At 40.8% G+C, this 72,089-nt stretch overlaps 1 protein-coding gene across 1 annotated transcript; it reads left to right on the top strand.

The window, feature by feature from the left end:
* The first annotated feature begins 26,337 nt into the window (after nt 1–26,337).
* Nucleotides 26,338–70,648, top strand: RP2 (RP2 activator of ARL3 GTPase). Its single transcript, XM_003917623.5, has 5 exons — nt 26,338–26,628; nt 42,079–42,744; nt 48,650–48,764; nt 66,162–66,247; nt 67,998–70,648. The coding sequence occupies exons 1-5, from the start codon at nt 26,527–26,529 to the stop codon at nt 68,079–68,081; spliced, it is 1,053 nt and encodes a 350-aa protein (XP_003917672.3). The 5' UTR covers nt 26,338–26,526; the 3' UTR covers nt 68,082–70,648.
* The last annotated feature ends 1,441 nt before the right edge of the window (nt 70,649–72,089 follow it).

The following is a 72,089-nucleotide window of genomic DNA, read 5'->3' as shown; positions in this document are numbered from 1 at the left end:
GTGAGACTTATTCACTACCACAAGAACAGTATGGGGGAAACTGCTCCCATGATTCAATTATCTCCCACCGGGCCCCTCCTACAACACATGGGAATTATGGTAGCTACAATTCAAGATGAGATTTGGGTGGGGACACAGCCAAAGCATATCAGCCTACTTTTGTGGGCTGTGGTCCAAATACACATTTAGTTTTCAAAGGCTTTGCAGTACTATTTTGGTCTGCTCATGTGTGTGCTACCCACAGGCCAATCTGAAACCTAAGTGATGTTCCAGACCATTGTTCAGTCCTGAAGCTTTTTGTTGTGTTATTTCTAGTCAGTTTCACAGATGAGTTGTTCAGGGGTCTGCCCAGGATTTCATACACAGATTTTAAAAATCACTTTCTTTAGCTCCCTTTTCTCAGTAATCCTCTTTCCACTTTCTAGTTGGGAGAGAGAGGAGTGCGGCTTTACTTGTGATGTTCACCTGGAATAAGGCAGGTATAATCAAAATGTTTCTCTCCTGCTGAGCCACCCTTTTCCTGATTTTTTGGACTTTTCTTGGGGCATTTTTTTTGGTCTGTGCTTACTGACATTTCTGGAATGTGGGCTTCTCCAGGGAGCAGGCTATTGTATATAGGAGACAAAACAAAACAAATAAACAGGAAAGTCACCACTAGATTGTTTCTTAATTCTCAAGGTTCCCAATGATTCCACTTTTTTTCCTTCACATTTCAGAGTCTTCTGATGTGTGCTTTATCAAATTTGTATAGGCTTTTTGTATGTTTGTTTTGTTTTCGTTTTTGTGTTTTGAGATAGGATCTCACTCTGTCACCCAGGCTGGAGTACAGTGGCACGATCTTGGCTCACTGCAAACTCCACCTCCTGGGCTCAAGAGATTCTCCTACCTCAGCCTCCTGAGTAGCTGGAACTACAGGCATGTGCCATCACGCCTGGCTATTTTTTGTATTTTTTTGTAGAGGTGGGGTTTTGCTATGTTGCCCAGGCTGCTCTCAAACTCCTGAGTTCAAGTGATCTGCCTGCCTCAGCCTCCCAAAGAGCTGAGATTACAGGTGTGAGATACTCCCATTCCAGTGATGGAATGTTCCACCCTATCACTCCCATCAATTTGAAAAAAACCCAGACAGCCAGTCTAGGTTTCTGGTTTTGGTCTTTCTTCATATTCCCCATGGCTCCCCCTTGAGAACTCTTTTTTTTTCTGTAGCTGTGTTCATCTCTATCTAGTCTCATCAAACGCTGTGACTTTAATTGCCATCATAAGTAGCTCTCAAATAATTATCTTCAACTATTATGACCATTCTCCCGAACCCCAGACTCACATATTCAACCACCTTAGTTGTCTAGTAGACACCTCAAACTAAACACTTACAGTACCAAATTCAACTTTTCTGTTCAAACTTGCTCCTTCTTTATTCTTACTCATCTCAGTAAATAGAAACCTTATTCTGCTAGGTGCTTAGATTATCTTTGATTCCTCTCTTTTTCTCATACCCCAATGTAATCCATCAGGACTTCTTGTTGGTACTACCTTCAAAATAAAACCGAAATCCAACCGCTTCTCATCATTTCCACGGCTACCTTCCTGGTTCAACCTAACATCAACTCTTACTTGAATTAGTGGAATAGCATGCTAACTGGTTGCCCTGCTTTCTTTCTTGCCTTCCCTATATGCTGGTCTTCGCATCAAAGCAAGTCTTTTACGTGCAAATCAGATCATGTCACACCTCTGCTAAAAAATTCCTGAGTCAAACTCAGAGTCCTTATCATTCTCCTCCCTGATCTGGTGCTGCTACTCCTCTGCCTTGATCTCCTACCAGTTTACTTTTTGCCCACTGTGCTCTATCCACACTGGCTTTTGTGCTGTTCTTAGACTATGCCAAACATTTCCTGCCTTTCAACCTTAATATTTGCTGTCTCTTCTTCCTGGAATGCACTTGTTCCAGATAGCCAGATAGCCTGGTCACTCATTGCCCTTAGGTTTCTGCTCAAATGACTCCTTATCAGAGAGGCCATCCCTGACCATTCCCTCTAAAATAGTACCCTTATCTGTCTCTCTTTCTTTGCCCTCATTTATTTTTCTCCTTAGCATTTGTCCCAGTTAGCTACTGTTGCCTAACAAGCCATCTCAAAACTTAGTGGTTTTAAACAACAACCATTTTACTCACAATTTTGTGGGACAGATGTTCAGGCATCTTGAGGCTGGGAGCGGTGGCTCACGCCTGTAATCCTAGCACTTTGGGAGGCTGAGGCAGCGGATCACCTGAGGTCAGGAGTTTGAGACCAGCCTGGCTAACATGGCAAAACCCTGTCTCTACTAAAAATACAAAAATTAGCCAGGAGTGGTGGCGGGCACTTGTAATCCCAGCCACTAGGGAGGCTATGGCGAGAGAATCACTTGAACCTGGGAGGTGGAGGTTGCAGTGAGCCAAGATCAGGCCACTGCACTCCAGCCTGGGCAACAGAGTAAGACTCTGTCTCAAAAAAAAAAAAAAAAAAGTTCAGGCATCCTGGGACCTCGATTGGGATGGATTTAATGGCTGAGAGTGAGCCTCACATGCATTGGGCCTCACTTTTGCTGTATCTAAGCTCCTCACGTCTCCTCCATAATGGACTCTCCATGTAGCTAGCTTGGAATTCCTCATTCCTCACAGAGAGGTGGTCTCAGAGTAGTTGGATATCTTACATGGTGGCTGGCTTCTCTCCTAGATGAAGTGGTAATTGCCAGGCTTTTACAGAGTTGGGCCCAGAACTGATATAGCAACACTTCTGCAACATGCTCTTGGTCAAGGAAAGAAACAAGGCCAGCCCATAGAAGAAGAGAGAAAATATATTCTACCACTTGGCAGAAGGAACAGCATGCATGTGCAGGAAGGGAAAGAACTGATGATAACCATGGCTATCTTTGGAGATTATTTATAATACCACAGAATTTACCACCTGACACTATTCATATTAGGTTGTTGTTGTTGTTGAGATAGAGTCTCTCTCTGTTGCCCAGGCTGGAGTGCAATGGCAGGATCTCAGCTCACTGCAACTTCCGTCTCCCAGGCTCAAGTGATCCTCACACCTCAGCCTCCCGAGTAGCGGAGACTACAGGTGCATGCCACCATGCCTGGCTAATTTTTGTATTTAGTGTAGAGATGGGGTTTTGCTCTGCTGCCCAGCCTGGTCTCAAACTCCTGAACTCAAGTGATCTACTGGTCTTGGCCTCCCAAAGTGCTGGGATTGCAGGGGTGAGCCACTGCAATATGAGGGCTTGGCCTATTATACCCCCAGTGCCCAGAACAATACTTGGCACGTAGTAGGTCACCAATTATTTTGTTAATAAATTCAAGAGGTAAACTTTGGTGATTCCTTACTAAACACACACACACACACACACACACACACACACACACACATACACACACCACCAAAAAACAACTGAATTACTGTTCCTACAATTGTTAAGCTCTGCTGACATCTGGTCCAACATTTTACTATGTATCTTTAATTACAATTTTATGGGTTGGGCATGATGGCTCACACCTGTAATTGCAGCACTTTGGGAGGCCAAGGCAGGGGGATTGCTTGAGCCCAGACCAGTATAGGCAACATAGGGAGATCCCATTTCTACAAAAATTGTTTTTTAAAAAATTAGCCAGGCATGATGGGCACACCTGTGGTCCCAGCTACTCAGGAGGCTGAGGTGGGAGGATTCCTTGAACCCAGGAAGTAGAGGCTTCAGTGAGCCATGATTGCGCCACTGCACTCCAGCTTGGGTAACAGAGTGAGACTCTGCCTCAAATAATAATAATAATAATCATCATCATCATCATCATCTTACAAACAAAGAGAAGTTTACAGATTTTACCTATGGTGAAAACATGCACCATAGAAGAATAGAGGTGAAGTCCTCAGGGGTTTGTGGACCTGGAAAGAGGCACACTTCTGTCTATACCAAAGCTTAAGGATATTATGTGGTTATTACATAAGCCTCCTCTTCAGAAAAGTCATATCCAGAGTTAAAGGGAAATTTTCTTGTTGCCAGTCACAGTCCCTACTCATTCTTAACCTTTCAAGTGGCCCCCAAATTTCTGAGGCACTTTATTGAAGGCAAGCAAAGAAGATATATGTAATAACCAGCAACGAAATCAGTCAGTTAATTGAGTACATGGAGGCAGAGGACTTTGTATCCACAAGTGAAGTGTACTGTAGGCCCCACCCACAGATCCTACTCAAGAGAGAGCCATTAGGCTTGTACCATTTCCCCAAGATGTCTTACTAGCCACACATGTCACTCTAAACTGAAAGTCTGGCCCAAAAGCAACAAATCCATAGACATGCATGCAATCTATGATTTCACCTGCAAAGAAGAGATTAGCTGAGTCACAATCCATGCTCAGGAATTTCATTGGGAAATACCAAAATAGTTGGATGATTGGTGTCTATGACGGGCCATGTGTAAGGAGAAATTATGAGAGAACAGAAAGTAGGAATAAAAGAAGCTATGAGGACGGGTACAGTGGCTCATGCCTACAATCCCAGCACTTTGGGAGGCCGAGGCAGGCGGATCACCTGAGGTCAGGAGTTCGAGATCGGCCTGGTCAACATGGTAACACCTGGTCTTTACTAAAAATACAAAAAAAAAAAAAAAATTAGCCAGGAGTGGTGGTGGGTGCCTGTAATCCCAGCCACTCAGGAGGCTGAGGCAGGAGAATTGCTTGAATCTAGGAAGCGGAGGTTGCAGTGAACTGAGATTGCACCATTGCACTCCAGACTGGGCGACAAGAGTGAAACTCCATCTCAAAAAAAAAAAAAAAAAAAAAAAAAAAAAAAGCTATGAGGTACTGAAAGATATAGAGTGAGAAGGTTAATGGTAGTCAGATAGAAACAAGCAGACATGTGGAGAGTAGCTCAAGCATAATAACAGTGGAGCACTAGGATGAAGAGCCACAAACACCTGCTGTCTCTCCTGTCATCTTAGATTCCTCCCACCCTAACCCCCAATAGAAGCCCAAGGCAAATGCTTCAATAATGTATTTGGAAGGAGCTTTCCCTATGCTCATAAACAATGCATGAAGGGACTTTTTTGTTATTGTGATTATAATATTTAATCCAATAATATTTTCTGCTTATTTTCTAACACTGATAAGAACCATAAAAGAAGAAAAAAAACTTATCCTCTTGGTAGAATTCCAGGGAATAGGAAATGAACGGTACTATTGTATTACACATTTAGAAGATGAGTCAAATTAGATCCCCTACACTTCAAATCAACAAAGAGAAATATGGGGTAAAAATTAAACTTAGATTATTTTGATTATAGACAATCATATTAAGTTTGCTCAATTCTTCTCTTTTTCTGACTCAAGGTGACAATACACCAACAAAACTACAAAGGGAGAAAATATGTTAAATACTTCTTTTCTAGATTCTATAAAGGGGGTTTTTCTGGTCACCCAGGAAAGGAATCTGGCTACTATCATAACTGCAATGCCAACTGAATGGAAGCCAAATAGAAACACTTTTGTACATAGAATATTGATTCACAGAAGAGCTGGCTCTAAACCAGGGTATGCTGACTTGGCTCCTTTTCCCTAAAATCTTCCTCCTTCTGCAGATACTTCAGAGAGGCTGGGACAGATTTGGCTATTAACAATCAATGACGGGCCGGGCATGGTAGCTCATGCCTGTAATCCCAGCACTTTGGGAGGCCAAGGTGGGCAGATTACTTGAGGTCAGGAGTTCAAGACCTGCCTGGCCAACATAGCAAAACCCCATCTCTGTTAAAAATACAAAAGTTAGCCAGGCATGGTGGTGGGAGCCTATAATCCCAGCTACTTGGGAGGCTGAGGCAGGAGAATCACTTGAACCTGGGAGGTAGTGGCTGCAGTGAGCTGAGATCATGCCACTGCACTCCAGCCTGCTGGGAGACAGAGTGAGACTCCATCTCAAAAAAAATAAAAATAAAAATAAATAAACGATGAGTCCTGGGGCTGGTCCACCCAAAACTTCTGAGTCTTGCCAGTCCAAATAATGACATATTCTGCCTTTTGCTGTTGTTCAAAATAAATCTACCAGGATTCAAAAGTTCAATAACATTTTTCAGACCTCAGTTTAGAAAACTGAGTAAGCCAAAAATCTCCATTTTACATCTACTAGAGAGTGCTTTAATAAGATGAAGCAGAAATAGCTAATTGACCAACATATAACAGAAGTTCAGGATTTTCTGAACTTAAAAAGGCAGAAGTGGAATAAGATAGTACTGTCAGTGAGTATAGACACACACACAAACCCCATCAATCCACTGTGAGAGAAAAGTATCTGGGTGGTTGAGGCAATAATCACAGGCCTCCCATTGCCCCTTCCCCTTCTGAGACTGTGGGCAAGAAGGTAGGAAGGTGGGGAAAAGGAGGTTTCGGAGGCAATATAGGCATGGGCTGCTCCCCTCTCCCTACTTCTATATACACTGGCCCTCAGGAGTGCATGTCGTTGGCTTGTACCTGTAGTATCATCATCTATTATTTTCCCTTGTTCATTAGTTTGCTAGGGCTGCCATAACAGAATACCATAGACTTGAGTGGCTTAAACAACGGAAATTTATTTTCTTATGGTTCCAGAGGCTGGAAAGTCCAAGATCAAGGTGCCAGCAGGTTTGGGTGCTTCTAAGCCCTCTCTCCTTGGCTTGAAGATGGCCACCTTCTCACTGCGTCCTCATGGTCTTTCCTTTGTGTGTATGCATGTCTGTGTGTTACCTTCATCTTCTTATAAGGACACTGGTCAGACTGGATCGGGGTCCACCCATGTGACCTCATTTTACCTCATTTTAAATGCCCTATCTCCAAATAACAGTCATATTCCAAGGCAGTTGGAGTTAGGACTTTCAAATATGAATGGGGGGGGGGCACAATTCAGCCTATATATACCAACTTGCAAGAGTGTTTATTTTATTTATTTTACTTCATTGTAATTATTTTTTAGAGACAGGATTGTACTTTGTCACCCAGTTTGGAGTGCAGTAGCATCATCACAGCTCACTGCCACCTCAAATTCCTGGGCTCAAGCAATCCTCCTACCTCAGTCTCCCAAGTAGCTGGGTCTACAGGCATGTGCTACCATGCCCAGCTAATTTTTCACTTTTGGTAGAGACAAGGTCTTGCTATGTTGCCCAGGCCGGTCTCAAAATCCAGGGCTTAAGTGATTCCCCCACCTCAGCCTCCCAAAGTGCTGGGACTACAAGCATGAGCCACTGCACCCAGCCAGTGTGTTGATTTTATGCAAGAGGATGTCAGAAGCTTCCTGTCACGCCTTCTTGACTTCATACCAGTAGCCGTCCAACATTATGGCAATGTTGGGAAAGTCATAACAGCTTTCCATTATTCTGAGGCAAGGATGTGAGAAACCTTTTTGTGGCTTGTCAAAGTTAGAACTCTCTTAATACTCCTTGGTGTGCAGCTCCCTGAGATGGATGGTTAGAGAACCTTGTCACTCTGGATCTGGGTGGCTCCAATTAAGATTTGCTGGACGGAAAGGATGTCAATGATCCCAAAAAGGAACTTACTGGGAGGAAAGGAGAAACTGGGATGGGAAACTCCAGCCCAGCACTAGGGGGTAAGGGTTGATAAGGCTGACACTAGAGGCCTCCCAAGACAAAGCCATCCTGGTGTGGTGTTCCAGGAGAGGGGAGCTGCTCAGCATGCGAATGTGAACCACAGAGCCATAACCTTTGAGGCTATGGGAGTGACATCATCTAGGTCTGTAGGGGGACCCATCTGAACATGAGCATCCTTGCTGAGAGGACAAATGTCCATATGACTGGCCAAGACCAGGCTTCAAACGCCGCTCTGAGGACTGTTGGAAACAAGAGCAGTAGGGACTTTACTCCACTTTCTAGTTCTTGCTGGAGGCAGCCTATGTAGTGGTTTAGAACAAGCTCAGAGCCATCTGCCAGGGATCAGAGCCCAGCTTACCCACTTACTATGTAACCTTGGGCAAGTTATTCTCTGGGTTTCAATTTCCTCATCTGCAAAACTGGGATAATAAGAGTCCCTCCTCATTGAGTGTTTAGGAGAACTAAATGATTTGATAACTTGGAATTGTGTTTGCCACATCAAGAGGTCAATAAATAGTAGTTTTTCTTATTATTCTTGTGCTTGGTTTCAAAATTGTCATTAGGGAGAGGGACAGAGTAAGATTGCAGAACAGATGGCTCCACCAATTGTCTCCCCCTCCTCCTGCCACAAGGAAACTAATTTAACAACTATGAACACACAGAAAAAGCACATTCATAAAAAACAAAAATCAGGTGAGCACTCACACTACTTGGTATTAACTTCATTTCATTGAAAGAGGCACTGAAGAAGGTAGGAGACAGTTTTGCACTGCCAATGCCACCCCTTCCCCATCCCCTGGCAGTGGCCATGCAGCATAAAGAGAGAATCTGTGTGCTTGGGAGAGAGAGACCACAGCAATTGCGAGACATTGCATTGAACTCAGTGGTACCCTATCACAGCAGATAGCCAAAACAGGCTGAAATCAGCTGACGCCCACTAACAGAAAGAATATTTAAACCAGCTCTAGCCAGAGGGGAAATGCCCATCCCAGCAGTTGGAACTTGAATTCTTTCAAGCCTCACCACTGTGGACTAGAGTACTCTGGGGCCCTAAATAAACTCGAAAGGCAGTCTAGGCCACAAGGACTGCAACTCCTAAGCAAGTCTTAGTGCTGAACTGGGCTCAGAGCCGGGGAGGGGTGGGGCCCACAACCTACTGAGACAATAGCCAGGGTGGCCAAGGGAGTGCTTGTGCCACCCCTGCTCCTACCCCAGGCTGCACAGCTCACAGCTCCAAAAGAGACCCCTTCCATCTGCTTGAGAAGAGGAGAGAGAAAAGAGGACTTTGTACTTTGTCGTGCGTCTTGGATACCAGTTCAGCCACAGTAGGATAGGGCACTGGTCAGGGTCACAAGGACCCCTTTCCAGGCCCTACCTCCCAGACAACATTTCTAGACACATCTTGGGCCAGAGGGGAACCTGCTGCCTTGAAGGAAGGACCCAGTCCTGGCAGGACCTGTCACCTGCTGACTAAAGAGCCCCTGGGCCCTGCATAATAAGCAGCAATGCCCAGGTTGTACACCATGAGCCTTGGGTGAGACTCTGAGACCTGCTGGTTTTAGGTGAGACTCAGTACATTCCCAGCTATGGTAGCTATAGGGAGAGACGCCTACTTGAGAAAAGTGGAGGGTAAAGGAAAGAGGACTTTGTCTTGCACCTTATGTACCATCTTGGCTACAGGGGGTAGAGCACAAAGTGGGCTCTTAGGGTCCCCAATTTCAGGCCTTGGCTCTTAGATGGCATTTCTGGACATGGCCTGGGCCAGAGGAGAGCCCACTACCCTGAAGGGTGAGTCCCAGTCCAGACAGCACTCACCAAGAGTTGACTGAAGAGCCCTTGGGCCTTAAGGAAGCATCAGTGTAGCTTGGCAGCACTCCCTCTGGGCTTGTGATGATGGTGGCCATGAGGTGAGCCTCCTCTGCCTGTGGAAAGGGGAGAAAAGAGTGGGAAGGACTTTGTCTTGCAGTTTGAGTGCCAGCTCAGCCACAGTACACTAAAACACCAGGTAGATTTCTAAGGTTTTTGACTCCAGTCCCTGGCTCCCAGATAGCACCTATGGACCCACCCAGGGCCTGGGGGAACTTACTGCCCAGAAGGAAAGGACACACGCCTGGCTGGCTTTGCCACCTGCTGATTGTAGAGCCTCAGGGCCTTGAGTGAACATAGATGGTAACCAGGTGGTGGTTACAGAGGGCCTTGGGCAAGATCCAGTGTTGTGCCAGCTTCAGGTCTGACCCAGAACAATCCCAGTGATGGTGGCCACAGGGGTGCTTGTGTCGCCCCACCCCCAGCTCCAAGCAGCTCAGAACAGAGAGAGAGAGAGAGAGACTCTATTTGTGAAAAGATAAAAGTCTCTGCCTGGAAATCCAGATAAATCTTCCAGATCTTATCTAAGAACATCAAGGGAGTACCTCTATGAGTCTGCAAGAACCACAGCATTTTTGGGCTGGGGGCATATCTCCTAATGCAGACACGGCTTAGATCACAACACCCAAGTCCTTTCAAATACCTGGACAGCCTTCCCAAGAAGGACAGGTAGAAACAAGCCCAGACTGCAAAGACTGTAATAAACACCTAATGTTTCAATGCCCAGATACAGACAAACATCCACAAACATCAGGACCATCCAGGAAAACATGACCTCACCAAATGAATGAAATAAGGAACCAGGGACCAATTCTAAGGAAACTCAGAGAATCAAGGTAACACAGAGTAGGAATTCAGAATTCTACCAGATAAGTTTAACAAAGATATTGAAATAATATAAAAGAATCAAGTAGAAATTCTGGAGCTGAAAAATGCAATTGGCATATTGAAGAATGCATCAGAGTCTTTTAATAGCAGAATTGATCAAACAGAAGAAAGAATTAGTGAACTTGAAGATAGGCAGTATGAAAATACACAGTCAGAGGAGACAAAAGAAAAAAGAATGAAAAACAAAGATTCACACCTACAAGATCTAGAAAATAGCCTCAAAAGGGCAAATCTAAGAGCTACTGGCCTTAAAGAGGAGGTAGAGAAAGAGATAGGGGTAGAGAATTTACCCAAAGGGATAATAACAGATAACATCCCAAACCTAGAGAAAGATATCAATATCCAAGTACAAGAAGGTTATAGAACACCAAGCAGATTTAACCCAAAGAAGACTACACCAAGGCATTTAATAATCAGACTCCCAAAGGTCAAGGATAAAGGACCATAAAGGCAACAGGAAAAAAGAAACAACATACAATGGAGCTCCAATACATCTGGAAGCAGACTTTTCAGTGGAAACCTTACAGGCCAGGAGAGAGTGACATGATATATTTAAAGTGCTGAGGGAAAAAAAACTTTTACTCTAGAGTAGTATATCTGGTGAAAATATTCTTCAAACATGAAGGAGAAATAAAAACTTTCCCAGACAAACAAAAGCTAAGGGATTTTTATCAATGTCAGACCTGTCCTACGAGAAAAGCTAAAGGGAGTGTTTTGATCAAGAACAAAAGGAGATTAGTGAGCAATAAGAGCTCATCTTAAGGTAAAAATCACTGGTAATATTTAATAGTAAGTACACAGAAAAACACTATAACACTGTAACTGTGGTATGTAAACTACTCTTATCCTAAGTAGAAAGACTAAATGATGAACCAATCAAAAATAATAACTACAATAACTTTTCAAGACATAGACAGTATAATAAGACATAAATAGAAACAACAAAAAGTTAAAAAATGAGGGGATGAAGTTGAACTGTAGAGTTTTTGTTAGTTTTCTTTTTGCTTATTTGTTTATGCAAACAGTGTTGCTGTTATCAGGTTAAAATCATGGGTTATAAGATAGTATTTACAACCCTCATGGTAACCTCAAACCAAAAAACATGCAATGAATACATAAAAAATAAAAAGCAGGAAACTGAATCATACCACCAAAGAAACTCACTTTCACTAAAAAGAAGAAAGGAAGGAAGGAAGGAAAGAGAAGGACACAAAACAGCTAGAAAACAAATAACAAAATGGCAGGAGTAAATCCTTACTTATCAATAATAACATTGAATGTAAAGGACAAAACTATCCAATCAAAGGACACAGAGTGGCTGAATGGATTAAAAAACAAGACCCAATGATCTGTTGCCTACAAGAAACATGCTTCACCTATAAAGACACACATAGACTAAAAATAAAGGAATGGGAAAATATACTCCATGCCAATGGAAACAAAAAAAGAGCAGGAGTTGCTGTACTTCTATCAGACAAAATACATATCAAGACAAAACTTATAAGAAGAGAAAAAGATCACTATATAATGATAAAGGGGCCAATTCAGCAAGAGGATATAACAATTTTAAATATATATGCATCCAACAAAAAATCGTTAGAATAAGACCTAGCATTTGCTAGCACAACAGGGTGACTATAGTAAAAAAATCATTTTTTTGTTTTTTGAGATGGAGTCGCTCTTGTTGCTCAGGCTGGAGTGCAATGGCGTGATCTCAGCTCACTGCAACCTCCACCTCCCAGGTTCAAGCAATTCTCCTGCATCAGCTTCCCAAGTAGCTGGGATTACAGGCACACACCACCACACCCGGCTAACTTTTGTGTTTTTAGTAGAGACAGGGTTTCACCATATTGGTCAGGCTGGTCTCGAGCTCCTGACTTCAGGTGATCCACCTGCCTCAGCCTCCCAAAGTGCTGGGATTACAGGCATGAGCCACTGCGCCTAGCCAGGAATAAACATTTTTAAAGCTCTTTCTACATATTGCCAATTTGCTTTCCTGAAAGGTGGTACCTACTTCCTCCCTGACTCTTGCCAACACTTTGTTAATTTTAGTGTTCACATTTTCATTACTAGTGCGATTACATATATTAAATATTTTAAGTATTTAATAGTTCTTTGCATTTCCATGATTGTCAATTGCTTGTTCATATCATTTGCCTATTTATTTGCTGCTCTTTTTAATCAAATCCCACCAATATAAAAACATTAAAGGACTGTGAGTGGAGGTAGGTTTGGGGGAAGAAAATAAGGGTGCTCTGGTTCTGAAAATTGGAGGACACACTCTGATTTGCCCCAGGAAAACTTTTCCACACTCTCTCTTCCCGCAAGTTCTTGGCCTTTCTACCCACCTGGAGAGCAGGGGAAATGTATGTCAAGCACAAGGCAAGTCTAGGCCTGACAGACTCTACCAGCAAAGAAACAACAAGCACTTTTTAGATTCAGACAGTTTATTACTTACAAAGACAGTGAAAGGAAGGGTAGCCAAGGGTGCCAGCTCCCCATGGCCTTGGAGCAGGGCAACACTAAAACAAAGGGCCAAATGACTACAACACAAGTGATATGACACCCTGTCACTGAGGGGCCCATTCCAGACTGCAGTGAAGTGATTTTATGACCTGCAGCTGTGCCCTAAGCGGGTGAGGCAGAAAGCTTCTTCATCAAAATCCAGAAGGCTATAAGAAACTATGTTGGTCAGGCACAGTGGCTCATGCCTGTAATCACAGCACTTTGGGAGGCCAAGGCAGGTGGATCACTTGAGGCCAGGAGTTCAAGACCAGCCTGGCCAACATGGCAAAACCCTGTCTCTAGTAAAAATTAAAAAATTCGCCAGGCATAGTGGCGGGTGCCTATGATCCCAGCTACTCAGGAGACTGAGGCACGAGAATCACTTGAACCCAGGAGGCAGAGGCTGCAGTGAGCCAAGATCTCACCACTGTGCTCCAGCCTGGGCGACAGAGTGAGACTCTGTCTCAAAAAACAACAACAAAAAAAAAAAAAAAAGAAAAAAACTCAAACAAAAAAAGAAACTACCTGATGACAGCCTTCCAGGCTGATATCTTCCAGGGAAGATAGGGAGGTAAGTGGGAAATGGCTTTGTTGTAGCTCCTCACAAGCCTCCCGTCTCCTAGTGTTCCAGAAAGATCACAAGGTGTTCTGCCAAGACTTTGATTCAGCTGTGTCCTACGTGGATACATGCAAGGTTATCAGAACACCGTGGTGGAGCCACTGCTGCATACGATGCGGGTAAAGAGTCTTGGAATTCTGTTATTTTATTTTGAGACAGGGTATCACTCTGTCACTCAGGCTGGAGTGCAGTGATGTGATCACTGCTCACTGCAGCCTCGACTTCCTGTGCTCAAGCAATCCTCCTACCTCAGCTTCCTGAGTAGCTGGGACCACAGGTGCACACCACCATGCCTGGCTAATTCATTTTTTTATTATTTGTAGAGACAAGGGCTCCCTATGTTGCCCAGACTGATCTTAAACTCCTGGGTTCAGGTGATCCTTTGGCCTCAGCCTCCCAAAGTGCTGGGATTACAGGCGTGAACCACTGTGCCCAGCCTGGAATTCTGTTTGGACCTTTTTTCAATTTAGGGAGTTTTGAGAAAACTTCATTTCTTTCTTTCATTTTTTCTTTTTCTTGAGACAGGGTCTCTCTCTGTTGCCCATGCTGGAGTGCAGTGGCACGATCTTGGCTCACTGCAGTCTCTGCCTCCTGGGTTCAAGCCATTCTTCTACCTCAGCCTCCAGAATAGCTGGGATTACAGGTGTACACCACCATACCAGGCTAATCTCTGTTTTGTTTGTTCGTTAGTTTTGAGATGGAGTTTCGCTCTGTCACCCAGGCTGGAGTGCAATGGCTCTATCTTGGCTCACTGCAACCTCTGCCTCCCAGGCTCAAGCAATTCTCCTACCTCAGCCTTCTGAGTAGCTGGGATTACAGGCACCCACCACCATGCCCAGCTAATGTTTGTATTTTTAGTAGAGACGGGTTTTCACCATGTTGGCCAGCCAGATTTTGAACTCCTGACCTCAAGAGATGCACCCGCCTTGGACTCCCAAAGTGCTAGGATTACAGGTGTGAGCTACCATGCCCGGTCTGTACTTTATTTTTTATTAGAGACGGGGTTTCACCATGTTGGCCAGGCTGGTCTCAAAATCCTGAGCTCAGGTGATCTGCCTGCCTCGGCTTCCCAAAGTGCTGGAATTACAGGCGTGAATCCCCATGCCCGGCCTGATTTTTTTAATATGGTGAGAGATAAGGGTCTAGTTTCATTCTTCTGCATATGCATATCCAATTTTCCCAGCACCATTTATTGAAGAGGCTGTCCTTTCCCCAATGTATGTTTTTGACACCTTTGTCAAAGATGACTTGGCTGTAAATGCATAGATTTATCTCTGGGTTCTCTATTCTGTTCTATTGGTCTATGTGTCTGTTTTTATGCCAGTGCCATACTGTTTTGGTTTCTATAGCTTTGTAGGAAATTTGGATGTCAGGTAGTGTGATATCTCCAGCTTTGTTCTTTTTGCTTAATGTCACTTTGGTTATTTTGGATCTTTTGTGGCTTCGTACGAATTTGGGGATTTTTTTCCTATTTTTGTGAAAAATGTCATTGGTATTTTCATAGGGATTGCACTGAATCTGTAGATTGTTTTGGGTAGTACGATCATTTCACAAATTAATTCTTTCAATCCATGAATATGGGATGTTTTTCCATGTTTTGGTGTCCTCTTCAATTTCTTTCATCAGTGTTTTGTAGTTTTCATTGTATAGATCTTTCTCTGCTTTGGTTAAATTTATTCCTAGGCATTATTTTTTTGTAGCTATGGTAAATGAGATTGCTTTCTTAGCTCTTTTTCAAATAGTTCATTATTGGTGTATAAAAATGCTACTGATTTTGTATGTTGATTTCATATCCTGCAACTTTACTGAATTTGCTCCCTGGTTTTTTTTTTTTTTTTTTTTTTTTTTTTTTTGAGACAGGGTCTCGCTCTGTCACTCAGGCTGGAATGCAATGGCGCCATCTTCTCGGCTCACTGCAACCTCTGCATCCTGGGCTCAAATGATCCTCCTTCCTTACCCTCCCAAGTAGCTGGGACTACAGGTATGTGCCACCATGTCTGGCTAATTTTTGCATTTTTTTTTGTAGAGACACGGTTTTGCCATGTTGCCCAGGCTGGTCTTGAACTCCTGGACTCAAGTGATCCAGGCGTCTCAGCCTCCCAAAGTGCTGGGATTACAAGCATCAGCCACTGCACGTGACCTTGAATTTGTTCTAAGAATCAGTTCCAAGCTTTTTTTTTGGTGGAGTCTTTAGGTTTTTCTGTATATAAGATCATGTCATCTGCAAAGAGGAACAATATGATTTTCCTTTTTCCAATTTGAATTCCCTTTATTTCTTTCTCTTGCCAAACTTTTTAAGGGTTTGACCAAATTTGTGCCTCTGGTCATCTGAATGCCTGATTGTGTAGTTGTCTCTGCTTATTACTAACAAGTCAGTACAGGTTACATTAGGAATTATGTTTTATGTACATCTGGCCCCATTAGTTAATTTTTTGATGCTGCTCCTTGTGGAGCAGGGCTACCCCATAGGCAGTGTGCCCAGAGTAGTATTAATAGCTAATTTTTTATTGGTTTTCATGAGCTTGCACCTATTGGTTTCTCTGTTCCCATTGAGGTTTTTAATAAGTTGTGGCAGATTGGCAGCACTGCTAGGAGAATATGGTCTTCTTAGTCCTTTGTCTGTATAATGTGCTGTCATGTAGACATTTGAAGCCAATCGGTATATGAAAAACAGGTAGCCTTTGTGAATTTAGATCCTGACTCTTCAAGAGATAATATTCTGTATACCTCTGGACAGGTAATTTTATAACATAGTTTTTGAAATGTAAACTTGAGAGCCCTTTGCTTGTATGGGTCCTATACATACCCCAGGAAAGGCCCTGGAAATTTTACATTAGTAATCAGTGTTATTTTTCTTCAGAGGAGCCAATCCACATTGTATAGACTTTAGAGCCTACAAATCCTGAAATTCTCCCTGGCTTAGAGTGAATTATTATTTATTAGGTGCCATTCTGAGCATTGTAATAATTAGGGAATGTATGAAAGAAGTAATAAAGGCTAGGCATGGTGGCTCATGCCTGTAATCCCAGCACTTTTGGAGGCCGAGGCGGGTGGATCACCTGAGGTCAGGAGTTCGAGACCAGCCTGACCAACATGGAGAAACCCCATCTCTACTAAAAATACAAAATTAGCCAGGCGTGGTGGCGCATGCCTGTAATCCCAGTTACTCGGGAGGCTGAGGCAGGAGAATCGCTTGAACCTGGGAGGCGGAGGTTGCGGTGAGCTGAGATCAAGCCATTGTGCTCCAGCCTGGGCAACAAGAGTGAAACTCAGTCTAAAAAGAAAAAAAAGAAAAGAAAAGGAAGAAAGAAAGGAAAGAAAGGAAAGAAAGGAAGAAAGGAAGGAAGAAAGGAAGAAAGGAAGAAAGGAAGAAAGGGAAAAGGAAGAAAGGAAGAAAGGAAGAAAGAAAGAAAGAAAGAAAGAAAGAAAGAAAGAAAGAAAGAAAGAAAGAAAGAAAGAAAGGGAAGAAAAAGAAAGAAAGAAAAAGAAAGAAAGGGAAAGAAAGAGAGAGAGAAAGAGATAAAGAGATGTCTTCCCTCCTAATTCACTTTCTTATCCTGAATGTAAGAAATCTAAGAACATACTGTGCAGCTGGGTGTATGTGGTGGGGGAGGTGAGGAAGTGGAAATTATACCAAGCCTAGCAGAGCATCTCTGAAGGAAGATTTTATCTAGAATTACCCCTAACTTTTCTTCACTTTGTTCAAAACCAGGGGAGAGGAAGAGTGAAAAGTAGGAAAGAGATCCTACTCTTACAAATCCAGGGACTGTTGGGACTGCTTAGGTATTGGCCATCTATATGATATTAACCATTTTCTTCTGTAAGATTTAGGAAATGTTATTCTTTCACTGACACTTTTTTCTTGTGGCATCAGTTATCTTGCCCAAATCTTTTTTCACTACTTCAAAATTATTTTTAAAATATATAAATGTTGATGAGTAGCAATTATGTGAGTTGGGATCTTCTAAATGTCAGACTGACAGTCTGGCAAACATAAGAAGAGGAAACTAGGCTGGGCGTGGTGGCTCACGCCTGTAATCCCAGCACTTTGGGAGGCCGAGGCGGATTGATCACCTGAGGTCGGAAGTTGGAGACTAGCCTGGCCAACATGGCAAAACCCCATCACTACTAAAAAGACAAAAATTAGCCAGGCATGGTGGTGGGCGCCCACAATTCCAGCTACTCAGGAGGCTGAGGCAGGAGAATGGCTTGAACTCGGGAAGCAGAGGTTGTAGTGAGCTGAGATTGCACCACTGCACTCCAGTCTGGGTGACAGAGCCAGACTCCGTTAAAAAAGAAGGAGGAGGAGGAGGAGGAGGAGGAGGAGGAGGAGGAGGAGGAGGAGGAGGAGGAGGAAACTAGCGCTAGTGCCATATCTCTTATTTAGCTTGGATGAAATGGGAAGTAGTTCTAATAAAATCCCAAGGATGAAAACAGATTTTCTAACATACTCTAACTCTGTAGTTTTAATTTGCTCAGAGTTTGTCCCTTTCCTGAAAAGCATTAAAAGGAATGCTTAGAACATGGGAAAACTGGGCTGGGCACAGTGGCTCACATCTGTAATCCCAGCACTTTGGAAGGCCAAGGCAGGCAGATCACTTGAGATCAGGAGTTCGAGACCAGCCTGGCCAACGTGGTGAAACTCTGTCTCTACTAAAAATACAAAAGAAAATTAGCCAGGCGTCGTGGTGGGCGCCTGTAATCCTAGATATTCGGGAGGCTGAGGAGGAAGAATCGCTTGAACCCAGGAGGTGGAGGTTGCAGTGAGCTGAGATTGCACCACTGTACTCCAGCCTGGGCAAAAGAGTGAGACCCTATCTCAGAAAAAAAAAAGAAAGAAAGAGAGAGGGAGGGAGGGAGGGAGGAAGGAAGGAAGAGAGAGAGAGAGAGAAGGAGGAAAGAAAGGAAGGAGAGAAAGAAAGAAAGAAGGAAAGAAAGAAAGAGAGAAAGAAAGGAAGAAAAGAAAATGGGAATTCTGCTAGGACACGAAAAAAAAAGATATTTGTAAGTCCAGAAACTATCTTTTTTTTTTTTTTTTTTTTCTGAGATGGAGCCTCGTTCTGTCATCCGGTCTGGAGTGCTGTGATGCGATCTCAGCCCAGTGTAACCTCTGCCTCCTGGGTTCAAGCGATTCTCCTGCCTCAGCCTCCCGAGTAGTTGGAACTACAGGCACGTGCCACCATGCCCAGCTAATTTTTGTATTTTTAGTAGAGAAGAGGTTTCACCATGTTGGCCAGGATGGTGTCGATCTCTTGACCTCGTGAACCGCCTGCCTCGGCCTCCCAAAGTGCTGGGATTGCAGGCGTGAGCCACCGCATCCGGCTGAAACTATCTTTAAAAAATAGTCTCCATTGGGTAGGCCAGATGCGGTGGCTCATGCCTGTTATCCCAGCACTTTGGGAGGCCGAGGCAGGTGGATCTTGCTTGAGCTCAGGAGTTTGAGACCAACCTGGGCAACACGGTGAAAAACTGTCTCTACTAAAAATAAAAAATTAGCCGGGCGTGGTGACGCACGCCTGTAATACCACCTACTTGGGAGACTGAGGCACAAGAATTGCTTGAACCCAGGAATCAGAGGCTGCAGTGAACTGAGATGATTCCACTGCACTCCAGCCTGGGTGGGACTCTGTCTTACAAAAAAAAAAAAAAAAATCCAGGTGCGGTGGGTCACGTCTGTAATTCCAGCATTTTGGGATGCCGAAGCGGGCGGATCACGAGGTCAAGAGATCGAGACCATCCTGGCCAACATGGTGAAACCCCGTCTCTACTAAAAATACAGAAATTAGCTGGGCGTGATGGCGGGTGCCTGTAGTCTCAGCTACCAGGGAAACTGAGACAGAAGAATCACTTGAACCTGGGAGACAGAGATTGCAGTGAGGCGAGATCGGGCCACTGCACTCCAGCCTGGTGACAGTGAGGCTCTGTCTCAAAAAAAAAAAAAAAAAAAAAAGTCTCCATTGGAACTGCTTTGATGTAAAACGTTACTAGTTACTAGAATTTATAATTTTCTGCTGCTAAGACCATTTACTTCTGAGAATCCTTTCTTGACTCTTCTATCCTCCCCACCCCTGTTTGAGTTAGAAGTCTGTTTCCCCTGGTTTTCCTCTTTTGTACTAACTTCCAACTCTCTGTTATATCTTTACTATAAAATTGTACTGTGATCATTTACTTTCTGGACTATATTTTCCACTAAACTGACAGTTTGATGCTTTTTCATTTCATTACCTAGCACAGTGCCTAGCACACTGGGATATTCATGAACTTTTTAAATAAGAATGAATGATAGTGTTGTCAGACAGCCCAGTATGATATCACAGTTTATGAGTTGACATGTACACAAGAGGGTAGAGTCACTGATTAGTAATAGAAAGAAGAAGGAAAAAACACACAGAATTCAATAAATGTTACAGTCACGTACTCAGAAAGCTGACTAGGAAGTCAGATCATTGACAGACAAATATTTTTACTTTGCCTAAATTAAGACTTTTACCAACAACAGTGAATAAGATACCTCATGGTAAGAAAAAAATATATAGTCTTTATAAATGGATTATACACAATTTTCAATGCTTTTAAAAATAATTGGAACTGGTCAATAAGATAGTGAAAGAAAATTGATAAGAATTATTTAAAAGTTAAGTATGAGAGGATCACTTGAGACCAGGAGTTTGAGACCAACCTGGGCAACACAGGGAGACTCTGTCTCTAGAAAAAAAAAATATTAAAAATAATTAGCCCCGTTTCTAAAAAATTTAACGAATAATTAGCTGGGCATAGTGTTGCACACATGTAGTTTCAGTTACTTGGGAGGTTGAGTTGGGAAGATCGTTTGAGTCCAGGAGTTAAGAAAGTGCAGTGATCTCAAGACCCCATCTCCAAAAAAACACAAACAAACAAACAAAAAGTAAAGAAAAAAGATAAAGAGGGAGAAGAAATGTTGACTCAAAAACTTAAGAAAAGGGGGCCAAGAGTGGTGGATCACGCCTGTAATCCCAGCACTTTGAGAGGCTGAGACAGGATTGCTGAGCCCAGGAGTTTGAGACCACCCTGGGCAACATAGTGTGCCCCCTGTCTCCACGAAAAATTTGAAAAATTAGCCAGGTGTAGCCAGGCACTGTGGCTCATGCTGTAATCCCAGCACTTTGGGAGGCCAAGGTGGGTGGATTGCTTGAGTCCAGGAGTTCGAGACCAGCCTGGGCAATATGGCGAAACCCCATCTCTACAAAAAGTACAAAAATTAGTCTGGCGTGGTGGCACGTGCCTGTAGTCCCAACTACTTGGGAGGCTGAGGTTGGAGGATCATTTGAGTCCAGGAGACAGAGGTTGCAGCTAGCCAAGATTGTGCCACTGCACTCTAGCCTGGGCAACAAAGTGAGACCCTATCTCAAAAAAGAAAAAAAAATTAGCCAGGTGGGGTGGCAGGCACTTATGGTTTTAGCTACTCAGGAGGCTGAGATGGGAGGATCGCTTAAGCCCAGGAGGTCGAGGCTGCAGTAAGCCATGATTGCACCACTGCACTTTAGCCTGGGTGACAGAGTGAGACCCTGTTTAAAAAAAATAAAAATAAAAAATAAAAAACTTATGAAAAGGGGGAAAAAGTGATCTGCCTACATATTTTTTTAAACCTTCCAATCCTCTTCATCAGTATATGAATTGAACAGATTTGACTCTTGCCATGGAGACTAGCCACAGAGATGACACCTCAAAGATCTGCACCTTCCAATATCCATGTGCCTTGTTTTGTCTCCTCCGTTAGGGAGTCAGGGCCAGCCCTGTGTGACCAGTGGAATCCAGCGAAGTGATGTTGTATGGCTTCTGAGGCTACACCATAAGAAGCCTTACGGCTTCCGCGTTGGTCTCATGGAACACTCACTCTTGGAGCCCTGAGCATAATATATGGAGTTCAACTACCCTAAAGCCACCTTGCAGGAGAGACTGGGTGGAGAGCCTCTGAGATTTCATGTAGAATGATTCTTGACCAGCACCCCAGCCATTTGAGTCATCCCAGCTGAGGCTCCAGATGTACTATGGAACAGAACTGAGTTGTCCCCACCAAGCCCTGCCTAAAATGCAGGTTCATGAGTAAAAGAAACATTAAGTAATTGGTGCTTTAAGCGTTCACGTTTCAGGTGGTTTGTTATGCAGCAATAGACGACTGAAACAGTCCTCCTTCATTTGATGTGAAGTATTTCCTTAGGTGAGTGCAGAGTGAGCAATGGTATGTCAGGTCAACTCAAACATAGTGAATTTTCCAGCCATCATTGCTGGGGTAATTGACTTTATTCATGCTGTAGAGATACACTGCTTCAGGACTGTCTTTTTGTTGTTGTTGTCGTTTTTGAGATGGGGTCTCACTCTGTCACCCAGGCTGGAGTGCAGTGGCGCGATCTCGGCTCATTACATCCTCTGCCTCCCGGGTTCAAGCAATTCTCCCACCTCAGCCTCCCGAGTAGCTGGGATCACAGGGGTGTGCCACCACACCTGGCTAATTTTTGTAGTTTTAGTAGAGATGGGGTTTCACCATGTTGGCCAGGCTGGTCTCGAACTCCTGACCTCAGGTGATCCACCTGCCTTGGCCTCCCAAGGTGCTGGGATTACAGATGTGAGCCACCGCACCCGGCTTGGACTGTCTTCTGAGAAGTAACTGTATCACTTCTGTGGTCAAGACTCAGGGGACCCAGAGCCATCTCTGGAGCTTGTGGCCAGGTGTATACCCACAACTCAACATTTTAATATAGATGAATATATACATTAAGCTGAACATGAAGGGCAGCCTTCTATAGAAAAGAAATCACAAGAATATAAATAGCAGGAGGAGTACCGGCAGAAGAAGCAACCAACTTCTGCCTGAACTCTGCAGAGTTGGTGTTCCCTTTTCAGGACCTGCTTCCCACCCATATTTGTAACACCCGTGTTTGGAATTCATCCCTGCAGCTGCAGCAGTGGGACCAGGGGTGCACACCAACCTAGAGTCAATCTGTTATTGACTGGCCAGCGATGTATATGATTATCTCCCTTGAGAGTCTGAGACTGTAGAATGCCCTTATACAGAAAGGCCATGAGGAATCAGGGTGGGATAGCTGTCGTCAGCCATGTAAATGCTGATGAGTAAGTAGAGAGCTGGTTTGCAAAAATAAGTAGTGATGAGAATTTATGGGGGCAGGTGAAAAAGAGAGGGGACAGAAAAGAAAGAAAGAATAAGAGAGAGAGAAAAAAAGGATGAGATAGCACTAATACTAGCTCTGTTCATTAGCTTTCTAGTCCCCAGTTCTTAATATTTAATTTAATTTTCTTTTCGTAATTTTGTTTTTGGTCAAGAGTGATGGTAGGATGGGAATGAACAGAAAAGGGACTTAATCTTCACTTTTAAGGGTCCCTGAAAAGATCACTGTTGGATATAGGTTTTATTGTAGGTTTGAGTTTTTCTCATTAATGAATACTTCAAAACAGTGAGAGTTTCAGAGGTTGTTTCTCTAAAGTTAGTTTTGTTATATTGTTTGTTCATTAAGAGGAATAGCATCACTGTGAGACAGAGCTCCCATAGGCCTCAGAAGGCCAAGGCAGAGACTTCTTTATTTCAGATGAATTAGAGAGGAACAAACTTAAGGCAGGAGGAGGCACTGGAAAACACAGGCTCTGGGTTTTTCCAATCCCTGCTCAGCCACTCTCATCGTGACCACAGATTCATCCCTTCACCTCTCTGGATCTCTGCTTCCTCTGCTACACTACGTGGTGGTCATAGTTATATATTTATATCTGGTCACAGATATTTTATAATCATAGACCTTAGATTATAAATATAATCATAGATTATAAAATATCAAATGAGGGTCTTATCCAAAAACATATTCACATAAAACTTTCATCTCACTCTGAAGGAGAAAAAGTGTGCACTGGGTAAAGACTCTATTGCCTAAGATCTGACACTTAAATTTGCAGTAATTTCTAATACTTAATCACATGTACTTTTCTTCCCGATTGTGCAATAAAGGACGGGAAGTAAAAAGGGGAACATTCTTTATGTTTCAATTAAGTCGGACGGGCACAGTGGCTCAAACCTGTAATCCCAACACTTTGGGAGGCTGAGGTGGGTGGATCACCTAAGGTCAGGAGATTGAGACCAGCCTGACCAACAGGGTGAAACCCCATCTCTACTAAAAATACAAAAATTAGCCGGGTGTGGTTGCGTGTGCCTGTAGCCCCAGCTACTTGGGAGCCTGAGGCAGGAGACTTGCTTGCACCTGGGAGGTGGAGGTTGCAGTGAGCGGAGATCACGCCATTACACTCCAACCTGGGTGACAGAGCCAGACTCCATCTCAAAAAAAAAAAAAAAAAAAAAAAAAAAAAAAAGTCAAAGGCTCATTTAGGATACAAACTACATGTGAATAAGTATGGGAAATTTAAATGATAACCAAATTTGAACCTGAAGTGATAAGCATTTGATGTCCTACTGAGATGTCAAAATACTGTTTCTCAGAGAAACTGACTTACCTTTCTTTTCTATTACATAGGCAATGCATGTGTATTGCAGTAAAATTTGATCCAAGTATAGCAAATGTTAATATTTAGTGTATATATTTTTAAATATATTCTGACAAACCCTATGCTATTTGCTTAGAACAGATCTGATTGTTCATATGCAATGCTTATGTCCTCAATGAGGCTATAAACTCCATGAGGAGAACCCCTTTACTATAAATCCACATGTCTCCCACCCCCACAGTTCGGTCACTTTCTTTGGGAAGGGATGGGGGAAAGTTTATAAATGCTTCCTTCAGTAACACCCATGCATGCATTCATTCATTCATTTGACAAACTTTGTATTGAGCACCTAGTATGGACTTGGGCCAGGTGCAGGGGATTCAAAGGTACATCCCTCCCCCCAGTTTTCCTCACCCCTGTTTTTTTTGTTTGTTTGTTTTGTTTTGTTTTGTTTGAGATGGAGTCTTGCTCTGTAGCCCAGGCTGGAGTGCAGTGGCATGATCTCGGCTCCCTGCAACCTCCGCCTCCTGGGTTCAAGCTATTCTCCTGCCTCAGCCTTCCGAGTAGATGGGACTACAGGCGCCCGCCACCACGCCTGGCTAATTTTTGTATTTTTAGTAGAGATGGGGTTTCACCATATTGGCCAGGTTGGTTTCGAACTCTTGACCTTGTGATCCGCCTGCCTCGGCCTCCCAAAGTGCTGGGATTACAGGCGTGAGCCACCGTGCCCGGCCCCTAACCTGATTTTTTTTTTTTTTTTTTTTTTTTTTTGAGACAGAGTCTCCCTCTGTCACCCAGGCTGGAGTGCAGCGGCGCCATTTTGACTCACTGCAACCTCCACCTCTGGGTTCAAGCAATTCTCCTGCCTCAGTCTCCCGGAGTAGCTGGGACTACAGGCACGCACCACCATGCCCGGCTGATTTTTGTATTTTTGGTAGAGACGGGGTTTCACCAGATGGGGTTTCACCATGTTGGGCAGGATGGTCTCGGTCTCCTGACCTCGTGATCCTACCGCCTTGGCCTCCCAAAGTGCTGGGATTACAGCCGTGAGCCACCACGCCCGGCCCTACATCCCCTTTATGACACACCTTTTAGGCCAGGTGCGGTGGCTCACGCCTGTAATTCCAGCACTTTGGGAGGCCGAAGCGGGCGGATCACCTGAGATCAGAAGTTCAAGACCAGCCTGGACAACATGGTGAAACCCCGTCGCTACTAAAAATACAAAAATTAGCCAGGCGTGGTGGCGGGCGCCTGTAGTCTCATCTACTCGGAAGGCTGAGGCAGGAGAATCACTTGAACCAGGGAGGTGGAGGTTGCAGTGAGCCGAGATGGCGCCGCTACACTCCAGCCTGGGCGACAAGAGCAAAAACTCCGTTTAAAAAAAAAAAAAAAGACATACCTTTTTGATCTCAGGAAAGTCACAGTTCAAATAGGGAAACAATACACAATTAACTATTTTACTATGTACTTGTGCAATTTTAGAGTCATATGTGAAAGCCTTAAGAAAACACAGAAGAAGCCTGGGTGCGGTGGCTCCTGCCTGTAATCCCAGCACTTTGAGAGGCTGAGGCAGGATGATCGCTTGGGCCCAGGAGTTCAAGACCAGCCTGGGCGACATAGCAAGACCCCATTTCTACAAAAGTAAAAAAAAGAAACAAAAAAACAGGTGGGCATGGTGGTGCTTACTTACAGTTCTAGATACTCAGGAGGGAGGCTGAGGCAGGAGGATCGCTTGAGCCCAGGAAGACAAGGTTGCAAGGTTGCAGTGAGTTATGATTGTGCCACCGCAGCCTGAGTGACATAATGAGACCCTGTGAATGAAAGAAAGAAAGAAAGAAAGAAAGAAAGAAAGGGAAAGAAAGAAAGAGCGAGCGAGCACAGAAGAGGATTGTGAGGTTATGGGGTACAATTCTTGAGGGGGTGACCCTGGCCAGGCGATGAGAGGGCGGTAGGAAGGGTGATGAGGGGAGAAGAGGATTTAGTAATACAAATTTCAGGGTCTTCTTGTGTCAGCGGGAATTTCTGTTCCCTCACAACTTTCCTCACACGATAAATCTAATGTTCAACTGGAGACCTCTCCCGCGCCTTGAATTTGCAAATTTATGAATCAGAGGCAAAAAAACACGAATGCCGAGCTCGGCCTCCCACCAGCTAGAGAGCCCACGAAGTCCCAGGAGGGGCGGGGCCGAGGGTGGGCCGGGTAAGGCTGTGGGCGGGGTTGCCCGTGCTTGCGCCAGAGCCGGCCCGCCCCGCCGCTAGGGGCTGTCGCAGGAGCCAGGCGTGGATTGGTGTGTGAGTACGTAGGCCTCTCTTCATAGGCCGCGCAGGATTGCTCGAGAGACTTTGATTGGCTCAACAGGCGTTGAGCGTTAATTGGTTGCGCTGGGTCGTCAGGGCGACGAAAAAGGGGAAGGGGTGCTGGGCCTGGCGGGCAAACTAAGGCTGCGGACTCTTGGGCGGTTCCGCGGGGCGTAGTCCGGAGAGCTGCGGGGCCGGGGTGCCCAGGGTTCACGCCACACTCTAGGAGGTGCCTAAGCGAGTGAGCTGGCCAGCGAACTCCGCGGGCTGGGACCATGGGCTGCTTCTTCTCCAAGAGACGGAAGGCTGACAAGGAGTCGCGGCCCGAGAACGAGGAGGAGCGGCCAAAGCAGTACAGCTGGGATCAGCGCGAGAAGGTAATGAAAGTCATGTAGCCGCTGTCTCAGCCTCCCTGAGCCGCTCCGCCGGGGTCTCTTACGACCCGGGACCGCTGAGTGGGCCGACCCAACAGTTGCCGCACTGTCTTGAACGCGAATAGCTGAAGTCGGGGTGCACGACTTTTTTGGGGGAGCGGGGGCGTGAAGTACAGCGCTAGAGAGGGCGCCCAGAGGGCTGTGGAGCTCCGGAAGGAGCCTTAGGAGTTTGTTGTCCTGGTAGACAGACTCCCCCGGGAGCTTTCTCTGGCTCCGAACCCTGCCTTGCTCTGACTTCCTGTCGGAGATGATCGATTCGAGAGAGGGAAAGAACCGAGAACGCCCTGAATCTCAAATCACCTCGTTTCACCCACCGGCAGCGTCAAGCGGGGTTTTGTCCAGTCGTCGAGTTACGTGTATGGGACTGATTCTCATCTCTTCCGGGGCTTAATGTTCTGTGGCTGTTTTCTCTTTTGTCTGCCCTCCCCGGCAAATCTCTTTGGTGCCTCATGATATATTTCACTGCTGAATTTTCTCAATTACCAAGTGGACTGTTTAATGTACAGCTTTACTGTCCCTCCTCTTCCAGTTATCCGAAAGAAATAATGAATATCGCATCAGTCTTGGAATGTGTATTAAGACTGTAAGGTGAAAATAAGCGGCATAAAACGGGCAGTATTTTACTGCTGGTTTAAATGAATGAAAACTCCCTTATTTTTATTTTTGTATATAGCCAGAAACCAAAAAACTTTGAAAACCTCCATTAGTCTTACACAAAACACACTCGGTCATACATTTCATAATAGTTCCTCTTTCTACATAGTTCTCTATTTGTGCTTACTGAACTACTTTGATGGACTAATCAATTATTTCTCCCAAACAAAATGAGAGATTTTTCAAATGAGTATTATAAACAGTTAACTCCTTGCTTAAGGCAACATGTCTTTACCCAAGAATACTTTATAATAAGTGTATTAACGTTTTGGAATCACAGACCTTTCTGCGTGATTTCCAAACCCCAGCAGAACGTATTCAGGTAAGCGCTGGTCTCTAAGAGTCAGAGTTAAGAAATTGAAAGCTTTTTGCAGCTTTTCTTAGCCCCGTCTTTCTGCCCCTACTTCTCATACACACCCTTCTTGGGTCACATGGTACATTTATTCTCTCTTAGTCATACTCGATAGTAGCATTTTATAATGTAGGGGAAGAATGTACTATGCTTTCTATTTCACAAGAAGATTGCACCTGCCATTTAAAGTTATTTGATGGGCGATTTTTAAAAGATAACATTTTCCTCAGCCTTTGGATTTCTAACAATGTTCTCTTAGCTTGAACTGTCTGCCACAGAGAAGGTTGTGTATTTCATTTTTATTTTAGTTTTTTCTTTTGAACTCAGGCTAAATCTAAACTAAATAAAATGCCTTTATGTTTTATTTATAGTAGTCTTGGCTGCCTATGACTCATTGTTTCACAATAAATTGTTTTACAGTTAGCGTTTATTAACATAATATTCAGGTTAGTTGGGATTTCTCATGTTAATCCTTCTTTTAAATAAGTGTGTGTGTCTTGTGGTTTTTTTTTCTTCTTTTGCCCATTGGCTAAGTAAATGCATTGAGAAATACAATATTGGACACCAACGTCTAAGCTTTTTCCCCACAAATGAGTGTGTAGTAAACTTTCAATTATAGAAACTGTTTTGAGCTTACAGAGAACATTTTTTTTGAGAACACTACTAAGTTCTGTAGTTGCAGAGATGTAAGAGATGTTATTGGATATATAAAATAAGCTCATGCTTCTGAGTGTATAATAAAAGTTAAAATCTTGATCAACTCAGCCAATCAAAATGAGAATTTCTAACCAAATGAGCATTATATTCTGAAAAAAACAAAACAAAACAAAACAAAACCCTGTTTTAAAATCTTTTGGACTGTTAAAGAGAATTACCAGCTTACATTTTGAGACAATGCAGATACCACATTTCCCAACATAGCTTTATCTTTTTGCATTTTTTTTCTTTTGAAATTACTAAGAATTCTTTCTAAGGTGCCTCATTTATGATATCTTGTTAAATTTTATACAATTTAAAATATTTTTTTCTGGGCCAGGCATGGTGACTCATGCCTGTAATCCCAGGACTTTGGGAGGCCGAGGCTGGTGGCTCTCTTGAGCCCAGGAGTTCCAGACCAGCCTGGGCAATATGGCGAAACCTCATTCCTACTAAAAGTACAAAAATTAGTAGGGCATAGTGACACACACCTGTAGTCCCAGCTACTCAGGAGGCTGAGGTGGGAGGATCACCTGAGCCGGAGACTTAGGGGCTGCAGTGAGCCATGATCAGGCCACTGCCCTCCAGCCTGGGCAACAGAGTGAGACCCTGTTTCCAAAAATAAATAAATAAATAAAATATTTTTTTCCTAGTTCCTTGCCTCCCATGAGGTTAATTTGGGCTAGGGTGCAAATGTTCTGTATTAGTCCAATGATACATTTACTGAGCATGGCCTTGCTTGCTCCTAGAAGATTTCAGTTGTACCTTAAAAGGAACAGAATGCAAATACAGCCCAGAGAACATAAATGAGATATGATGCATGCATATTAATAGACATGGTTTATATTAAAAGTTAAGGCTTCTGGAATGTGGTTATGGATTATAGCATATACAGTTTTAAAGTTATATCAGACAATTACCATTCAACTTGTAAGACTTTTACATGTAAAAACAAAATGGGTTGCCTGAAAATTTTCCTTGCAACTTGGCAAAGGGTATTTACATTTTTCCTTAGGTTGTGTAATCATAGTATCTTTTTTAAATTTTTTCTTTTTGAGACAGAGTCTGGCTCTGTCATCGCCCGGGCTGGAATGCAGTGGCACGATCTCAGCTCACTGTAACCTCCGCCTCCTGGGTTCAAGCGATTCTCCAGCCTCAGCCTCCCAAGTAGCTGGAATTACGGGTGCACACCACCACACCTGGCTAATTTTTGTATATTTTTAGTAGAGACAGGGTTTCACCACGTTGGCCAGGCTAGTCTTGAACTCCTGATCTCAGGTGATCCGCCTGCCTCAGCCTCCCAAAGTACTGGGATTATAGGCGTGAGCCACCGCTCCCAGCCCAGAGTATCTTTATTGAAGGGCACCCCTTGGGTTTTGGGGTTTGAGTTGTGTAATTGGGTCAGTCTTAGGGGACTGAAGCTGGGAGAAATTGTCTCAATTAGAAGGAATGTCTGGGGACTAAGCATTGTCATAGCAACTGACATACTGTAGTCAACAGTGTAAGAAGCTCATTTTCTATTGCTGCTGACTTTGAAAAAGAAAAAAGTTTACAATTCTTACACTGATGTGATGAGAAATATTTTTGGATTGTAAGACTTGTGTTTAAATTATTTCAGAAGGGATGTTTTTATCCTTATCTGTATGCTGCCATCCATAGATAGGCAAATTATTCAGTATATATGTACTCAAACACCAAGTAAGACTCAAAATTATAAGATTTATCCCTGCCCTGCAAGAGTTTACTGACTTTCTGGAGTTAAAACAGGAAACATTTAAGTACACATGAGGTGAGGAAGAGTGATACGGAAAAGTAGTTTTCATCTTCCAGTTATTCATGCCCATACTCTTCCTCCTAGATAATAGAAATGAGGATTAACTCTCTAAACAATGATGGCTTAAGTATGAAAATTGCGATTTGAGTAAGGACAGCACATGTTGTGTCTGTTATGTTTCTCTCATACTCAACAGAAATAATACTAAACAAAAATCTTATATCAGAAATTCAAATATCTATTTTGTAACTTTGGGTAAAGCAGCCAACTTGTGTGCTTCAGGTTCCTCAGCTATATAGTAGGACAATGCTAAAGATTTCTCTACTGTTTAGTAAGGTAAAGGCCTGTCCTGAAGAAGAGATTTAGAGAGTAATGGTCACCTCTGAGGAAAGAACTTAAACCAGAGCTTGGGCATGACTGAACTGGTTTTAACATAAGGCAGATCATAATTCCCAGAGTTGGTCATGAGTGGAAGGGGTGGCTTTGTTGAGGACCTGATCTCCATGTTTGTCAAAACTGTTGGACAGTTAGGGTGGTAATCTGCTAGAAAGAAGTGTCTGCACTAAGTAGGAGGAGGCTAGATACTGTTTTTAGCCTTCTTTTAAGTATGAAAAGTATTCTAGTTACCCATTGCTGTGTACCAAACCACCCTAAAACTTAATGGTTTAAAATAATGGCAGATATTTTGTTCACAACTCTTTAATTTGCGTAAGGTTAAGCAGGGTTGACTCTGCTCAATGTGGCATCAACCGTGACAACTTTCAAGATGGCTTGACCACATAGCTGGCTGGCAAGTTGATGCTGGCTTTGGGCTGGGAGCTCAGCTGGGGGCTCTCCACGTATCCCTGGCTTCCTCACAGCGTGATGGCAGGGTTCCAAGGGCAAGCATCCTAAGAGAGACTGGCAGAAGCTGCATGGTTTTTTCTAACTAGCTTCTTAAGTGAATTCTTAAGTCACTTAATTTGACTTAATTTGGATGTGGCAGAAGTAATGCTGAGGCAGTCACAAATGCCCACCCAGTTCCAACAGGAGGTGACCTCTTAATGGGAGGAGTGTCAAAGAATTTGCCAGTAGGTCTTAAATCCTCTACATAAAAGTTGTTTAAAGGATATAACTAGTTCTTTATTAATTTTAAAAATAGCTTTTTAGAGATATAATTCATATGCCATACAATTCACCCATTTAAAGTATATAATTCATTCTGTCTAACTGTATATATATTGAGATGGAGTCTCGCTCTGTTGCCCAGGCTGGAATGCAGTAGTATGATCTCTGCTCACTGCAACCTCCCCGTCCTGGGTTCAAGAGGCTCCTGCCTCAGCCTCCTAAGTAGCTGGGATTACAGGCGCCCGCCACCACACGCAGCTAGTTTTTGTATTTTTTAGTAGAGATGGGCTTTCACCATGTTGGCCAGGCTGGTCTCGAACTCTTGGCTGCAGGCAATCTGCCCGCCTCAACCTCCCAAAGTGCTGGGATTACAGGCATGAGCCACCGTGCCTGACTGTCTGTGTTTTTGTACTCATTAACCCACCACTCTTCATCCTCTCCTCTTCACTACCCACCACAGCCAACTATTGTTGATAATAATTTATTGTATATTTCAAAATAGCTAGAAAAGAAAATGTGGAATGTTCCCAACACAAAGACATGATAACTGTTTGAGGTAATGGATATCTTAGTTACCCATATTTGATCATTACATTGTTGTATGCTTGTATGAAAATATCACATGTACCCCATAAATGCATACTACTATTATTATATATCCATAAAAATTTAAAATAAATTTAGTTTAAAAATAAAGTATATAATTCAGTATTTTTTAGTAAGTTCACAGGCTTATCACCATGGTCTAATTTTAGAACATTTTCATCCCTGGAAAAAGAAACCCTGTACCCATTAGTAGTCGTTGCCCATTCTCGTCTCCCCCAGCCCCTGGAAACCACAAACTTATTTTCTGTCTCTATAGGTGTTCCTATTTTGGACATTTCACTTCAGTGGAGCCACAATATTTAGCCTTTTGTGACTGGCATCTTTCACTTAGCATGTTTTTGAAGTTTGTCCATATTGTAACATGTATCAAGACTTTATTCTGTTGTATTGATATACCACATTTTATTTATCTATTCATCAGCTGATGGACATTTGGGTTGTTTCTACTTTTTGTCTATTATGGATAATGGTGTTATGAACATTTGTATACAAGTTTTTGTCTGGACATGTTTTCATTTCTCTTGTGTACACATCTAGGTTTGGAATTGCTGGGTCATATGGTGACTCTATGTTTAACTTTTTTTTTTTTTTTTTTTTTTTTTTTTTGAGGTGGAGTCTCTCTCTGTTGCCCAGGCTGGAGTGCAGTGGCATGATCTCGGCGCACTGCAAGCTCCGCCTTCCCGGTTCACACCATTCTCCTGCCTCAGCCTCCCCAGCACCTGGGACTACAGGCGCATGCCGCCACACCCGGCTAATTTTTTGTATTTTTAGTAGAGATGGGGTTTCACCATGTTAGCCAGGATGGTCTCGATCTCCTGACCTCGTGATCTGCCCGCCTCGGCCTCCCAAAGTGCTGGGATTACAGGTGTGAGCCACTGTGCCCGGCCTATGTTTAACTTTTTGAGGAACTGCTAAACTGTTTTTTAGAGTGCCTGCACCATTTATATTTCCACCAGCAATGTGTGAGTGTTCAGTTTCTTCACCCATATAAAATTTTGATAAAGGTAAAAAGCATAGAGAGCGAAAAGTATATGGGGCTGAAATTTTAATTTGTATTCTGAACCTAACTACACCTCACTGGTAAAGTAATTTAGCTTTTAGCCCTCAGTTTCCTAAGATCCCTTCCAGTTCTCAAATTCTTTGAGCAGGTCATGACGGGAGGTAAGCATTGCTAGAAACATCCAGGCAAATCTGGATGAACAAAGGGAATGTGATAGGATGTAAAAATAGATTCAGATTAGATTAGATGATATGGGGAATCTTTTCAATCCTAAAATTTCATAATTCTATTTTGTTGTTATATATTTCACAACATGGTAAGCTAATATAAATGTAGTACTTCAGTTTCTCGAATCATCAATAGTATATAAGCTCAAGATACTGGGTAGTTTTTGTATTTTTAATAGAGATGGGGTTTCGCCATGTTGGCCAGGCTGGTCTCGAACTCCTGGTCTCATCTGATCCTCTCACCTCCGCCTCCCAAAGTGCTGGGATTAAAAGCAAGAGCCACTGCACCCAGCCTCAGAATTTTTTAGAGAAGTAGAAGTTTTAAAAATGAAGCATCAAAAAAGAAAAGGAATCAGAAAGCTGAAATAGCAAGGTTGTGGTTAAGATCATTAGATACATAGGATATGAGTTGAATTTTTCATAGTCCCTTTTATTAAAACAATCATTTAAAAATATATTTTTGACCCTGGTACTCTACAAAGCTTAGTACATTTTTCACTTATATAAATTCCAAATAGGCTAAAAGCCTACTGACAATATTGACAGTAGCAATGATGATGTAGGTGTCACTTGGGTTAAGTCACAGGAAAACTCAAACCATAGTGTCACAGAGGCTACCCTTTAGCTTTCATGCCCAGAACACAATTTAATAGCAAAGAGAATGGATCTGTCTTCTGGGAGGTGTGTATATTGACTAAGATCATAAGTTTTATATTATTATTGAGAGAAACAATTTGTCCTGTTCATTCTCTTATTGTGTTTCAAAGTCATTGAGATTAAGAATTTCTATTTTAGCACTATTAGTTCTATAATTATGTGGCACTAATGTTTTCATTTGTGAAATAACCTCTCAGCTACATAGCTATCCAGCCCTGAAGCTGACTTAACAATGTTTAAATTTTAAGTATTTGTTTTAATTGAAGTGTAACTTACATACAGTGAAATTTACCCTTGTTAAGTGTACAGTTCTATGAGTTTTGACAATACAGTTGTGGAGCTATCGCCAATCAAGATATAAAATAGTTCCATTGCCCCCAAAAGTTCTTCCTTTGTATAGTCAGTTTGCTCCTTTGTAGTCAGCCCCACTCCCAGCTCCTGATAAGTTTCCTATCCCTGTAGTTTTGTCTTTTTGAGAATGTCATATACATGGAATCATATAATACATAATCTTTTGAGTTGGGCTTCTTTCACTTAGCAGAATGCATTTGAGATTTATCCATGTTGTTGCATGTATCAGGAGTTCCTTTTTTGAGATGGGGTCTCACTGTGTCACCCAGAATGGAATGCAGTGGCACAATCTCAGCTCACTGCAACCTCAGCCTCTGGGGCTCAAGGGATCCCCCATCTCAGCCTCCCAAGTAGTGGAGACAACAGGCGAGTGCCACCGTACTCAGCTAATTTTTTGTATCTTTTTGGTAGAGATGGGGTTTCAGCATGTTACCCAGGCTGGTCTTGAACTCCTGAGCTCAGGTGATCCACCTGCCTTGGCCTCCCAATGTGCTGGAATTACAGGCATGAGCCATCATGCCCAGCCAGGGGTTCCTTTTTAATTGCTGAGTAGTATTCCATTGTATGGATATATCACAGTTTGTTTATCCATTCATCAGTTAAAGGACATTTGGGTTGTTTCCGATTTGGGTAATTATGAATAAAGCTATCATAAATATTTGTGTACTGATTTTTGAGTGAACATAAGTTTTCATTTCACTTGGGTAAATACCCATGAGTGGGATTTCACTTGGGTAAATACCCATGATCATATGGAAATTGTTTATTAAACTTTACAAAAAACTGCCAGGTCAGTGGCTCACACCTCTAATCGCAGCACTTTGGGAGGTAAAGGCAGGAGGATTGCTTGAGGCCAGGAGTTCAAGACCAGCCTGGGCAACATGGTGAGACCCCATCTCTGCAAAATGGATAAACATAGCCAGGCATAGTGGCATATGCCTGTAGTCCCAGCTACTTGGGAGGCTGAGACAGGAGGATTGCTTGAGCCCAGGAGTTTGAAGCTGCAGTGAGCTCAGATTGCACCACTGCACTCCAGTGTGGGCGACAGAGCAAGATCCTCTCTCTATTAAAAAAAAATTAATTAAAAATTTAAAAAATAAACTGTCAAACTATTTTTCAAAGTGGCTATGCCATTTTGCCTACCAGCAGTATATGAGAGATACAGTTGCTCCACATCCTCACATCACTTGCTTGATATTGTCAGGTTAATTTGTTTTTAAGAGACAGGGTCTGCTCAGTCTCCCAGGTTGGAGTACAGTGGCATGATCATGGCTCATTGCAGCGTGGACCTCTTGGGCTCCAGCAATCTTCCCACTTCAGCCTCCTAAGTAGCTCGGACTACACTACATGTGTCTGCCACCACACTCAGCTAATATTTTTATTTTTTGTAGAGACAAGGTCTTGCTATGTTGCTCAAGGTGGTCTGAAACTCCTGGCTTCAAGCGATCTTCCCACCTTGCCCTCCCAAAGTGCTAGCATTATAGCTGTGAGCTACTGCACCTTTCCTAGCTTTTAAAAAAAAAAGTTTAGCCATTCTTATATGTGTGTAGTGATGTTTCATTGTAGTTTAACTTGCATTTCCCTAATGACTTGTATTTCCCTAAATGTTGAGCATTTTTCATGTACTTATTTGCCATCCATATATCTCTGGTAAAGTGTTTATTCAAATCATTTGCCCATTTTTTTAATTGGGTTATTTGTTTTCTTATTATTGAGTTTTTCAGAGCTCTTTATATATCCTGGATACAAGTCCCATGTTATATGTATGTTTTGCAAATACTTTTTTCCCAGTTAATAACTTGTCTTCTCTTAAGAGTGTCTTTTGAAGAGCAAACATTTTCAATTTGGGTAAAAGTTCAATTTCCACTCACTTTTTCTTTTGTGGATTGTGTTTTTGTTTTCACATCTAGGAATTTTTTTTCTTTTTCTGAGACAGTCTTGCTTTGTCGCCAGGCTGGAGTACAGTGGCGTGATCTTGGCTCACTGCACTATCTATATATACACATATGTATGTGTATATACACACACACATACATATATGTATATACATGCATACATATATGTATGTATATGTGTGTATATACACACACGTACATATATGTATATACATGTACATATACATACATATATGTATATGCATATATGTACGTGTGTATATACACATATATGTATATACACATATATACATATGTACACATATACACATATGTATATACGTATATATGTGTATATACACACATAGTGTGATCTATATAGAGATATATATGTAAAGAGAGATATGCCTGTTTATGAACTCTCTATGCATTGATTTGTGCATCTAGTAAGCAATTGTTTTTGTCTGAATACGGTTGAATATGAAGAAGCCGCCAAGAGAATGTATTTAGGAGCCAGAACGTCTATGCCTGAGACTAAGATCAAGCACTGACTCACAGTGTGTCCTTGGACAAATTATGTAGTCTCCGTGTGCCTCAGTTTTCTCAAGTATAAAACAGGGATAATTATAATACACAGCCCTTATAGGGGTTTTTATGGATTAAGTGAATGATTATAGAGCACTTAGTATGGTGCCTGGTACATTATAGTGCTTCTTATACTCCTGAATCTTTTTACTTCTATTGGGACTGGATTTTCATTGGAATTAACAAATCCCATTATTTTATCTCACATTATCATTATGGGAATTTAACTGTGGAGATGAATTTTAATGAAAAATTTGTATTGCTTCTTAGATAATAAGATGTTCATTTTTGTTTTCTGTTGGGAAAATAATGCTTAACTTGGTTTAATAGATGTAGGACATTAAATTGATATAGGACATTAAATTGATATCAGATGAATTACAACTCTTGAAATTTTTCTTTGATTTTTTTTTTTTTGAGACAGAATTTGGCTCTTGTCTTCCAGGCTGGAGTGCAGTGGTGCGATCTCAGCTCACTGCAACCTCTGCCTCCTGGGTTCAAGTGATTCTCCTGCCTCAGCCTCCCAAGTAGCTGGGATTACAGGCGCCCACCACCACGCCCAGCTAATTTTTGTATTTTTAGTAGAGACGGGGTTTCACCATGTTGGCCAGGCTGGTCTCGAACTCCTGACCTCAGGCAATCCACCCACCTCGGCCTCTCAAAGTGCTGGGATTACAGGCATGAGCCACCATGCCTGACCACTTTCCTTGATTTTTTAAAGCATATTCGTAACCTTTTAAGGATTGTAGTAAGAAATACGGTCTAGGCCACGCATGGTGGCACACGCCTGTAATTCCAGCACTTTGGGAGGCTGAGGTAGGCGGATCGCTTGAGTCCAGGAGTTCGAGACCAGCCTGGACAACATGGCGAAACCCCATCTCTACAGAAAATACAAAAATAAGTTATGCGTGGTGGTGTGCGCTTGTAGTCCCCACTACTCAGGAGACTGAGGCAGGGAGAATTGCTTGAACGGTGGAGGTCGAGGCTGCAGTGAGCTGTGAGTGGGCCACTGCACTCCAACCTGGGCGACAGAGTGAGACCCTATGTCAGAAAAAAAAATACAGTCTAAACTAAACTCACTTCATAAATGGCTCTTAGGAAAAAAAAATTTAAAACATGACCTTTCCATGTTTGTGATTGTAGACACTTTATTTCAGAACTAGTAACCTGCAAAATTACGATGGATTTCAGTTTCAGTTGTTTATTATTACTTTTTTTTTTAAGTGTCAGGGTCTTGCTTTGTCACCCAGGCTGGAGTGCAGTGGCACGATCATGGCTCACTGCAGCTTTGAACTCCTGGGCACAAGCAGTCCTCCTGCCTCAGCCTTCTGAGTAGCTAGGACTACAGGTGCACACCACCATGCCCAGCTAAGGGTTTTGTTTTTTCCTCTTCCACCAACTCACTTCAAATAATCTGCTAAGTTTTAAAAAACTTTTTTAGAGCTGGGGGTTGTCACTGTGTTGCCCAGGCCAGTCTCAAACTCCTAGCCTCACTAGGCCACTGGCCCACTCTCAAGTAGCTGGGATTACAGATGTGAGCCACTGTGTCTAGCTTTGTTTTGAAAAACTTTCAGGAATTGTTGAGAAAGTACAGCAACATAAATCTTAAATTTCTCCTTGGAAGGCTGTGCTGACAATCCAAATAATTTTATACTACAGAACTATTTAGCTATAAAATCTTTAGCTATCAGATTAATTTCTCCCTATGAGCTAAGAAAACTGGAGTGTCCAGAGAAAATACTTAGGATAGTAAATTACATTTAACTCCTCAGCATTGGCAGCTGTTATGGACTGAATGTTTGTCAAATTCATATCTTGAAGCCCTGCCCCCCTACACATGGCTGTATTTGGAGATGGGACCTCTAAGGAAGTAATTAAGGTTAAGTGAGGTCATAAAGGTAGAGTGCTGATCTGATAGGATTAGTGTCCTTATAAGAAGATTCAGTTAGCTTACACTTGCTCCCTCCCTCTCTTTCACACAGAGGACAGGTCTGGTGATGACATAGCAAGAGGATGGCTTTTGCAGTCTGAGCAGACTAAAACAGGATGCCATAACAAAATACCACAGACTGGTGGCTTAAATAACAGAAGTTTATTTCTCACAGCTCTGGAGCCTGGAAAGTCCAAGATCAAGGTGCCAGCAGATTCAGTGTCTGGTGAGGGCTCTCTTCCTGGCTTACAGACAGCTGCCTTCTTGCTGTGTCCTCACATGGCCTTTCCTCTGTGATTCATCCTTCTGCCTTACCTCCTACAGCCACTGAATTATCAGTCTGCTGATTCTCTTTCCTCAGTATTTCTCAAATTCATCCCATCATCTTCTTCCCTACTAACTACAGCTCTGGTTCCAGCCCTTTCTGTATGACTACAATAGTCTCTCAGATCAATCCATGTTCCACATGTCCTTATCTCATCAGAGTAATTATCCTGACATGTAAATTTTGCTTATTTAAATCTTCCTCTGGTTCCCTCTTGTCTGTGGATAACGTCTAAGCTTTATAATCCGGTTTCTGCCTACCTCTGTAGCTTCATCTACTAGCATTCTGATAGCATGTGTAACACCAAACTACTTTCAGTTTTCCTCCCACTCCCTGAAGAATTTTACTTTGTTCCTTCTGTTACTTTTACCTGGCATGGGAAGGGAGGGTCCTTTATTCCTACCCCTTTTACCTAATGAGCTCTAGTTTATCCATTCTCACGTTTTGCAGAACTTCTACCCCACTTCTCCTCCCCGCCCCAGAGGTCCCTTCTCTGTCCCCTCCAGAATATTCTCAGCATCTCTCATTACATGGTCAAGTTGTTTTTAGTTTAGTTTAGGTGAATGTTTACTTCTTTTATGGAAAGAGCTGGTCATATTCATTTTAGTGCCTAAAACAATGTCTGGCTCATACTGGGTATTCAAATATTTGTAGAGTGACTGAACATCCAGAAAGTTAAGGTAACATTTTCAAGATCAGGTTGATTATAGGGGACAAAATTGGGACTGGAAAACGAGTACCTCTTTTATTGTCTCATACTGCAGACCAGTACTCCTCCTAGTACAGCAGGTAAAACTGGCTAAGTACAATACCTATTGTGCAATTACTAAGTCAATTTAAGCTCGTTTGCTAATTATTAAGATGATTAAATTTTGCTTTGTAAATCAAATTTTTACATATTGTATATATGGGAGCCTATGGGGTGCATGAATAGTTTTGCATGAAATTTATATAGTCACAAACAGTTATAACAGTTGAAGTAGATAAGAAAGTCACATGGAATAAACAAAAATAGGCTTTTAGTGACCATATTTTGATAGGTCAGTTAAAATAAAAAAATTAATGTGACATTTTCCAGGCATACTGTTTAAAATATTGTATGGGCTGGGCTCGGTGGCTCACGCCTGTAATCCCAGCACTTTGGGAGGCTGAGGCGGGCAGATGACCCAAGGTCAGGAATTTAAGACCAGACCAGCTAACATGGTGAAACCCCATCTCTACTAAAAATACAAAATTAGCTGGTCATGGTCGCGCACGCCTGTAATCCCAGCTACTTGGGAGGCTGAGGCAGGAGAATCGCTTGAATCGCTTGAATTCAGTTAGCTTGCACTTGCTAACTGAATTAAGGAGGTGGAGGTTGCAGTGAGCCAAGATCGCGCCATTGTACTCCAGCCTGGGTGACAAGAGTGAAACTCCATCTCAAAAAAAAAAAAAAAGAAAGAAAGAAAAAGGCTGGGCACGGTGGCTCACGCCTGTAATCCCAGCACTTTGGGAGGCCGAGGCAGGTGGATCACGAGGTCAGGAGATCGAGACCATCCTGGCTAACATGGTGAAACCCCATCTCTACTAAAAATACAAAAACAGGGGCCAGGCGCAGTGGCTCACGCCTGTAGTCCTAGCATTTTGGGAGGCTGAGGCGGGCGGATCTCGAGGTCAGGAGATTGAGAGCATCCTGGCTAACATGGTGAAACCCGGTCTCTACTAAAAAATACAAAAAATGAGCCGGGCGTGGTGGCGGGTGCCTGTAGTCCCAGCTACTCGGGAGACTGAGACAGGAGAGAGCCGAGTTCGCGCCACTGTACTCCAGCCTGGGCAACAGGGTGAGACTCCGTCTCAGACAGAAAAAAATATATATAAAAACAAAATTAGCCGGGCATGGTGGCAGGCGCCTGTGGTCCCAGCTACTCAGGAGGCTGAAGCTGGAGAATGGCGTGAACCCGGGAGGTGGAGCTTGCTGTGAGCCAAGATTGTGCCATTGCATTCCAGCCTGGGCGACAGAGCGAGACTCTGTCTCAAAAAAATAAAATAAATAAATAAAAATAAAAATAAAGGAAGGAAGGAAGGAAGGAAAGAAAGAATGAAAGAAAAGATTGAGCTATAGTTTGGAAGATCTAAGGATAGAAATGGCCAAATTTGAAAAATTGCATTGTAGCTTAATAAATGCTTGAATCAAATTTGCTTGCATTTACATATTGTGATTCTTGTGCCTTCAGGTTCTTCTGTTTTCTATAGCATATTGCAGAAATCAGCTGGGGTTTAGAAACTGAGACCCATACATTGATTTGAAAAAGGATAGAGAAATATATTTCAGTCTGGGTACATTCCCATTTTCAGAATTTTATTTTATTATTATTATTATTTATTATTTTTTTTTTGAGAGAGAGAAAGTCTCACTCTGTCCCCCAGGCTGGAGTGCAGTGGTGCGATCTCGGCTCACTGCAGCCTCCACCTCCAAGGCTCAAGCTATTCTTCTGCCTCAGCCTCCCAAGTAGCTGGGATTACAGACGTGTGCCACCACGCCTGGGTAATTTTTTTATTTTTAATAGAGACGGGGTTTCGCCATGTTGGCCAGGCTGGTCTCGAACTCCTGGTCTCATCTGATCCTCCCACCTCGGCCTCCCAAAGTGCTGGTATTAAAAGCAAGAGCCACTGCACCCAGCCTCAGAATTTTTTAGAGAAGTAGAAGTTTTAAAAATGAAGCATCAAAAAAGAAAAGGTATCAGAAAGCTGAAATAGCAAGGTTGTGGTTAAGATCATTAGATACATAGGATATGAGTTGAATTTTTCATAGTCCCTTTTATTAAAACAATCATTTAAAAATATATTTTTGACCCTGGTACTCTACAAAGCTTAGTACATTTTTCACTTATATAAATTCCAAATAGGCTAAAAGCCTACTGACAATATTGACAGTAGCAATGAAGAAGTAGGTGTCACTTGGGTTAAGTCACGGGAAAACTCAAACCATAGTGTCACAGAGGCTACCCTTTAGCTTTCATGCCCAGAACACAATTTAATAGCAAAGAGAATGGATCTGTCTTCTGGGAGGTGTGTATATTGACTAAGATCATAAGTTTTATATTATTATTGAGAGAAACAATTTGTCCTGTTCATTTCCTTATTGTGTTTCAAAGTCATTGAGATTAAGAATTTCTATTTCAGCACTAAGAACTGTGCCTGGCAGCCAATAGGCATTTAGTTGATATTTGTTGAATAATGTTAATAATACTCAAGGTCTGTGTTTTGTTCCTGCAGGTTGATCCAAAAGACTACATGTTCAGTGGACTGAAGGATGAAACAGTAGGTCGCTTACCTGGGACAGTAGCAGGACAACAGTTTCTCATTCAAGACTGTGAGAACTGTAACATCTATATTTTTGATCACTCTGCTACAATTACCATTGATGACTGTACTAACTGCATAATTTTTCTGGGACCCGTGAAAGGCAGCGTGTTTTTCCGGAATTGCAGAGATTGCAAGTGCACATTAGCCTGCCAACAATTTCGTGTGCGAGATTGTAGAAAGCTGGAAGTCTTTTTGTGTTGTGCCACTCAACCCATCATTGAGTCTTCCTCAAATATCAAATTTGGCTGTTTTCAATGGTACTATCCTGAATTAGCTTTCCAGTTCAAAGATGCAGGGCTAAGTATCTTCAACAATACATGGAGTAACATTCATGACTTTACACCTGTGTCAGGAGAACTCAACTGGAGCCTTCTTCCAGAAGATGCTGTGGTTCAGGACTATGTTCCTATACCTACTACTGAAGAGCTCAAAGCTGTTCGTGTTTCCACAGAAGCCAATAGAAGCATTGTTCCAATATCCCGGGGTCAGAGACAGAAGAGCAGCGATGAATCATGCTTAGTGGTTTTATTTGCTGGTGATTATACTATTGCAAATGCCAGGAAGCTAATTGATGAGGTAAGGACAAAGAGAAGAGAGATAGTCATACACCTAGATTTAAAAATGGACCACTATGGAGTACTTCCATTCTTTTCAAATTGGCTATTGGAAATACAGGCAACCCTCAAGTTATAATCCTTTGCCACCACCCCCTCCCCCAATAGATTCGTCTGTAAGTAGATTGCTGGGGCCTCAAAATACTTTCTCAAAGAAACTTTAAAAATATATATGTAATTCAATTCAGTAAGCATTAAGCATTTGTTTGTAAGTAGACTGCTTGGGCCTCAAAATACTTTCCCAAAGAAACTTTAAAAAAAAAAATTCAATTCAGTAAGCATTAAGCACCTATTATGTGCTAGTTACTGTTATATTTCACTGATGATAGGATGTCTATTTGTTTTCCATGGTTTTGCTTATCTGGAATGCATCTTATAATTGATAGCAACTCAGAAATGATGAACTACAGTATATGCTGGAGATGAAGATACATAGACAAAATTCTCTGCCCTTAAAGAGTTTTCATTATACTAGATGATTTCCAGAGAAGCTCACAAAAGTAGTACTGCTTAGTAAAGCATGACATTTTATAATTATTTAGTGGGGAAATTTCTTTGGAGTTCTAATTGGTTAGGGGGTAAGAAAATGCAATTTGTGTGTGTGTGTGTGTGTGTGTGTGAGAGAGAGAGAGAGAGAGAGAGAGAGAGAGAGAGACGGGGTCTCGCTCTGTCACCAGGCTGGAGTGCAGTGGTGCGATCTCGGCTCACTGCAACCTCTGCCTCCCGAGTTCAAGCAGTTCTCCTGCCTCAGCCTCCCAAGTAGCTGGGACTACAGGTGTGCGCCACCACGCCCAGCTAATTTTTTTTGTATTGTTAGTAGAGACAGGGTTTCACCATGTTGGCCAGGATGATCTCGATTTCTTGACCTCGTGATCTGCCTGCCTCAGCCTCCCAAAGTGCTGGGATTACAGGCATGAGCCACCACGCCCAGCCAAAAATACATTTAGGAATACAACTTTTGGACCCTGTTGTGACTGTGACAGCAACCTCCACATTATGTTCCTTATTTTCCTTTATTGCCATAGAAGGGAGCTTGATGCAGAAGAGTGAGATGGAAGCTAGGTTGGCAAAACTCATAGGCTTATGAACAGTGGGTCTTGGTGAGCTCATGAGTAGAGAAGGGTTTTTGGGGTTGCAGCTTCTGCTTGAAAAATAATTGGAGATACAGAGGTTAGGGGCTCCAGAAGCAGCAGTTCCTTAGTTGATGGGTGCTCCAGTGGGAAGACAGCAGTAGGATGTATTGATTATGCATTAATCAGGTACCTTCAGGAGGAATCTGTTTGAATTTAAAAACCAAACTTACAGAAATGGAGAAGTGAATGGAAAACTCATCAAGTCTCTTTTTTTTTTTAAGACGGATTCTCACTTTGTCTCCCAGACTGGAGTATAGTGGTGCCATATCAGCTCACTGCAACCTCTGCCTCCCGGGTTTAAGCGATTCTCCTGCCTCAGCCTCCCGAGTAGCTGGGATTACAGATGCCCGCCACCATGCCTGCTAATTTTTGTATTTTTAGTAGAGACAGGGTTTTGCCATGTTGGTTAGGCTGGTCTCTAATTCCTGACCTCAAGCAATCTACTCACCTCGGCCTCCCAAAGTGCTGGGATTATAGGTGAGAGCCACCATGCTTGGCTGGAAAACTCATCAAGTCTCTTTTTGAATGGATTTTTAAAGTTGGAACATATCAAAAGGAATGATTTTAGGAAAATATTAAAAATGAATACCTCTCAATAGCTATACATTCCACAATGTAGAAAACCCATGTAGAAATGTCTGAAATCTACAAAGTATATCTGAGGTATAGTTTTTAAACCAACAGAAGTCAAAGTATAATTTTAAAACTTCTAGATTTTCTTTTTTGCTTATGCCTATGTGATAAAAACATTCTATGAATCTGGTAAGATATAGAAAAATGTGCTTCTGGCTTTTGAGCTATCTGATCACATGTTAATCCAACATCTGAGAGGTAAATGCTTTCATTATGCTGTATGGTGATTTTTTTTAAAAAAACTACATACAATTTTCAAAATATGTAATTATTTAGGTTAAACTCCTTTTTCGTAGGTAATGAGGAGTGGACATAAAGAATATTTAGCATGCTTAAAGAGAAAAGCCATCAAAACAGTGTTTCTTCATGAGTCATCAAATGTTCTTAAACCTTTTAACCTTTGGTATCTGGTATGTGAAATGGGAGTGTTGTGTGCCCTTGAAAAGAATATGACCAGGAAGAATGATGTTCTTTAGATATCCCCTGGAATACAATATAAACAATAATCCCACAGCGATAATAATAACTAACACTTACATAGTGTTTACTATATGCCAGACACTATGGAAAGGAATTTAAATGAATTAACTCAATACTCAAAACAACTCTATGAAATAAGTGCTATTATTCCCCATTTTACAGATATGAAAAATAGACCAAAAGAGGGTAAGTACCTTGCAAAAGGTCATTCAGCTGGTAAACAGCAGAGCCATGATTCCAGTCCAGGCAGTCTAGCTGTGTAGGCCACACCTTAACCCTTAAACATGATGCTGTTATGCTGCCTCAGTGGTAAAGGCAAGTTGCTGAATGCCTGGTGGAGCAGGAATATGACTGAAAGCATGTGGACTCTAGGGCCTTCCAGTCTAGGGACTATTTGGCTATAGTTATCCTATCTTATTCTGAAAGTACAGAATTAAGGAATGAAGAGAACAAACAAAAAATAAAATACCAAGTACATGTGAAGAGGGTATCAAAACATGCTGAAAGACAAAAGACTTACATATTATATTGAGAGATTACATTTTTAAAAAATGAAATGAGTTCACAGGGAAATATGTATAGAAGCTAGTGAATCTTGAGATGAAAAAAATAAAACTTGAGTCTTTCTCATGTCATAACACAAGTGTCTTAGGACAGCTTAGACTGAAACTATGATTGCTAACTCTATATTTGTTAAACCCCAGGAGGATCACAGAATTTTGTTTCACATTGTTTTAATGCATTAAATACTTTTTTTTTTTTTTTTTTTTGCAATAGGAAGTATACAATTTGAGAGAGGGTAGGAAGTCTAAAAAGGCTGGGTAAAGCAGAAAGTACACTCCATAGGAAGCCAAGAGAAGTTACTAGACTTTGGTTTTCTCACGTAAAAATCAGATTCCAGCCAGGCGTGGTGGCTCACGCCTGTAATCCCAGCACTTTGGGAGGCCGAGGCGGGTGGATCATGAGATCAGGAGTTCAAGACCAGCCTGGCCAAGATGGCGAAACCCCGTCTCTACTAAAAATACAAAAATTATCCAGGCGTGGTGGTGGACACTTGTAATCCCAGCTACTCGGGAGGCTGTGGCAGGGAATTGCTTGAACCCACGAGGCAGAGGTTGCAGTAAGCCAAGATCACACCACTGCACTCCAGCCTGGGCGAGAGAGCAAGACTCTGTCTCAAAAACAAACAAACAATAAAAATCACATTCCTCGACTTTTCTTACCTACATCACAGATATGTACAGGATAAAGTAGAATAAAATAGTTTGAATTGTTTGGGAGTATTTCATCATCTGAAATTGAAGTTGGGTAGTTACCACTATTTTTAAGTCTTTAAAAGTAGAAGAATTTTCATGAAAAGGAGTCTCTCCAAATATCTGTGGGGAAATATTAAAGTATAGTTTATTATTTAGGTAACATTATTTTGAAGTAATCATCATAATCATATCAGTTTGTGTTTATAAAATGAGATATGATAAGCACTCTAGAAAATAAGAGAGGTAGAATTGTTTCTGATATTTTTATTTTACAGTCATCTGGCAGTGATGTCCATGTAATTCTCTACAATTTTTAAATGTATGTTTCTTTTTTTGGAGGCAGCATTGAATGAGGGTATTTCAAGATTCTGAAATAGGATTTGAGTTTGATAAAATTTGATGGAATAGTATGGAATAATGTAGCCATAGGATGAAATACTATCAGCCATTAAAACTGATTTTATGTAGAAAATGTCACAATCAAGTAAGTGAAAATCTGTAGAATATTATGTAAGTAACTGATTCTTTTAAGTAGGTAAATCTGGAAAGTTATAGATACTTAAATGTTAACAGTCGTTTTATTAAGAGTTGTTTTTTTTTTTTTTTTTTTTGTAGTTCTGTGGATTTAACAATGAGCATATATTATTTCTGTAATGGGAGAAAAAGAAAACTGGGAGGGTATGCCTGTATGGCAGTAGTAGCATCTTTTAGTTGTAGCACCCTGGTTGATATTTCTTCATTTCTATTTTTTATTTTTCAAATGTTCTGTGTTGAGAATATATGTTACTTTTAATTATTAAAAACCTAACAAGCTCTGCTAAAAATTAAGTGGTTGGAATAACTACTTTTTTTTTTTTTAGAGACAAGGTTTTGCTCTGTTGTCCAGGCTGGAGTGCAGTGGTGAGATCATAGCTCAGTGTAGCCTCTAACTCCTGGGCTTAAGGGATCCTCCCATCTCAGCCTCCTGAGTAGCTAGGACTACCGGCACATACCACCACACCTGGCTAATTTTTAAAAATTTTTTATAAAGATGGGGTCTTGCTGTGTTTCCCAGGCTGGTCTCAAACTCCTAGTCTCAAGCAATCCTCCCAACTTGGCCTCTCAGAGTGCTCGGAATGCAGGTGTGAGCCATGATGCTGGGCTGACTTTGCATTTTTAAAAACTACTTTCATAATTACTTTAAAAATTAATATGTCCTCATTGTGGAGAATTATAGAAATAAGAAAGAGTAAAATAAGTTTAAAATCAATACATAATTGTGCCATACCTTGAATAATCTTTTTAGGAATAATTTTTAAATTTATTTAGTCTGTAATCGGATTAACTAGGTTTGAATCACAGCTCTGTCACTTAATTGTTAAATGTCCTTGGGCAAGTTCCTTAATCACTGTGCGCCTTAGTTTTCACATCTGTACAATGAGGGTAATGATACCTACTTCATGACAGGGTTAAATATATATATGTAAAGTACATAAAACTGCCTGCCACATAGTAAGTGCTCCATAAGTGTGATCTACCATTATTGTGCTATACTATATAAATTTGTATCATGCCTTTTAAAATTAACATTATTGGCCAGGTACAGTGGCTCATGCTTATAATTCCAGCATCTTGGGTGGCTGAGGCAGGAGGATGGCTTGAGCCCAGGAGTTCAGGATCAGTCTGGCAACATGGCCAGAACCTGTCTCTACAAAAAAATTTTAAAAATTAGCTGGGCATGGTGGCACAGGCCTGTAGTCCTAGCTGCTTGGGAGGCCGAGGTGGGAGAATCGTTTGAGCCCAGGAGTTTGAGGCTGCAGTGAGCTATGATTGCACCACTACATTCCAGCCTGGGCAACAGAGTAACACCCTGTCTCAAAAAAAAAAAAAAAGAAAAGAAAAGAAAAATAAATAAATAAAAGTAAAATTAACATTATTACATAAGCTTTTCCTCATTTTATTATAACATCTTTGTTGTATTTAATGAACTATGATAAATGTAATGAACTATGGCATTTCGTCATGTGACTGTACCATAGTTTACTTAACCATTCTCTTCTTATTGGACATTCGCAGTATCACCAAACTAAAACTTCCATCTGGTCGTAGAAAAATTTTAATCATGTTTTAAACTTGAGAGATAATTCACATTTATTTGACCCTTACTCTTAACTGCAGTACTAAACCAGAACCACCCATCTGTAAGAAAGAATCTCATATATATAGTGAGAACTTATTATAGCAAACACCCTGAATTAGACTTATAATTAAAACAAAAATCAGTGTGCTGTTGTTGCATTTTATACAGAGAAATACTAGAATAGGAAATCATTGTTTTAGTCTCAGAAGTTCATTTTAAAATCTCAATGAAATTTTATTTTCACAGATGGTTGGTAAAGGCTTTTTCCTAGTTCAGACAAAGGAATTGTCCATGAAAGCTGAGGATGCTCAAAGGGTTTTTCGGGAAAAAGCACCTGACTTCCTTCCTCTTCTGAACAAAGGTACCTTCTGGATGATTGGTATACTTTTGTGGATATTTTCTTTACATACCAATTTGATTTACTTTTGCCTTTAACATTTCTTTTACATTGCCTTCTCTTTCTCATTTGTTCTTTTTTTTCTGTTATTGTTCAGAAATGTCAAAATTTCACATCACTCAAGGAGCCCTAGATAACTAACTAGAAATTAGTTAACTAATTTTTTTCCCTTTTTTTTCTATCCTTTTTTTTCCCCTATCCTCTGTTCTTAGTACTGAAAGTCACATTTTATTATGTATCTTATTATTTTAATTATTGTATTATCGTTGTACCTTTATAGTGTGAGTAAATATTTCATACTCCCTGCTCAGAGTTGCAAAGCACTTGATAAAGATTCTTTCTATCTTCAGTGTGCTTTAATCATACCAGAAAAGAAATAAGAAATATAAAGTGGTATACTATTTTATGTATTTAATATGATTGATTAACTTCCTGTGTATAATTAGAATTGTTTTCCCTAATGGGTAAATGCCACCAATAAATTTCAGATACTGGATATAGGTCTTCAAAGAGAGGAACTTGAGTATGTGTGCCCACCTGAAGGGTTACTGTCTGCCTGCCTGTATTTGAAGGTGTATTGATTCTAGAGGACAGAGTACTCTTTACCTGTTCAGAGTGGGTTCATTGTTTGCTCAAGGCTCATCAGGCTTTCCTTGACTGGCCTGAGCAAATATGTATAGTAATATGCAGTGTTGATTGGGTATACCCTAGAGAGAGGGCCCATCTGCATTTTATGTGCTCTTTATGTATAAAAACATTATAATAAACTGCAAAAATCTGTATGCAAATGTTAGAGGATTGTTAGGATAATAAGTAATGCTGGGTGTAACTCAGCTGGTAAGTATTAATGCAGTATTTGATAATACTTTTGTGGTTACTGTAGTGGTAGCAAGGACTTGCTGTGACCCCTGCATGACTCTACCCCAGAATATATGTAGGAAATTCTGACCTGGCCCCTTTAATGCAACCATTTTGATGTGGGAACATTTGGAAGCTTGAAAGTGAACCTTTAACCTCTTAGCAGCTTTTGGAAATTGAATCAGGTAATAAGTGTATTGGACATACTAAAGTGTGAGAGTTAGGAATAAAGTGAGCCTATCGGTAGGGCTAAATTAATGATTTATGTACTTGTGTGATGTTAGTGAAGTAGTATTACAGAATTGTTCCAACCCAAATATAGTATCTGCATTTAAGTAACAGAAAATTCCACATGGAAGAAGTAAAATGTTCTATTGCTGCAAAAAGTAGAACTAAAAACAGTAAGCAGATGTTGCAGGAATTTCAGGAAATAAATATCATACAAACAAGTCTTAAAAACCAGAGACGCCTATAGGAGGTATTCAAAGACTGATGAGTTCATATCAAAAGATCTTAGGAGCCAGCTTGAAGGAGTTTCCATGGGCCAAATTCGGGACAATTTAACAATTAAAAAGAATACTGGGACTAGATGTAGTGCTTAACCCCTGTAATCCCAGCATTTTGGGAGGGTGAGGTGGAAGGATTGCTTAAAGCCGGGAGTTTGAAACCCACCTGGGCAACGTAGCAAGACCCTGTCTCTACAAAAAATACAAAAATTAGCTAGGGATGATGCACACCTGTAGTCCCAGCTACTCAGGAGCTGAGGTGGGAGGTCGCTGGAGCCCAGGACCTTGAGGCTGCAGTGAGTTATGCTCACGCCACTGCACTGCAGCCTGGGCAACAGAGCAAGACCTTGTCCCCAAAAAAGAGAAGAAGAATGAAGGTAATGATTTAGCAACAGAAATCTATGCATCCATATTGTTAAACAAAAAGGGGAGGGAAGAAAAGAATGTTCATCTGCTGTTTACAGAATATTGTGAGCTAAAAGATGCAGAAGGAATGATGGACTTTGGAAATCACCATTTCCAACCCCAATGTAATAATTATTTCAGACAAAGATTATCAGTGGGTGCTAAAACTATTGGGGTAAAAGTTGCTAAGAAGTAGGATATTTGGCTGGGTGTGGTGGCTTATGCCTGTAATCCCAACACTTTGGGAGGCCAAGGCGGGTGGATCATGAGGTCAGGAGTTTGAGACCAGCCTGGCCAACATGGTGAAACCCCGTCTCTACTAAAAATATGAAAATTAGCCCGGTGTGATGGCAGGTGCCTGTAATCCCAGCTACTCGGGAGGCTGAGGCAGATAATTGCTTGAACCTGGGAGGCAGAGGTTGCAATGAGCCAAGATCGCGCCACTGCACTCCAGCCTGTGTGAAAGAGCAAGACTCTGTCTCAAAAAAAGAGGATATTTATATATCCTAATTCAAAGGGGGAAACCTTTACAGCAGAGATTTGGTGATCACCATGTTAACCCGGTGATCAAACAGCATCTTTGATGGACAGCCTGACGTGTGTTATTTGTGATGTGATGCAGTGAAAAAAATACACAACATCACATGTAGAGTGTTCTTGCCAAAGTAGCCTGAATCTAATTGAACCAAGACTTCTAGTTTGTAGGAAGAAAATAAATATGTTAAATGACACCATAAGGAAATAAGACAAATCCAAAATAGAAGACCTTCTACAAGACAACTGGCTAGGTCTCTTCAGACAGTATAATGGAAAACAAAAAAGATGGGGGAATTATTCTGGATTAAGAAACTAAAGAGACATAACTAAATGCAATGAGTGAACCTTGATTGGATCTTAGATTGGGTTGGAGTGAGCTGTAAAAGGCATATTTGGGACAAGTGGGGAAGTTTGAAGATGAGATAGAATTATCGTTAATATCCTTTGGTATGATAATGGTGGTGTGGTTATGCAGGAGATACATGCTGAAGTGTTCTTATGTCTGCTACTTTCAAATGACTCAGCAAAACAAAGCATATATGTGCAGATAGATGGTGTTTATTTTGTAATAAAGCAAATGTTAACTTTTGGTGGGTGTAGGTGAAGGGCAAATGCATATTTATGCTATTCTTTCAACTCTTCTATAATGTATAGAAATTTTCAAAATAAAAAGTTGGGGAAAACTTTTAAGCTGCTCAGCAATGCATTGATTCCTGTGGAATAGTGAGTAGGCTGGCAGTGGTGATATTCTAGCAGGAGTTGGATGGACTGGGCCCTTATCTAAAAGCGGCCATCAGTCATCCTAAGGCAGGGTTTCTCAACTGTGGCAGTACAGACATTTTAGGCCAGGTAATTCTTTGTTATGAGAGGCTGTCCTATACCTTACAAGATGTTTGGCAGCATCTCTGGCCTGTACCCATTAGATGCCAATAAAACACCACCCCAGTTGTGGTAACCAAAAATGTTTCCAGATGTTGCCAGATGTCCCCAGGGGTGTGGGAAGGAGGCAAAATTGCTCCCAGTTGAGAACCACTGTACTGAACTAAGGGTGGTCTTATTTATTATATATTTTTTTGAGAATTCCCATGTATCTTAAATAATTTGCACCTCAGAGTCTCTCAATTTTCCTCTTTAGTTGCAATAGTCACATTTATTTTTAATATTTAATAAAGCTATTTGACTGCTTAATAAGAGAATTCATTGTTTCCCATCATGAGGATCTCCAAATCTGAATAATTCTCAGAATCATCCAGGGTGCTTTTAAAAATATACATTTTCAGCCAGGCACGGTGGCTCACACCTGTAATTCCAGCACTTTGGGAGGCTGAGGCAGGCGGATCGCTTGAGCCTAGGAGTTCAAGACCAGCCTGGGCAACATGGCAAAACCCTGTCTCTACAAAAATTAGCTGCATGTGATGGTGTGCACCTGTAGTCCTAGCTACTTGGAGGCTGAGGTGGGAGGATCACCTGAGCCCAGGGAGGTTAAGGCTGCAGTGACCCATGATCGCTCCACTGCACTCCAGCTTGGGCAGCAGAGTGAGACCTTGTCTCAAATACATAAATACATAAACAAATTTCCCCTCCCCTCCCCTCCCCTCTCCTCTCCTCTCTTTTTTTTGACAGGGTCTCACTCTGTTGCCCAGGCTAGAGTGCAGTGATGCAGTCTTGGCTCACTGCAACCTCTGTCTCCAGGGCTCAAACAATCCTCCTGCCTCTGACTCCTGGGCTCAAGCAATCCATTCACCTCAGCCTCCCAGGTAGCTGGAACTACAGTCGTGCGCCACCATACCCAGTTAATTTTTGCATTTTTTGTAGAGACAGCATTTTGCCATGTTGCCCAGGCTAGTCTCGAACTCCTGGGCTCATGCAATTCATCCACCTCAGCCTCCCAAAGTGCTGAGATTACAGGCATAAGCCACCGAGACCAGCCAATAAACAAATTTTCTACTCCCTCCCCAGAAAGCCTAATTCAGAAATCTTTGAGATGTACCCTTGGAATATTCCTTTTTTGATAGTTCTCCAGATTAGTCAGACTTGGGTTATTTTGTTTTAGGGAATAATTCATTCAGTTATTCAACAAACATAGTAGATGAAGTCCGAGAAGTAGTAGAGAGAGAGTCAGATAATGTAGGGCCTTGTAGGCCACTGTAGAGACTTTGGCTTCTATACTAGTCTGAGTGAGATGAGATGCTACTGGACATTTGTGGGCTTTTTTGAAATAAACTTTTTATATTGGAATGATTTTAGGTTTACAGAAAAATTGCAAAGATAGTACAGAAAGTTTCTGTATATCCCTTACCCAGCTTCCCTAAATGTTAACATAACCATAGTACATTTGTCAAAGCTAAGAAATTTACATTGGTAAAATGCTAACTTAAACTACAGACTTTATTCAAATTTTACCAGTTTTTCAACTTATGTCCTTTTTCAGTTCCAGAATTCAGTCCAAGATCCCACATTGCTTTTTGTTGCTATGTCTCCTTAATTTCCTGTGACAGATGTGACATTTCTTCAGTTTTTCCTTGTTTCTCATAATCTTGAAACTTTTGAATAGTAGCGGTGAATTATTTTGTAGAATGTTCCTCAATTTATGTTTATCTGACATTTTCCTCTGGTTAGACTAGGGTTATAGGTTTTTAGGAAGAGGAAGTGCCCTTCTCATCCATGACATCACAGGGCACATGATGTCAATATGAGGTGGTATCTGCCAGATTTCTCTGCTGTAAAGTTTCCATGTTTCCCTTTCCACTTGAAAATGAGTCACTAAGATCAACACACAATCAAGGAGAGGAGAATTAAGCTCTAACATCGGGAGACAGGAATATCCACATACATTATTTGGAATTCTGTAAGAAAGATTTGTCCTGACTGGGCGTGGTGGCTCACGCCTATAATCCCAGCACTTTGGGAGGCCGAGGCAGGAGGATCACGAGGTCAAGAGGTCAAGACCATCCTGGCCAACATGGTGAGATCCCATCTCTACTAAAAATAGATAAATTAGCTGGACATGGTGGCACACACCCATAGTCCCAGCTACTCGGGAGGCTGAGGCAGGAGAATCGTTTGAACCTGGGAGGTGGAGGTTGCAGCGAGCTGAGATCATGCCACTGCACTCCAGCCTGGGTGACAGAGTGAGACTCTGTCTCAAAAAAAAAGAAAGAGAAAAAAAAAAGAAAAATTTGTCCCTTCTTCCCATTTATTCAGTCATTTATTTCTCATGGGTGTGTATTTTATTCTTTAAGTTATAATCCAATACTATCAAATTGTTCTGGTTTTAACCATCTGGAGCTCTTTTAGGTTGGCTTTTTTGTCCCTTTGACATGCCCCATCCTTTTGAATTTTGAACACTTCCTTACTTTCTGGCCCTACAAGATGCTCCAGGCTCATCCTGTATTTTTCCTTGCTCCAGAACTAGTATCAACCATTTCTCTAAGGAACCCTGGTTTCTTTTATTCTAGAATGATAGTTAGAAGCCAAGATCTGGGTGCTAGGTGTGTCCTTTGCTAATGGAATACCACTGGTTCTAGGCCTTTTCAACAGACAAAGGTAAAAAGTACATGTATGACTATTAACCTGTATATACACACACATCTATAATCCTGTATCTATCTATCTATTAAAATACCTCTGACCCTAATCCAGCACCACAGGGTTCATTCTAGCATCCCTTCCCTTGCTTTTTTGCGACTTCTTACTCTGAAAGTGAGAAACCTGGCTTTCATTATGTACATTTTATTCACTTATTTGTTTAACCCTAGTATAAATATAATATAGTTTTAGAATTACTAACCCATACCCCTGTGAGAAACTTATTTACCAACTAGAGTGCAGTTGGTATTGTATAGTCTTGTCTTTAGCCTTACAGTAGCCACTCAAAACAGTTTTCCAAAGTCCTGAGGTCAGCTCCTTTTTCCCTTATCCCCTTCATTGAAGTATTGGCACACATTTATAATACTGTTAGATTCATTTGTCACAAGCTGCATTCCATCCTTGGATACCATGACATCTTGGTTAATTTTTTAAAATTTGCATACAGTAACATTCATTTGGCATGAGTTTTGATGAGTGCATTAAGTCCACCACCCTGTTTATCACCCCAGTACCATAGAAAACAGTTCTCCCTAAAAATTTCCCTTGTGTGGCCCCTTTAGTCAGTCAACCACAACTCCTGGCAACTGATTTGTCTCCTATCCTTATGATTTTGTCTTTTCCAGAGTGTCCCATAAATGGAATCATACAATATGTAGCCTTTTGAGTCTGGCTTCATTTATTAAAATGCATTTGTGATTCAGCCTTCTTGCTAGGTGACTCGATAACTTGTTCCTTTTTTTTTTTCTTTTTTCTGACAAAGCGTCTCGCTCTGTTGCCCAGGCTGGAGTGCAATGGTGCAATCTTGGCTCACTGCAACCTCCGCCTCCTGGGTTCAAGCGAGTCTCCTGCCTCAGCTTCCCAAGTAGCTGGGATTACAGGTGCCTGCCACCACACCCAACTAATTTTTGTATTTTTAGTAGAGATGGGGTTTCACCATGCTGGCCAGGCTGGTCTCGAAGTCCTGACCTCAGGCAATCCACCCGCCTCAGCCTCCCAAAGTGTTGGGATTACGGGCATGAGCCACCGCTCCCAGCTAACTTGTTCCTTTTTATTGCTGAATAGTATTCCTTGTATTGATGTACCAGTTTGTTTTTCCATTCCATTATTGGACATCCTGCTTGTTTCCAGTTTTTGCCAATTATGAATAAAGACACTATAAACATTTGTGTGTTTTTTTAATTGAGGTAAAATATACATACATAATTTACCATCTTTGCCATTTATAAGTATACAGTTCAGTGGTAATAAATACATTTACATTCTCTTTTTTTCTCCACATTCCCTCTCACCCCACCGTCCCCTTTTCCAGCCTCTGATAACCACCGATCTACTCTCTATCTTCACGTGATCCACTTTTTTAGCCCCCACATATGAGTGAGAGCATGTGATATTTGTCTTTCTGTGCTTGGCTTATTTCACTTAACCTAATGGTCCCTAGTTCCACCCATGTTGTTGCAAATGACAGGATTTCATTCTTTTTATGACTTAATAATATTCCATTGTATAAATGTAACACATTTTCTTTATCTATTTATCTGTTGATGGGCCAGTTTCATATTTTGACAGTTGTGAATAGTGCTGCAGTGATCATGAGTGCAAATATCTCTTTGACATATTAATTTCCTTTCTTTTGGATCTGTACCTAGTTGTGGAATTGCTGGATCATGTTGTAGTTCTATTTTTAGTTTTTTGAGGAACCTGCATTGTGTTTAGGTTTTTGAGTGTACATAACTTTTAAAATCACTTGGGTAATGTGCTAGCATTTAGTATTGTCAGTTTTCTAATAGGTGTGTCATGGTATCTCATTGTGTTTTTTAAATCAACTTTAAATTTTGGAATAATTTTAGATTCACAGGAAAGTTGTCAAGATAGGCCAGGCGTGGTGGCTCATGCCTGTAATCCCAACACTTTGGGAGGCCGAGGCAGGAGGATTGCTTGAGCCCAGGAGTTCAAAACCAGCCTAGGCAACATAATGAGACTTTGTCTCTACAAAAAGGAAAAAAAAAATGAGCCGAGCATGGTGTCACGCGCCTGTTGCCCCAGCTACTCTGGAGGCTGATCTCAGGAGCGAGGCAAAGATGCCCTCCATCACTATTCTGTAAGTGTTCAGTCTCACCATTAGGAATGATGTAAGGAGGCTGGGCGCGGTGGCTCATGCCTGTAATCCCAGCACTTTGGGAGGCCGAGGTGGGTGGATCACTTGAGGCCAGGAGTTTGAGACCAGCCTGGCCAACATGGTGAAACCCCATCTCTACTAAAAATACAAAAAATTAGCTGGGCGTGGTGGCACTTGCCTGTAATCCCAGCTACTCGGGAGGCTGAGGCAGGAGAATCACTTGAGCCCAGGAGGTGGAGGTTGCAGTGAGCCAAGATCGCGCCACTGCACTCCAGCCTAGGAGACAGGGCAATACTCCATCTCAAAAAAAAAAAAAAAAAAAAAAGAATGATGTCAGTGGCTGGGTGCAGTGGCTCATGCCTGTAGTCCCAGCACTTTGGGAGGCCGAGGCAGGTGGATCACTTGAGCCCAGGAATTCGAGACCAGCGTGGGCAACAAGGCAAAGCCTCATCTCTACAAAAAAGTACAAAAATTAGCTGGGTGTATGATGGTGTGTGCCTGTGGTCCCAGCTACTTGGGAGACTGAGGTGGGAGGATCACTTGAGCCTGGGAGGCAGAGGTTGCAGTTAGCTGAGATCACACCACTGCACTCCAGCCTGGTGGGGAGTGACCTAAGGAGATCCTGTCTCAAAACAACAACAACAACAAAAAAAAAAAAAAAAATGATTGCAGGTCTAGGCACAGTTGCTCATGCCTGTTATCCCAGCAATTTGGGAGGCCAAGGCAGGAAGATTGCTTGAAGCCAAGAGTTCAAGACCAGTCTGTACAAAATGAGACCCCCATCTCTTAAAAAAAATTAAATTAAAATTTTAAAAGGATTTATATCAGTTGTAAGTTCTCTCTCTCTCTCTGTCTGTCTGTCTCTCTCCCTCCCTCCCTCCCTCCTGTAGTCCCAGCACTTTGGGAGGCTGAGGCAGTGATTCTCCTGCCTCAGCCTCCCGAGTAACTGGGATTACAGGCATGCACCACCATGCCCAGCTAATTTTGTATTTTTAGTGGAGACAGGGTTTCCTGATGTTGGTCAGGCTGTTCTCAAACTCCTGACCTCAGGTGATCCGCCCGCCTCAGCCCCCCAAAGTGCTAGAATTACAGGCGTGAGCCACCATGCCCAGCCGTCAGTTGTAGGTTTTCATACATACTTTTTTTTTTTTTTTTTAAGGCGGAGTTTTGCTCTTATTGCCCAGGCTGGAGTGCAATGGCATGATCTCGGCTCACCGCAACCCCGGCCTCCTGGGTTCAGGTGATTCTCCTGCCTCAGCCTCCCGAGTAGCTGAGATTACAGGCATGCACCACCTTGCCCGGCTAATTTTGTATTTTTAGTAGAGACGGGGTTTCTCCATGTTGGTCAGGCTGGTCTCGAACTCCTGACCTCAGGTGATCCGCCCGCCTCGGCCTCCCAAAGTGCTGGGATTATAGGTGTGAGCCACCGTGCCTGGCCCAGGACATAACTTTGTTTAATGTGTGTTTCTGTTTAAAGATACATTATTTAGTATATACTGTTGATTCATTAACATTGAACTCACAGCCAACAGCACTAGAACTCATGCTGGAGAAAAGCTTATCTAACACATTGTCTCCCGAGGCACAGCACAGCCTTCCTCAGTTTAGGAGCCATTAGATAGCACTTCAGCACTGCGTTTGGGGGCTGTTTTATTTTATTGGAGACAGGGTCTTGCTCTGTCACCCAGGCTAGAGTGCAGTGGTGTGACCGTAGCTCGCTGTAACCTCAAACTCATGGGCTCAGGTGATCCTCCCACCTCAGACTCCCAAGGAGCTAGGACTACAGGTGCACTCTACCATGCCCAGCTATTTTTTTTTTTTTTTAACATAAAGGAGACAAAGTCTTGCTTTGTTGCCCAGGCTGGTCTTGAACTCCTGGGCTCTGGTGATCCACCCAACTCAGACTCCCAAAGTGCTGGGATTACAGGCGTGTGCCACCACACCCAGCCCCCAGCTATTTTTCTTTAAACAATATTGTAGAGTTGGGGTCTTGCCGTGTTACCCAGGCTGATCTCGAACACCTGGCCTCAAGCAATCCTCCCTCCTCAACCTCCCAAAGTGCTGGGATTACAGGCATGAGCCACTGTGCCTGACCTAGGGGATATTTTAAACAGGCAAAATCACCAACAAAAAGCACAAAAATGTGAAAAATATGGCACTACCTAGACTTCACAAAGGACACTTTCTTATAGTACAATAGCTGAAACAAAAAGGCGGAGTGTCACCTTGTTCAACCTCAGCTGGGAGCACACACGTCAGGCAATGCAAATTTTTTGCCACTGTGCATGTCCACAAATAACCATGAAAGCACTGCAAGCATTGATTTGGGGAGTTACAAATGAATTTTAGCAAGTAGGTAAATTTGAAATGAAGGGATCTGCATATAATGAGGATTGACTATATTTGTTATTCAACGTTACAATTTTTCCTTTAAGCACTGCTTTAGGTGCATCTCACAAATTTTGATATGTTGTATTTTCATTTTTATTTAATTCAGAGTTTGGCAAAATATGGCCCACTGCGCGCTTTAATAAATGAAGTCTTATTGGAGCACAGCCACACTCATTCTTTTTTTTTCTTTCTTTTTTTTTTGAGATGGAGTTTTGCTCTTGTCACCCAGGCTGGAGTGCAGTGGCATGATCTCGGCTCACAGCAACCTCCGCCTCCCGGGTTCAAGCGATTCTCCTGCCTCAGTCTCCCGAGTAGCTGGGATTACAGGTGCCTGCCACAACGCCCAGCTAAGTTTTGTATTTTCAGTAGAGATGGGGTTTCACCATGTTGGCCAGGCTAGTCTCAAACTCCTGACATCAGGTGATCTGCCCGCTCAGCCTCCCGAAGTGCTGGGATTACAGGCATAAGCCACTGCACCTGGCCACTCATCCTTTTATCTATTATGTTATGATACACAAAGCCTGAAATATTTCCTGTCTGGCCCTTTACAGAAAAAGTATGTTGACCCCTGATTTAGTTAAAAATATTTTTTAGTGATCCACAGATTATTTAGAAGTATAATTGTTTAATTTCCAAACATTTGGGGACTGTCCAAGTATATTTCTATTATTGATTTCTAAATCCTGTTATGGTCCAAGAATGCGCATTTGTATGATTTCTGTTTTCTTTATTAAAATGTGTTTTATGGCACAATATGGCTTATCTTGGTGAATAGTCTATGTGCATCTGAGAAGAATGTGTAATCTGCTGTTGCTTGGTTGAATTTTCTATAAATGTCCACTAGGTCAAGTTGGTTGATAGTGCTATTCAGGTTATTTGTATCCTTGCTGATTTTCTGCCTACTTGTTCTATAAATCAATGAGAGAGGAGTGTTGAAGTCTCCAACTGTAATTGTGGATTTGTCTGTTCTCTTTTCAGATCCTGTCAGGTTTTGTCTCATGTATTTTGAAGCTCTGTTATTATGTGCATACACATTTAGGATTGTTATATCTTCTTGGAGAATCTTTCATTATTATGTGATGTCCCTCATTTTTTTTTTAAGAGAGGGGTTCTTGCTCTGTCACGCAGTCTGGGGTACAGTGGTGCAGTCATAGCTCACTGCAGCCTCAAACTCCTAGGGCCCAAGTAATCCTCCCACCTAGGCCCCCTGAGTAGCTGGGATTACAGACACAAGTCACCATGTCCGACTCTGATGTCTTCCTTTATCTCTAATAGTTTTCCTTGTTCTGAAATCTACTTCATCTCAAATTAATATAGCTACTCTAGCTTTCATTTGGTTAGTGTTTCATTGTAAAGATTTATCTCTTTTCTTTTAGCTTATCAAGGCTGTATATTTAAAATGAGTTTTTGTAGACAGCATGTAGTTGGTTTTTGCTTTTTAATCCAGTCTGTCAGTCTCTTTTAACTGCCATATTTAGACCATTCACATTGAAAGGGATTATTGATACAGTTGGATCAAAATCTCTCATCTTGCTAGCTGATTTCTACTTCATTTGTTCTTTTTTTCTTATTACCTCTTTTTCTTTTTAGCAATTTTATAATTCCACTTAATTTCCTTTATTGACTTATATTTATACCTCTTCTTCAAAAACTTACTTAATGGTTATGTTGGGTTTTACAGCAAATATTTTTAAATAATTTGAGTCTACCTTCTAATATTACACAACTTCACCTGTCATCTAAGGACCTGATAACATTATATTCTTAATTCTTCTTTCTCATCCCTGTGTCATTATTGTAATATATTACTGTTGTATATGCTATAAACACCTAATACATTGTTAATGTTATTGCTTTGAACTGTTTTTTTGTTTGTGTGTGTGTTTGTTTGTTTTTGAGACAGGATCTCACTTTGATGCCCAGGCTGGAGTGCAGTGGCTTGATCTCGGCTCACTGCAGCCTCAACCTCCACAGCTAACATGATTCTCCTACCTCAGTCTCCCGAGTAGCTGGGACTACAGACATGCGCTACTACGCCTGGCTAATTTTTGTATTTTTTTGTAGAGATGGGGCTTTGCCATGTTGCCTAGGCTGGTCTTGAACTCCTGGGCTAAAGCAATCTGCCTGCCTCAGCCTCTCAAAGTGCTAGGAATACAGGGGTGAGCCACTGTGCCTGGCCTGAACTGTCACTTATTTTTAGAGCAATTAAAAATAAAAATATAGATCATACTTTATAGGCAGTTTTAGAGCAGAGGAATGTCATGGTCCTTTTAAAATGTAAATCCTGTCACTGGTTGCTTTAATGGGGAAGCAAAGAGACCAGCTAGGAGGCTGTTGCAGTAATCTAATTGAGACATAGTGGCTTGTTCCAAGGTCATGTTAGATAACTCAGAAGGGTTCACTAGATAAGACATCCAGAAATCCTTTTTGTCTGCTTCAGAGTCTCACAATTTTTCATGACAGCTGAAATATTTAGATCTAAAGCTACCACGAACTATCTGAATAAGATGTTCATATTAAAACACTAAAAACATGACCAGTAATCCTTGATGACCTCATAGTTCAGTTAGAAATAATCACAGTAATTGGCATCATCATTAGATAGAGGGACAAATAGTAGTGTTTAACAAGTGCATTGTCAACATTTTAATTTTTAAAAAATTTACTTTGGGAGGCTGAGATGGGCGGATCACGAGGTCAGGAGATCGAGACCATCCTGGCTAACACAGTGAAACCCCGTCTCTACTAAAAAATACAAAAAATAGCCGGGCGAAGTGGCGGGTGCCTGTAGTCCCAGCTACTTGGGAGGCTGAGGCAGGAGAATGGCGCAAACCCGGGAGGCGGAGCTTGCAGTGAGCTGAGATCCGGCCACTGCACTCCAGCCTGGGCGACAGCGCGAGACTCCGTCTCAAAAAATAATTAAAATAAAATAAAATAAAATAAAATAAAATATAAAATAAAATAAAATAAAATATTTAGTAGTGCTTAGTAAGTGCATTGTCAACATTGTAGGTTTTTAAGGGTTTTTGTTCGTTTAATACATATGAAAAGAATGCATAAACAAAGAATTGAGACATGCGAAAGCATTGGTTCAACACTAATGAAGCTACAATAATTAGGATTTGGAAAGGTGGAAAAGATTGCCTAAACATTTTTAAAAATTGGAAACTGCAACCAAAATAAGCTGATAAAAATCCCTATTAACACTTATGAATAGTCTTCAGACTCTTCCCAGGATTTTTATTAAACTAGAGAGCCTCACCTGGCTGCTCTAGGATTCTTCATATGCAAAACAGAAATAAGGGGATTCCCCTGACAGTTCCCCATGTTGTTCTTTTCCCCACCCCCACCCGACCCTGAGCTTCTTAATGAAGCAGGCCTCCATCCTCCTAACTTGAGAGGATGTGAATCATTCCACAGATGTCTGTCTTCTAGCACCACCCCTCATATTTCCTCTACATACCAGGTCTTCAGTTGTGTTCCAGGAACACCATATACTACTGAGTTGCAAATCTATGTCAAGCATATAAGACAAACATTTAGTCTTTTTAAATTTAAGATTATCCACACGTTAATCAAAACGAATGCATTTGTCCACTTTTTTGTTGGAAAATTATTAGGTCATTTATTGGAATTTATCATATTCTAGTCAAAGAATATCAATCAAGTTTTATACCTGAGTAATTCTACCAAGATTTTATTTCTAAATTCTAGATTACATGTTCTTTATAGAAAGACTGTAACTTTTAATAATAAATGTCTAACTGAAATACACACACACACAGTATTTCCTTGTAGTGATGAAACCATATTCTACCTTAATTCAACTTTCTACCTTGCAAAACTGGAAACCCTACATTTATTATCAACTTTTTCTTTTTAGTTCAATATTTATTAGGTTTAAAGTACTTTTAAAACTCTCTTTGCAAATTTCTGAATGTACTAAAAGTAGAGAGTACAGTGACCCCCATGTGTACCCATCACCCAGTTTCATCAACTTCTTGCCATACTTAAAAAAAACTCATTGTTTGCTAAAACATTTTAATCAAATTGATTCATCCTGTCATTTCATCCCTAAATATTTCATTATCTTAAAAATGTTTTTTTAACTACAGTGCATTATCACATCTAACAGAATTAACAGTAATTCCTTAATATCCTCTAATGCTCAGTCCATATGCAAATTTACCTACTTACTAAAATAATTCTTTGTGTTTTTACGGTTGTGATCCAGATCTAAAATAGACCCACTTACTGTATTTGTTTTTTTTTTTTTTATCGTCTATCACTCTTAATCAAAAACAGGTGCTCCCCCTCTACTTATTTCTTGCCTTTGTCTTGGGAAAGAAGCTTAGTCAATTATCTTATAGTATTCATGAGGTTGTTTAATTCGTTCCTCCATATTTCTTGTAGATTAGAAGTTAGATCAAAGCCTTGTTTACATTCAGGTTTAGCTATTTTTTAATTTTAATTTTTTTTTTTTTTTTTTTTTTTGCCAGGAACACATAGATGGTACCGTTTCCTATTGCATTAATTGAGAAGGCACATAATGTTTGATTGTTGTACTTTTAGGGATACTAAGATTTAATGGTTGGGTTTACACGGTGACAACGTTATCTTTTTATTGTAGAGTTTCCTGCAGTCTTCTCTGTGGATGCTAAAACCATTGATGATTGTTGCCTGAACCAATTATTTTAATAGGTGTTGCAAAATGACTGTTTTCTGTATTTTCTTTTCTTTTCTTTTCTTTTGGCAAACTTACTTTCTAATCTTGTCACTACCTCTGCATTTATTAACAGATGTTAACAACTCCTTGTATATCAGAGCTGTTTGGTTAACTTGAAATATGCTTTATGTCAGAAAAGCAGAATAAATAAAGAGAAAAATAAGCATCAATTTTCAGAGTAGTGAATTGGTGCCCTAGCAACCGCCATTGGTATACAGTGAATTTTGTTTCTCTCTTCTTTTTTTATTTTCCTTAAAAACATCTGGTAGTAAGGAGGATCTCTCTAAGTATCGTTATGAACTCATGACTTTTTATATATTAATACATTTTAATAAGTTAAAGTCATTATTCCTTTTGTCTCACTATGTCTCATCTTTGGCCATTGGGAGCTCCTTCAGGCTGGCTTCTGTCTCCTTTTGATATAACCCCACTGGCCTTTGATAGCTTCTTTACTTTTTGGCTGAAGAAAATATTCCACATTGATCTTAATCCATTTCTTGCCCTAGACATGGAATCATCTATTTTTCTAAGATTAGTTATTTTTAGTGGGGAATGATATTTAGAAATACATGTTAGGTGCTGTGTATTACGGGGTTGTCATTTCTTTTAAGCTTTTTCAGTGGACATAGCTGGAAACTATGTATTTTTAAAAAGGAAAAGATCATGAGTTTACATTGATATTTCTAAATTAAAAATTAAGATTTTAAGCTTTTCTTTTGCAAGGTTAGATATTTTATTACAATGTGTTCTTGAACTCCTGGCCAGGGGTGAAGGCAAGAGGATTGCTTGAGGCCAGGAGTTTGAGACCAGACTGAGCAACATAGTGAGACCCCATATCTTTTTGTTTGTTTGTTTGTTTTGGAGACATGGTCTCACTCTGTTGTCCAGGCTAGAGTGCAGTGGTGTGATCATGGCTTGCTGTAACCTCAAACTCCTGGGCTCAAGTGATCTTTCCATCTCAGTCTCTCGAGTAGCTGGGACTACAGGCCTGCAACCCTGCACCCAGCTAATTTTTTTATTTTTTGTAGAGATGGGGTCTTGCTTTGTTGCCTAGGCTGGTCTTGAACTCCAGGGCTTGTGATCCTCCTGCCTTGGCTTCCCAAAATGCTAGGATTACAGGCATGAACCACCGTGCCCAGCCGTGAGACTATCTCTCTAAAAAAATTTTTAATAAATTTGTAATGAAGTATACAGGAGGATGTGCATAAATTATATGCAAATACTATACCATTTTATTAATATATAAGGGATTTGAGCAACCAATGGAACCAATCCTATGCAGATACCTAGGGACCACTATATCCTGCCTTATGTGTATTTGTTGCCTGTATTATATCACAAGCCTTCAAGGAAAAAAAAAATTACAAGCCTTCAGTTATCTTGATGCCCAATGTAGTGTAATCTTTTCTTTCTCATTCTTGTACCTTGTACTGCAGCACACAGTTACATTCAATTTAATGTTTCATATTCATTCACTCTAGTATTTCATTACTTAGTACTTTGTTCTATGTTGGTTTGTATTTGCTTAATGGGTTTATGTCTTCTTTCAATACATTTGTAATTTCCTGGAGATCAAGACTTTTCCATCACTGTAGGAGGTTTTTAATGTTTTCAAATTAATGTATGAGAAAGGAGGCACAAATATTATATTAAAAGGATTAAAAAATAAAAACTTTGTCTATGTTTCTAGAATGTAGCTTTGAAGACACACACTCAAGGAAAATACTTTCAGATAGTCATTACTTTTTGGTGCCTGACCTCAATTCTTATTTGGTTTAGCTTCATTATTGGTGGCCTAGAACTTGGCTGGTAAGTAGGAGAGTTGGAAGCAAGGCTGGCTGCCTGGCAAAACCTACTTATGTTGACTTGGATTGCTTTTGATCTTATTTGCTATTTTATCAACTATTTTTATACTCCTAAATGAGTAGAATTTCTGTGGTTTTTATAGAAGAATGAGAACCAGAAAAGCCAGACTATTTACAACACTTTAAAAATGTGACACTAGTCCTATAATAGTACTGAAGCTACTTGTTATGAGACTGTGTTAATTTGTTTTATGATTAGCGTAGGAAGAAGCAGCTGAGGTGATATGTCCCATCTGTCTGCTTTCATCTTCCTTCCCTTTCACCCTCAAAGAAGATGCTGGAGATTCTTCAGGGAAGGATAAAAAGATTAAATTTAGAATATATTTGTATTTGTGTTAAGAAAATGTTTCTTGGGTTTGCTTATAGGTCCTGTTATTGCCTTGGAGTTTAATGGAGATGGTGCTGTAGAAGGATGTCAACTTATTGTAAACGAGATATTCAATGGGACCAAGGTACAAGATTTTATTGACTGTATTTCAATCTAACCTTTCATTTCATCTCCTGTTCCTTACAGTCAAATAATACTTTAATACTTTTGTCCCTAATGTTGCTTGGAATTTTTGTTTTGTGTGTGTGTTTTTTTTAAAAACAGATCATGATTTTTAGAACCTTTCATAAATAATTGGGAACTAAGCTGTGATTTTTTTTCTTGCCAAACTAAAACTTTAATTGTTTAAAATAATTTAAAAATAAGAATCTATTTATTAAAAACCTTCTATAGTATATAAGTTTCTAAAGTAAAAAGTCTCATCAAATGTCTTTTCAAGTCTTTGCATTTTTAAAAATACTGATACGTTGAAAATATTTTATTTCTAAGATTATAGTCTTTAGATGGATGATCCTGTTGCCCAGGGTTCATTTTTACTTGATTCAGTAATGCTTCACCAAAAATTGAACTTCAGGTATATATAGAAATCATCACATGTAGGCATTTTCTAAATATATTGATGAAGTTGCTGTATCTAAGAATTTCAGACATAAATAAATTTAAAACCAAACATAGATTACATTAGCAAATCCATAATTGACTACTTTTTGATAAATACCTTGGAGGACATTTTGGTTTTGCCATCTGATTTGGCTTATGATTCCTTGCATTTACAAAAATTAAAGTACTTTGTCTTTGATCTCATTTTATCCTCACAGTAGTACTAAGGGAGAGGGAAAATACCAGATTGAATAGAAAAGGAAACTGAGAGATAAAATGGTTATAATTTGGACTTTTAGAGCTGAATGATTTAGAGATTATCTAATCCAGCTTTCTCATTTTACAGGTGTAGTTACTGAGCCCACAGAGGTTTATTAAATTGTCAGCATCATACGCTAGTTTATGATAAAGCTAGAATAGAACCCCCATCTGCTCTAATTCCTTGCTGACATTTGTAAAAGCTACTTTAGAAGGGTTTTATTGAGTATTGCTTCATTGATGTTTAGCAAATAGCTTATTTCAAAATAGTAGGCTGGGTGTGGTGGCTCACACCTGTAATCCCAGCACTTTGGGAGGCTGAAGCAGGAAGACTGCTTGAGCCCAGGAGTTCAAGACCAGTCTGGGCAACATAGTGAGACTCTACAAAAAGTAAAACAAACAAACAAACAAACAAAACAACTAACTAGGTGTGGTGGTGCACACCTGTAGTCCCACTTACTTGGGAGGCTGAGGCAGGAGAATCACTTGAGTCCAGAAGTCTAGCTGCAGTGAGCCACTGCACTCCAGCCTGGGCAACAGAGCAAAACTCTGTCTCAAAAATAAAATTAAATTAAATTAAAATAAAATAAAAAATAGTAATATATCTTTAGCAGCTTTGAAAGGGATAATCTCAAGTTTTGCTGCTCAGACTACTGAGATTATTATTAGAAAACAGAAGAAACAAGGATTTTTTTAAGTGACTCTTATTCAGTAGCTTTCAGAATATTGAGTGTTGTAAAAGTCCAGATGTAATAAAATACAACTCAAGATTATGAAAGCAGAGACCTTAATTATATAAGTGCTTCCAAAAGAGCTTAATTTACATTATAGCTATTCAAACCGTATTACATGAATTCTAAAGAAAATCTACAGATTAAATATTGTCATTATAAATGATGTACTTGAACTTCTTTTGAATAATTAGCTTGGGACTTTGTTCCGTGGAGAACATGGGCTTTGGCATTCTGAAGTACTTGGTACTTATTTTTTTTTTTTTAATTTTCTATTTAAAATAGATGTTTGTATCAGAAAGCAAGGAGACGGCATCTGGAGATGTAGACAGCTTCTACAACTTTGCTGATATACAGATCGGAATATGAAGTGCAATGTGGAACCAGGACTTGGTATTAAGCCTTTCCCAACTTGTGAATATAGAATTTGATAATATACTTTTGTGTATTAGCAATGGTTTTTACTAATGCTAAAACTGTTAAAGTTTATTTTTTAATAAATTGTTGACTATTACATCATTTACTTGAGGTTCAAAAATAATTCATTTTAAATTAAGTAGTTTTAATCAGCTTAAAAGCTATTTAACCCACTTTAATAAGCTTGCAGTTTTGCTTCTCCACATATGATATTCTTATTAGAAAATAGAAGTAGCTAACAGTTTATTATTTTAATCCTATTTAAATGTTCTTTCAAATCTCTAATAATGTAAACTTTCCTCAGTGCTCCATGATACTTTTTTTTTAAGACTACATTTCATTGCTTATTTTACCTTTTTCAATTTAGAGGGATTTGTTACTAGTTGATGAATTAGAATGAACCTATGCACATTTTTATGTACACATATCCAGTTATATAATTGCTTCCTAGTTGCATTATATGGCAAATGAGATTTTGTACATAGAGTTGACATGAGACTTTGTAAATTGAATTTTTTAAAGAAATAGGCATTTGATAACCAGCTTGGCAAGTAACTCTACTAACAGATGTTGGTATAGCTATTTAAAGACTACTTTGTAAGTAGTATGATTATTTGAATAAATTCCACATTGTTTAGTTTTTTAACGCAACTGCTATATGACTCTTCTGCTTCCTGGTAAGAAAAGGTATATGCAATACTAAAACTATAGAAGCCCAATCACCAGCAGTTTTTAAAAAGGTGGTAACTTGTATTAGCTCTTGCGGGCTATCAAGAGAATTAGAACAAAACCTTGTGACTTTTAGGTAAGAAATAGGCATGATGATAAGCTATGCAGATTATTAAAAAGCTTGATACATTTAGTTTTTCATTAGATATGCCATTCATATCAAGTAATGTTCAAGTATGATAAAATTATTTTGGTTGCTTTAAAGCACTGTTTCCCAAATCTACCTGATCATAATAATTTACTAGGAAGCAGAGGAGAGCTACTTGTTTAAAAATCCACATTCTTGGACCCAGTCCTCAGATGCACGGATTCAGTCTTCAGGGGAAACTGTTTTAAGCGGTATGTTGTAATCTAAAGTAATTGGTTCAGGAGGTGTCAATAGGTTGAACTTGTGAGAAGGCGCTGAATCTGCCATCCGCATCACATATAGCAGCTATTATGAAATCAGCTTTCATAGGCCTATTTTTAAAAGGAATCTGAAATTTAATTCTATTTTGATAAAACAAAGACTGCAAATAACCACTTATAAACATTCCTATGATTGTTACTAAAATGTATTTTCATGTTTAAAATGTTTTTGGATATTTTTGGGTTAATAACTACTACATTGAATTGCATGTTAAGGTGCAAAAATAATACATTAAAAGATTTTCACTTTAAATTAATTAGTAATATTGAGCGCTCACCCTGTGCGTGGCCTTGTGCTAACCATTAGCACTGCATCATTTCAATTCTTTTATAAGGGCATTCAATACTACAAAATCAATATGATTTCATAAGGTGCAAATAAAAGTTGGTGACAGATTTAATATAATTTTGATCACAATTTACAAATGATCTTTGCAAATAGTGGTCAGAGGGCATTAGTTTTTCCCTTAGTTAAGCTAAATTAAAGGGACTCCATCCTGTTATGATTATTATTATTATTATTTTGAGATGGAGTTTCACTCTTGTTGCCCAGGCTGGAGTGCAATGGCGTGATCTCGGTTCACCACAACATCTGCCTCCTGGGTTCAAGCTATTCTCCTGCCTCAGCCTCCTGAGTAGCTGGGAATACAGGCATGTGCCACTATGCCTGGCTAATTTTTGTATTTTTAGTTGAGATGGGGTTTCTCCATGTTGGTCAGGCTGGTCTCGAACTCCTGACCTCAGGTGATCCGCCCACCTCAGCCTCACAAAGTGCTGGGATTACAGGTGTGAGCTGCTGCGCCTGGCCATGATGATATTTATTAAACACCATTATTCACATTTAAAATAATAACAATACTTTTTGTTTTTCAAAAATAAAATGCAATGTTATATAAAGCTATAAACTGAGTTCTTTATGATATTTGAGCAACAACAACTCAGGAATATAACATATAAGGGAGATGTTAATTTAAAATTTTCCACTAAACTTACTATCTATTAACCAAAGCTTAAAATTTTGTATTCTTCAGTTAGATAAGACCTTTTACCCATTTAATTTGTCTTTAAGGACAGTCATTTGGCTTCTGAATGTTTGAAACGATTTTAAAAAATAAGTAGTGCTATGGTGGTTATTTCTATAATTCTAACATTCGATAGTAATCAGAATGTATTACATTTCATTTCTGAATAGCTTTTGAATTTATTAAAAATTATTAACAAGGAAAAATTGGTAATTTTATGTTTAAATATTATATTAGCTTATTTCTCTTGCATTAATAGTACTGCTGTTTTTGTTTTGCTTCTTTATATTTATGTCTAGCTTTTATATGTAATTTACCTAGTTTATAAAATGTGATTTGTAATAAATGTTAAAATGAAAATGACTGCAATGGTTTGGATATGGTCTGTTTGTCCCCACCAAAGCTCATGTTGAAATTTGATCCCCAGTGTGGCAGTGTTGGGAGATGGGGCCTAGTGGGAGGTGTTTGAATTATGCAGCCCAATCCCTCCTGAATGGCTTGGTCCTGTCTCTAGAGAGACTGGATTAGCTCCCATGAGAGTGAGTTGTTATAAAGCAGGGTTATAAAGCCCTCAGGGTTTCCTTCTGTTTGCTAATGTCCACTTCCCCATTAACCTTCTTCACAATTTTGTGATGTAGCACAAAAGCCTTCACCAGAAGCCAGAGCCATGCCCTTGAACCTCTCAGCCTACAGAACCCCTTTTCTTTACAAAGAACCTCTTTTCTTTAAGAGAGCCTACAGAACCTCTTTTTTTCTTTTATTTATTTTTTTGAGACCGAGTCTCCCTCTGTCACCTAGGCTGGAGTGCAGTGGCGTGATCTCGGCTCACTGCAACCTCCGCCTCCCAGGTTCAAACGATTCTTCTTCCTCAGCCTCCACAGGCACATGCTTCCACAGGCACATGCCACCATGCCCGACTAATTTTTGAATTTTTAGTAGAGACGGGGTTTCGCCATGTTGGCCAGGCTGGTCCCGAACTCCTGACCTCCAGTGATCCACCCGCCTTGGCCTCCCAAAGTGCTGGGATTACAGGCATGAGCCACCTTGCCCGGCCCAGAACCTCTTTTCTTGATAAATTACCCAGTCTCAGACATTCTTTTATAGCAACCTGAAATGGACTGATAAAATGACTTACCACTAAGAGCACTCTATAACATGCATTTACTCATACATGTGCCAAAACTTGACGTAATTTTTTAAATATTAAATGTAAAATGCTCTAATCTACATTTTATGTTAATGAGATATGAGCTGTGAGCTGTGTGTGTGTGTGTGTGTGTGTGTGTGTGTGTGTAAGACGCTGGAGCAATGTGAAGGAAGTAGAAAACCTATTTTAATCTGAGGAATTTCCAATATAATGCTTCTTTTGTTTAAAGGAATTTTACTTTGAATTTTATTATGAATGGATAGTAAGATTAGGTATTTTTCTCTTCCATATTTAACAAAAATAGGGATACACTTTCAGGTTTATACAAATGGACCTTATTTTAAAATTACAAATTTTCCAGTCTTTTGTACCCAACTTCTCCCTCTCCTAGCCCATAAATCAGAAGGACTGAAACAACTGCAGATTGATTAGTTTTTAAAATAACATTTATCATTTTTATAAAGGTTCTGTATGTACACTTGCAGCATTTGGAGCACTAAGAAAAAACATGCATAAAACAATAACAAAAAAATTTTTTTATTGGATAACTCTTTAAGTAGTGACAGCCTGGATTATTGGATAATTTTTTTTTTTTTTCTGAGATGGAGTTTCACCCTTGTTGCCCACGCTGGAGTGCAATGGCATGATCTTCGC

The sequence above is a fragment of the Papio anubis genome, chromosome X (assembly GCF_008728515.1).
Source record: "Papio anubis isolate 15944 chromosome X, Panubis1.0, whole genome shotgun sequence".
In the NCBI taxonomy this organism is placed as follows: domain Eukaryota; kingdom Metazoa; phylum Chordata; class Mammalia; order Primates; family Cercopithecidae; genus Papio; species Papio anubis.
The sequence above is the reverse complement of the archived record's forward strand: the minus strand, read 5'-3'. Positions and strand labels throughout refer to the sequence as shown.

Coding starts and splice junctions, on each gene's coding strand:
- RP2 (XM_003917623.5), top strand. CDS start 26,527: ATGGGCTGCTTCTTCTCCAAGAGACGGAAGGCTGACAAGGAGTCGCGG. Junction 42,745..48,649: donor CCAGGAAGCTAATTGATGAG/GTAAGGACAAAG, acceptor TTATTTTCACAG/ATGGTTGGTAAAGGCTTTTT. Junction 48,765..66,161: donor CCTTCCTCTTCTGAACAAAG/GTACCTTCTGGA, acceptor GTTTGCTTATAG/GTCCTGTTATTGCCTTGGAG.